The following is a 72,089-nucleotide window of genomic DNA, read 5'->3' on the forward strand; positions in this document are numbered from 1 at the left end:
CACGGTCGATCTTCGGAGTCTTCACCCCCACTTTCTACATCATAGCTGTCACTGTCACCAGTGTCTTCAGATAAACCCTCCAAAATCTCCCTAGTGATCTTCTCTGTATTGGTCTTTGATATTGATTGAAGAAACCCGATATGCATCTCCTCAGAAAGGCTCAGCTTCGATTCAGCAACAGCTTTCTTATCTTCAGACATCTTCGCAAACGCTGAGAAAGTGCTCTCAAATCCGAAGCTTAAAAATTTAAAAAGCCAAGCAAGTGTTGTTGCGCACAGGCTAAAAGTCGAGTGAGCAAGAGCAGATGGCAAGAAAGCGTGCCAAATAAACTCGTGGTAAGCTCTTATTTATACACCTAGTGCGTTGAAAACTGGAGGGTCCCGCTTGTCAATGACTGTTGCTATTCTAGCAAAGGGAAGGTGTTTTTTTGGACCTTCGGCTTAAGGCCTTCGTCCATGTCGCAATATGAATTTATCATTCTAGCAAATTAATATTGTGAGGGGCTACTGTTGGGGGCCTTTAGGCTTCCGAAGGTCCTCAAAAAACATGATTTAACAATGTTTTCCAAGTGAAATATGTGAACAGGTATCTTCAGAATCGGGTTATGAGTATACAAGAGTATGGTCAGGACGAAGCCAGAGCGAGACGGAAAGCGATTATGACGAAGGATAAGATGATCACGAAGCTTTGCGCAGAAAAGCTTCGGCATGATAGCAGAGAAGGGGAACCGACTTAAAGATGAAAAGGCAAATTAGACCTCGAAGAATTACTATAGAGTTATTGATAAATGTAAAGGGCACAAATGTAATTCTACATGGGCTGCGTCCCTTGCCTATAAATAGATGAACAGTACTCCCGTACTGTTCACGCGGACTTGGCATTCGCTTTTCGCATCACGCCTGTACCTTTTACTTTTCGTCATTCCGAAGGTGCATTTATAATTTGTTATTTTGAATATGATAATACAAATAAAAATAAGTTGATAATAATATTTAAATTATTCTTCGTATTTCGTATATGAATTCTTCTTCATTATCTATCGAGCTTATGGAGGTTTTTTCATATATAACCTTCGTCCGGAGCCCATTATATTCGAAGGGATATAAAGTCTTGAAGGACGAAGGACTTTAATATTTAACACTTTTTATGTTGCCTTGTTCTTAACTCTTAGCATTTGAGAACAAGTCCCCAACAGGTATGATAGCTGATAACTGGAGTCTTTGCATCTTTGCGATAAGCAAAATTATAGCATCTGAAGTTCTCGTGCAGCCCATCTTCTCTAGCTTTTGTCTGATAATGAAGCTCATGTGCCCGGCAGAAGCCTTCGGCAAGCGGTTCTGCCCCTTGGCTTCGGAGAGCCCAGATGTAGACGCTAAGTCTAATGATGGCGTTGGGAGTTAGCTGATGAAGATAAATCCCAAACTTCACCAAAACATCTGCAATCATCTCATTCAAAGGAAATCTTAATCCTGCTTTAAAGAAGCTTTTAAAAACTACCACATCATCCTTTTCTGTCTTCGGAGTAATTTCCTCTCCGCCAAACCGAATTAGTCCCTTTTTGGCCTCACTAAAATATCCTAACTTCATCAACTTAGGCATATCATTTTCGGTAACAGTGGACCTCCCAAACTCCAGGTGGCTGGGTTTAGATGGCACGACACTATAATCATCTTCAGATTCACCTTCCTCAGCACCAACCCACTTAGCTTCAGCGGCAGGTGCACCTTCGTCAGAAACATCCTCCGGCGCTACCAGCCCCGACCGTTTCATCACTTCGGAAATCGGAGCAGTTTCAGCAGCTTCGGCTTCTTCTCCGTCACGTGTAACCCTAGCAGTGGAACGTACCCTTGCCATTTGATGATGAATTTCTCACAGTTTTTGATGAAGTTGTTGACTTTGTTAATTTTTTAATTTTCCTGAAGCTCTTCCACTTGTGACGAAGCAAAACCGACATCGGTGCTTCGGTTGAGTGCGATGAACAAGCTTCGGCTATGGTCAAATTTTTGGCAGCAAAACAGTGCAATAGCAATGAATGTTGTGGTAACTTCACACCTACCCGTCTGTTTATATAGCGCCGTAGGTGGGAAGGTGAATCGTCAAGTCTTCCGCACCGGACGAACAGTCGCCCGCACTCACTGAATGGTGGGCCACAGAACCCGAGAAGATGAATTGCCAGGACGCGTGTACCCGCCTCATAGTGGGGCCACCTCGCACTAAAAATATTTTAATCGTTTCTCGGCAATGAGCTCAGGGAAGGTGTTTTTCGGACCTTCGGTATTCCGAAGCATAGCAGACTTTTTCACGGATCAAGCTCGTTACGAAAAACGATCTAGCACCGCGAAGGGGCTACTGTTGGGGGTATGCTTCGTCGCCGAAGATCCTGTAAGAAGAAACACCTTCGGAGGATCCTCTCAAAAGCAGTACCAAAGCTATCATCCATAAAGCTTCGACATAGTGGCATGTCTCAAGATGAAAGACTGCACCAACTTAAAGATGAAATAATCGATTGACCCATGAGAGTCTGTGTCATGATTGTAAGCATTTATAATGGGCATGAATGTAATTTCTCACAGGCTGCGTCATGTGCCTATAAATAGATGAACAGTACCCCTGTACTGTTCACGCTGACTTGCATTTACTCGCACGTCACACTCGAATTCTCACCTTCTGTCAAGCCGAAGGTATAAATGTAATTCAATATTATCCATGTTTATTCATGATTATATAATAAAAATGTCTGAATGATATCATATGATTATTCATGTTTTTTATGTGTCATATGATCCTGCTTTCTATTGTTTATTGAGATGATGAAGGTATGTCCTTCATGACCTTCGTCTAAAGATCATTATATCCTAAGGGAAATAATGCTTCGAAGGACAAAGGTCTTTAACCATTAACTTTTGTGTTGCCTTGTTCTTAATTCATAGCATTTCAGAATAAGTCCCCAACAATTCCCTAGTTTCGCAGTAGTCTAGCTTGAGATTCGTAGATGACTTGAACTCCACATCTGTGTCTTTGTAATCTTCACTTCATTATTCAAAGGAAGGGTGGCTAGATCCATCCATAGGGTTTGTTGAATCGAGTGCTTAGTTTTGTCTTTGCTGCAGTTTTGACTCAGTTTTGTTCTTGCTCTATTCCCCTTCCTTTTCTCTTTGGATTATGGAAGAGCCATCGAGTTCTTGAGTTGTGGTTACTATTGGATTGTTGAGGGGTGAGATATGCTCTTTGGATCACTGCATACACCTAGTTTAAGTAGTTTGTGGTCATGATCAGAGTTGATCTCGTTTTGAGTTTGTTTGAGAAAACCCTAATAAACCCCATCCATCTCGAGATTTTTGATATATGCATGGAGTTTTGATTTTGTGATACCCAATTTTCAAAAAAAGAAGAGAAATTGAAGATTATTCTTTTTTTCTTTGTGTTCTCTTCCGGGACCTGTGCTACAGGGATTTGGAATTTGTGGAAAACATTCACCAGTAGGACAGTAGAATTGCTTTGGTTAGACGCTTGCGACGGGGTCAGGAGCTGTCGCGTGGGCGAGTTGGGCCATGAATCTCGATCCGGCCCATTAGCCTCCCCTTAACCCTAGCCACCCTTCCCCTAATCCCCTCCCCTTGTGAAGCTACCCCCCCCCCATGTCCCCTAGCCCTTGGCCGCCGCCCCTGCCTCCCATCTCCTCCTCCCTCAAACTCTTGCAGCCACACCACCTAACCCTAGCCCCCCCATCTCCTCCCCAAGGTGCCATTCCTTGCCGCTTATATCTACGTCGCGTGGTGCAAGTCTCCAATTGGTTTTGGTGGAGGGAAGAAGGGAGGAAGAAAAGGGGGAGAATCCAAGGTGATTTTTGTGTTTATCTCTTGTTTATTTGTGCTGCAATTCAATTGAATAGATGTTGCGTATGCGAATTGGTAGAGGTGCTGTCCAGAAATTTAGTGGGTGGGCGAACAGCAGTAGTTCTAGCAGTTTCTGGGATTTTTTTCGTGGGTAATTAGTGATAAACAGTATGAGAATCATGTAGAGCTTTGTCATTCCTTTCCAACGAGTACTTATGCACTCAATTCGGAGTTATAAATTAGGAGATATCGCCGTTTGAACCCGGGTATGTGGCTGTCCAAAGAAACAGATTTCTGCAGGTGGGCGTACATTAGTAGTATTAGCAGTTTCTGGGGATTTTTCGTGGTTAATTAGTGATAAAAAGTATGAGAATTATGTAAAGATTTGTCATACCTTTCCAACGAGTACTTATGCGCTCAATTCGGAGTTATAAATTAGGAGATATCGCCGTTTGAACCCGGGTATGTGGCTGTCCAAAGAAACAGATTTCTGCAGGTGGGCGTACAGCAGTAGTATTAGCTGTTTCTTGGGATTTTTTGTGGGTAATTAGTGATGAAAAGTATGAGAATTATGTAGAGCTTTGTCATACCTTTTAAACAAGTACTTATGCACTCAATTCTGAATTATAAATTAGGAGATATTGCTGTTTGAATCCGGGTAGGTTGCTGTCCAAAAAAACAGATTGCAGGGTTTATCATGTGGACTGTTTTGGGCTAATTAGATGTTGGAATTTAATTATAAATTGTATACAAAACTTGTGGGGAATTTTATGTAGATGCCTCTGGAGTTTTTGTTTGTTACCACTGTTGTCATAATTTTAAAGTTATAAAATTATTAAGCAGCGCTGCTGCAGTTTGATGAGTGTGGGGAGAGTTGTTACCCGCGGCGGGGTTTGAGATTGTGCGTAGGTGCGGCGTCGTTTATGAGCGTTATTATGTGAAATTGGTGCACTAAGTTGTGTGTCAAAAACAGGTGGTGGGCTTCCGGATCGTACTTAGGGATTTGCCCAAACTTCAGGTGAAGGCAAGTAAATACAGTGGTGGTTGCTACCGTTTGGTTTGCATCCTATGCCTTGTCATTGAGTATGCATAAGTATTAAATGTGTTAATCATTGAATTCTATGATGAAGTTTATTTGTTCGAAATTATTAATTCTCAATTGTCTAATATTGTGGATGATCATGATTTGGGAATGATATATGTGGTTGATTCTCATCTTGGATGAAGTTGAAGTATCTTTTTGAATCACGTTATATGAAGTGTTGTCGGCATGTCATGCACATCGCATCATCCATCTTGCATTTTGAAGTTATTTCGTGATCTTATGGTCCGACCGTACCGATACACTTTTAGCATCGTATGTTGCCCGAGGAGGGGTACGATGCGGCTTCATATCCTTAGAGGTATGAAGGCAGAAGTCATCCTTGCATTTGCAGACATTTGCACTCATGAGGTATATATGAAGTGTGACATTACTATGTTACTATAGTGGTTTCTACCTGCGATGTGTGGTAACTAGGGGTGTTGTACGTTGTATTCGAGCTGCACCTTCGTAATAAGAAGGTTGTGAAATCAAGTGGTGGGAAAATAATGTTCTTATGTGGTTAAATAGTTTGTTATTATTTTACTTGCTGAGATGTGTCATCTCAATCTTGCATTACTCAATGCAGGTACTTGATACATGTTGGGAATGAGGGAAGTAGCAGCACGTCCACTTTTACTCTCATAATAACGCTGCCCAGGCGCAACCATGATTTAATTAGAAACTTGTTGTCAAAGGATGTTTGTTTTTTAACTAGTCATGTGCACTGGTTAATTCAGTTCATGTTGTATGTTTAACTTCCCTTTGCTAGCTGGTTAATAATACTTATCATGTTTTTTGTCATGATATATGTTTATACACTGTTGCCCCACCCCCATTTATGCAATTTTGCAAAGGAGATGCTGCCAAAATTTTATATACGGATGTCAGAAGTGTAGTTCAGTAGCATTCCGGGGTGTTTGTGGATCCCGGGGTGTTACAGTTGGTATCAGAGGATATGCTTTAGATTCTACGCAATTTGATGATAAATTTGACACACTTGCACATATAGGAAAGGTATGGGTTCGTATATCTTTCATATTAGTATTTTATTGTATAGATGACTAGAATTCCCTTACTCCAAATCCCTTTATGGTTTGGTGGGATATGTCGTTAACGACTTAATGCTTGATATGATATGTTACTTCTATTTAATATGGGTTTCTTGATGTGGTTGTGTCGGCGTTTCGACCCCAGGGGTCCCTGGACCGACGAGTAAATTGTCGCTGCGTGTCCCAGCCCAGATGGGTCGGCGCGAGATGGAACACAAGGGGAAAAGGGAACCTCGGCTCGTGTTATCCTGCGCCCATGGCGGATGCGCTTGCAGTAGGGGGTTACAAGCGTTCGCGAGAGAGGGGGAGAGCCTGCTCGTCAGCCTGTCCTCCCGCGTGGCCACCTTCTCGCACGAGGGCCCTAGACCTTCCTTTTATAGATGTAAGGAGAGGGTCCAGGTGTACAATGGGGGTGTAGCAACGTGCTAACGTGTCCGGCAGAGGGGAGCCAGAGCCCTATGTACATGCCGACGTGGCTGTCGGAGAGGTGTTAGTGCCCTGTTCATGTGATGTCGTGGCCGTCGGAGGAGCGCTTGAGCCCTGTAGAAGCACAGCTGTCGGGGCTGTCGGGTCCTTGCTGACGTCTCCTTGCTTCCGTAGGGGGCTGAGAACCGCTGTCGTCATGGGAGCACGCGGGATGCCATCATTACTTATTTATCGGGGCGAGCTAGATGGGACACCGGTCTTGTTCCCCATAGCCTAAGCTAGCTAGGGGTAGGGTAATGATGTACCCCCTGTAACATGGTCAGTCCGAGCCCAAGGTTGGGCGGGGCGGTGACTCCTCCGAGGTCGAGGCTGAGTCCGAGCCCTGGGGTCGGGCGATGCGGAGACCGTCTTCTGAGGTCGAGGCTGAGTCCGCGCCCTGGGGTCGGGCGAGGCGGAGACCGTCTTCCGAGGTCGAGGTTGAGTCCGAGCCCCGGGGTAGGGCGAGGCGGAGACTGTCTTCCGAGGTCGAGGTTGAGTCCGAGCCCTGGGGTCGGGCGAGGCAGAGACCGTCTTCCGAGGTCGAGGCGGGGTCCGAGCCCTGGGGTTAGAGGTGGTAATGGATCATGGCCCTAATACTTGCTTCACAAATCAACAAAGCCCTTAATTTTGTTAGTTCAAAATTGTATTGTTTTATGATCCGGCCCTAACTTGACTCGATCCTTAATTTTGCTAGGCTAAATTAAATGGCCCGTTACCACCCCTACCTGGGGTCGGGTGAGGCGGAGCTTCCTATGGCGCCTGAGGCTGGACTCTGCTGCTGTCAGCCTCACCCTAGCGGGTGGCACAGCAGTCGGAGCAGGGCAGGCGGCGCTGTTTTCCTGTCAGGTCAGTCAGTGGAGGGGCGAAGTGACTGCGGTCACTTCGGCCCTGTCGACTGAGGAACGCGCGTCAGGATAAGGTGTCAGGCGATCCTTGCATTGAATGCTCTTGCGATACGGTCGGTTGGCGAGGCGATCTGGCCAAGGTTGCTTCACTGCGAAGCCTGCCCGAGCTGGGCCTCGGGCGAGTCGAAGGTGCGCCCGTTGCTTGAGGAGGCCCTCGGGCGAGGCGTGAATCCGCCTGGGTCTACTGTTCCTGCCCGAGGCTGGGCTCGGGCGAGGCGAGATCGTGTCCCTTGAGTGGACGGAGCTTTGACCTGTATTGCGCCCATCAGGCCTTTGCAGCTTGTGCTGATGGTGGTTACCAGCCGAGTTTAGGAGTCTTGGGGTACCCCTAATTATGATCCCCGACAGTAGCCCCCGAGCCTCAAAGGGAGTGTTGGTCCTCGCTTGGAGGCTTTGTCGCACTTTTTTGCAAGGGGACCGGCCTTTCTCGGTTACATTTTATTCCGGTGGGTGCGCGCGAGCGCACCCGCCGGGTGTAGCCCTCGAGGCCTCGGAGGAGTGGTTTGACTCCTCCGAGGTCTTAGTGCCTTTCGTGATGCCTCGGCCGGTCTGGTTGTTCCCTCATGCAATCTGATCGTAGCCCGGGTGCATGGTCAGGTTCCGAGTTCTCGGGCTGGTATGTTTATGCTGTCAACGGTTTGGCTGGAGCCGGGTTTGCGAGAGCAGCCCCCGAGCCTCTGCACAGAGCGAGAGGACGGTAAAGGACTAACTCGGCTTTTATCATACACCCCTTCGTCGCCTTTCCGCAAGGAGGAGGGGGGGAAGTGCCATTGTTGGGGACTTGTTCTCAAATGCTATGAATTAAGAACAAGGCAACATAAAATGTTAAATGTTAATGCCCTTCGTCCGCTGAAGCATTATTTCCTTAAGGATTTAATGAACTTCGGACGAAGGTTAAAAAACGGTACAATTACGAATGTTGAATCTTCGTAATTGAACTCTCAGAAATTATATAAAATAATGCGAGATATGAAGCATTAAAGACAAGTAAATCATAAATGAACAACATCATTTTCATATTATATAAACTTGATGTATTCAAATATTAGATACATTTATACCTCTGCCTTGGCAAAGAATAATTTCCGAGTGATGCGATTGCAATTACAGGAATGCGTGAACAGTAAAGGAATATTGTTCACTATTTATAGGCACAGGACACAGCCTGTGAGGAATTACAATCATGCCCCTCATAAAAGTTTACAACATTGACTCAGACCTTTATGGACTAAAAGGTCATTCTATCTTTAAGTCGATTCGACCCTTCATCTTTGGATACGTTGCAATTCCGAATCTTTATGAACGGTACCCTTCGGCATCACGTACAGACAGCTTCAGCCGAAGCTGTTTCTTCCTGCAGGACCTTCGGCGACGAAGCATGGTCCCAACAGTAGCCCCTTCGCGGTGCTAGATCGTTTTTCGTAACGAGCTTGATCCGTGAAAAAAGTCTCTTAGGCTTCAGGAAGTCGAAGGTCCGAAAAACACCTTCCCTGAGCTCGTTGTCGAGAAACGATACAGTTTCCGAGCGCGTAGCGGTCCCACCCTGCAGGGTAACTATTTGGTCTCTGCGGTCCACCGCGCAGCGGGTGTGAGCAGCTGTTTGCCTGGTGTAAAAATCCTGACGATTCACCTTCTTACCTGCAGTACTATATAAACAGACGGGTAGGTGCGAAGTTACCACAGCATTCATTGCTATTGCACTGTTTTGCTACCAAAATTTTTAACCATAGCCGAAGCTTGACTCTCGCAATCATACGAAGCTCCAGTTTAAAGCCTACTTCGTCAGAAGAAAAAACTTCGGGAGAGGAAGTTTTTTAGTTCCCAAGAAATTCAGAATTAAATGGCCAGAGTGCGCTCTACCGCTAGAGTTGAGCGTGAGGGAGGCAAAGCCGAAGGAGCGGAGACTATTCCTATCTCCGAAGCAATGCGACGATCCGGATTGGTGACCTCGGAAGGAATCCCCACCGCCGAAACAGAACAGACTGTTGCCAATACAGAACAAGTTGCTGCCGAAGCGGAGGAAGGAGATATTGAGGAAGCTGCTTCCGATGATGATTACCATATCGCCGTACCGAGCAAGCCCAGCCATTTGGACTTCGGAAAGTCGACTGTCTCCAAGGCTGATTTCTCCAAAATGGTGAAGTCGGGCTATTTCAGTGAAAATGAGAAGAAGCTGCTTCGCTTCAGGGGGGAGGAAACTACCCCGAAGCCAGAAAAGGATGAAATAGTTATTTTCAAGAGTTTTCTGAAAGCTGGGTTGAGGTTTCCTTTGAATAGAATGATTTCTGATGTGCTGCAAAGGTTTGGGATCTATTTTCATCAGCTGACACCTAACGCCATTGTCAGGCTTAGTGTTTATATCTAGGCTCTCCGAAGCCAGGCGGTGGAGCCGTTTGCCGACAGCTTCTGTCGAGTTCATGAGCTGCATTACCAAACTAAGGCCAGAAAAGATGGATTGCATGAAAATTTTGGTTGCTATAATTTTGCTTATCGGAAAACCACGAAGTTTCCTGTGATCAGCTACCGAAGCAAATGGCCGGCAGGCTGGAAATCAGAATGGTTTTATGTCAAAGTTGATGAAGACAAAGAGAAGCTGGTACAGAGCCCTCTTGAACTAATCTTCGGAGAAACAAGACCCCGATGCAAAATGGCAGTAGAAGGTCCAACTTGGGCTGCACTGGCTGAATTCAAAATTATTGCAGAACATATTGGCACTAGAGATTTAGTGCAGGAATTCCTGGCCTTCAGGGTTTTTCCAACTATGAAAGAGTGGACCATGCCGAAGCTTAAAGGGGAAAAGAAAGAGGGGGAACTTGTCAGACTGCCTTATTATTATAAGTTTAAAAAATATTTTAAAGCACCCTGCCAAGAATGGCTCGATACAATTGAAACAATGAGTAATGAAATTCTTGGAAATTACTCCAAAAAAGTGGACCAGCTGATAAAAAGAGCACGAAGGTGCATTAGAAAAGAAGGATTTTGTTATTCAGACCATGGAGGGTTCTTTGGCTGAAGTCCAAACTGAGAATGACAAATTAAAGAATGAATTGCTCCGACAATCAGAAAAATTCGAGCAAGAAAAGAAATATCTTGAAGCAAGCCTGAAAACTAAAGTGGATAAATACTCAAATTTGCAGAAATCCTTTAAAGAACTTCAGGAGAAATGCTTACGCTTCGGCAGCCGATGCGTGCAGTGGCTGAAGGATGTGTTTCACTCTGTCGGAGCTAGCTCTTCGAAATTTACACCTTCAGCTGAAAATCTGTCGAGAACATTAGAATATATTGAAGGCGAAGTTGATGCCCTTGACGAAGTTATTGGTGGGCACGCCGACTTTGTGCCCTGGTAGCTTCTCGGGGCACAGCTACTGCTTTTTTGAAGGCTGGCTGCACGCATGGAAACATTGTGAACAGACCAAACTTCAGCTTGTCAGCTTCAGATTTGATAGATATCCCAAGCTTAGCCAGAAGCATCGGAAATAGATTCATGACCCAGATCTGGGTAAGTGGCGGGCGAAAAATGGCAGGCGACGAAGCTCGAAGCCATCTTAAGCCGGTAAGAAACTTATGTTTGTTACTTTTACCTTCTCCTTTGAAATTTGCACCTTTCTTACTCTGTTGTTTGGTATGCACAGGATGACGAAGCTGAAGAATGACAACGCTGAAGTTTAACGAAGCTGAAGACGAAGCCTTAGCTGAAGCTTAAAGTTGTTTACAATATGCTTTCCTGCAAAAATTCTGGAGAAACTCTTGTAATATAGCTATGAAACAACTTATGTAAATTTGTACATACCTTGTAATATATTCTGTCTCCCTTATCCGCATACAGTCTGCTTTGCTGTGGATGAAACTTCTCTTTTGAGCCGAAGGCGAAAAACACCTTCCCTTCTTTTCGTACACAACGAAGCATAAAAATTTTTCCTTCGAATCTTTTCCTCATTTCTGAAGCACCTTTCTTTTTTGTGTAGTATGATGAAGATTATATATATGTCTAAATGAATGTTTATGAATGCAAATGACATGATGAAATGCACTGGGCAAATGAATATTGGGACACATATTCAAAAACCATAAGCACAACCCTTCATCTCCTCAAGAATGATACAAATCTTTTTGCCATTTACTTTTTGGCTTCACCGTTTACTTTTCGGTGTATCAGCGTTGACTTTTCGCTGTAAGCCTCCCTTGGGAGCTTCTTCGCCTTTTACTTTCAGCGGAATCAGAGTTTATTTTTCGCTGTAAGCCTCCCTTAGGAGCTTCTTCGCCTTTTACTTTCAGCGGAATCAGCGTTTATTTTTCGCTGTAGGCTCTGCATTCCCTTAGGAACGACTTTTGAGCTTCTCCCTGTTTCCTTTTCTTTTTACCTTTGCGTTTACATTTACATTTTTGGGGGATGTCATTCTCATAGAATTGAAATAAGGAAAATTACATATTGTGGCCCCATTAAAAACCTTTCTCCCCCTTTGGAAAGGAAAAGGGTGCCACAAAAAAGAATATAAAAAATTACATCAAACTAAACATAATATCGCCGAAGCTCATCCACATTCCACGATCTAGGAATGTCGTTGCCGTCCATATCCTTCAATCTGTAGGAACCGGGTCTTGACGAAGATACTACTAAAAAGGGGCCTTCCCACTTCAGCTGTAGTTTACCTACTGTCTCAGGATTGGCTATTTTTCGAAGTACCAAGTGTCCTGGTTCAATGTTCTTCAACTTGACCTTTCTGTCACGCCATTTTACTGTTTCAGCTTGATATTTATTGATGTTTTCCACAGCTTGAAGTCTGATCCCTTCAATAGCATCTTTTTCTACAGAACAATCAGCTTCGTTTTCGCCCTTCGCCGAAGCTACTGTCCTTATTGATCCTGTTTTGACCTCTTCTGGGGTTATTGCTTCGTCACCAAACAATAGTTTAAAGGGTGTAAAGCCTGTTGATCTTGACATGGTTGTGTTATGACTCCACACCACTTTGATTAACTCGTCTGGCCACTTTCCCCTGGGCTGATTAAAGATTGACTTCATTATTCCTGTCATTATGATCCCATTGGCTCTTTCGACAAGTCCATTTGACTCTGGGTGTCGGACTGATGCAAAATGGATCTTCGTGCCGATTTGATCACAAAATTCTCTGAAGGCTTCAGAATCAAACTGTGTCCCATTATCCACAGTGATAGCCTTCGGCACTCCGAAGCGACAAACAATGTTTTGCCAGAAAAACTTTTGAATAGTAAATGAAGTTATTGTGGCTAAGGGCTTCGCCTCAATCCATTTGGAAAAATATTCCACTGCCACCACCACATATCTTAAGTTCCCCTGTGCTGGTGGTAATGGACCTAGCAAATCCAGACCCCACCTTTGCAACGACCAAGTGGGTTGTATTAATTGAGTTAAAGACGAAGGTTGTTTTTGATCTCTTGCACATTTCTGACAACCTTCGCACTTTTGAACTAAATCCGCTGCATCCGAAGCTGCCTTTGGCCAATAAAATCCTTGGCAAAAAACTTTCCCAAGCAAGGGCCTAGATCCAATGTGAGATCCACACAGACCTGCATGTATGTCCTTCATTAATTCTATACCTTCGGATCTGGATAAGCACTTGAGCAATGGGGAACAGACCCCACGCTTGTATAGCTCCCCTTCTATTATGACATATGGTCGAGCTCTTGCTTCTATTCTCCTGTTATAAGCTTCGTCGTTTGAAAGAAAATTACCCTGGAGGAAAGAGATAATCTCAGTTCTCCAATCTTCACTATAAACAGGGGATATATTAAGGATTGCTCTTTCAAGAAGCTCGACCGAAGGTGCTTTTATTGTTTCAAAAAATACTTTCGAAGGTATAGGCAGCCCCTGGGCTGCTGACTTAGCCAATAGATCAGCGTATTCATTTTCTCCACGAGGAATATTTTTGACAGAGAAACCTTCGAAGGAAGCCTCAATCCTTCGGACTGTATCTAGATACTTTTCAAGCTTTGGGTCTCTTGCTTTGTAGCTCTTGTCAATATGACCAGAGATAACTTGAGAATCAGTTTTAAGAATGGCCCTTCTGATTCCCATTGCCTTTAATTTCCGAAGACCCAAGAGCAGAGCTTCATACTCAGCGATGTTATTTGTGCAACTAAAATCAAGTCTTGCCGCATAACAAGTTTTAACTTTGGAAGGTGAAACCAACACAGCAGCCGCTCCTGCTCCGAAGGTTCCCTAAGACCCATCGCAAAACACTGTCCATGCTTCGGCATCTTTATTTGTTTCTTCCTCCTGAGCCCCTAGCGTCTAGTCAGCAATAAAGTCTGCTAATGCCTGGGACTGAATCGAAGATCTATGAACATAATCAATACAAAATTCATTGAGCTCTGCAGCCCATTTTCCAATCCTTCCAGTAGCTTCTCGGTTTCTCATAATATCCTTCAGAGGTTGTGAAGAAGGAACAATTATGTTGTAAGCTTGAAAATAGTGCCGAAGCTTCCTAGAGGCCATTAAAACAGCATACAGTACCTTCTCCAATTCTGTATAATTTTTCTTTGATAAACTAAGAACCTCGGATACGAAATATATTGGGGCCTGCCTCCTAACTTGACCTTCAAGCTTCTCCTGGACAAGTGCTGCACTTACCGCTGAGTGCGAAGCTGCCACATATAATAACAAAGGAGCCCCTAGCGTAGGTGGAGTTAATGTTGTTAGATCTATCAAATACTGCTTCAGCTCTTCAAAGGCCTTCTGCTGGATTGGTCCCCATTGAAAGACTTCGGCTGACTTCAGCACTTCGAAGAATGGTAAGTTTCTCTCTGCTAATCTGGATATGAATCTATTGAGAGATGCTAGCCTTCCTGTTAATCTTTGAGCCCCCTTTTTTGTACTTGGTGGCTCCATTCGAAGTATAGCTTCGATTTTACTTGGGTTGGCCTCAATTCCCTTTGTTGAAACTAGGCAACCCAGAAATTTCCCCTTCTTTACTCCGAAGACACATTTTTCTGGATTCAGCTTTAGACCAGCCTGTCTAAAATTAGCGAAGGTCTCCTGTAAATCAGCAATGTGGTTATCCTGCTTCGTGCTTTTTACAATGATATCATCAACATAAGTTAGTACATTCATGCCTATCTGAGAGTGGAGAACCTTTGCTGTCATTCTGCTGAAGCTTCCTCCAGCATTCTTAAGCCCCTCAGGCATCCGAAGGTAACAATATGTCCCACTAGGGGTTATGAAGCTGGTTTTCGGTTCATCCTCCTTCTTCATCCAGATTTGATGATAGCCTGAATAGCAATCCAGCAAACTCAAAAGTTCTGATGAAGCTGCTGCATCGACTAAAGAATCTATCCTTGGCAATGGAAACTCGTCCTTCGGACAGGCCTTATTGAGGTCAGTAAAATCGATACACATTCTCCATTTACCATTGGCCTTTTTCGCCATAACAGTGTTAGCCAACCATTCTGGGTATTTTACCTCTCTAATAACTCCGGCACTGAGGAGTCTTTTCACTTCATTCCGAGCACCTTCGGCCTTGTTATCAGACATCTTCCGAAGCCTCTGCTTCCTGGGTCTGAAGGATGGATCAACATTGAGCGAGTGCTCAATAACATCCCTGTTAACTCCGCAAAGATCATTAGCTGACCAAGCAAAAACATCTTTATTGTTGAACAAAAACCTTATCAAGGTTTTCTCCTGCTCTTCGGACAACTGAGATCCCAATAGCACCTTCTGCTCTGCTATATCCTCACATAAGAGCATGGGTTTCGGCTGGTCAGCTGAAGCAGCTTTTTCCCTTCTGAACTTGTATTGCTCACAAGCTTCAGTTCCATCTATATTATGGATTGCTTTTGAGTCTGTCCAATTTCCTTCGGCCCTTCTGGCAGCTTCTTGACTTCCATGAATAGCAATGGGTCCTTGGTCCGAAGGTATCTTCATGCAAAGATAAGCTGGATGCAGAATTGCTTCGAAGGCATTAAGAGTACCACGACCAATGATTGCATTGTAAGGGTATTCCATGTCAACAATATCAAACATGACTTGTTCAGTCCTTGTGTTGTTGATAAATCTGAAGGCTACTGACATTGAGATTTTGCCGAGTGCTACAATCTGCCTTCCTCCAAAGCTGCAAAGGGGATGTGTGGCATCAAGAATTTTATCTTCGGTCTCTTGCATCTGTTTGAAGGCTTTAGCAAATATGATATCAGCTGCACTGCCTATATCAACCAAAACATTGTGGACCAGAAATCCTTTGATAACACAAGAGATAACCATAGCATCGTTGTGTGGGTAATCCTTGAGTTGAAGGTCCTCTTGGGAGAAGGTAATAGGAATGTGAGACCATCTTGACTTGATGAAGGGTCCTTGCACCCCGACATGTTGTACCCTTCTCTGTGCCTCCTTCTTCTGCTTCTTGTTGGCTGGCTCTGAACATGAACCACCTGTTATCGGGAGTACCAGCTTCGAAGCCGAAGCAGCTCCAGCTTGATTGTTGAACGAAGCCATCAGCTCAAAAACGTGGAAGTGAGTTCACCGGAGGTGGGCGCCAATGTTGGGGACTTGTTCTCAAATGCTATGAATTAAGAACAAGGCAACATAAAATATTAAATGTTAATGCCCTTCGTCCGCTGAAGCATTATTTCCTTAAGGATTTAATGAACTTCGGACGAAGGTTAAAAAACGGTACAATTACGAATGTTGAATCTTCGTAATTGAACTCTCAGAAATTATATAAAATAATGCGAGATATGAAGCATTAAAGACAAGTAAATCATAAATGAACAACATCATTTTCATATTATATAAACTTGATGTATTCAAATATTAGATACATTTATACCTCTGCCTTGGCAAAGAATAATTTCCGAGTGATGCGATTGCAATTACAGGAATGTGTGAACAATAAAGGAATATTGTTCACTATTTATAGGCACAGGACACAACCTGTGAGGAATTACAATCATGTCCCTCATAAAAGTTTACAACATTGACTCAGACCTTTATGGACTAAAAGGTCATTCTATCTTTAAGTCGGTTCGACCCTTCATCTTCGGATACGTTGCAATTCCGAAGCTTTATGAACGGTACCCTTCGACATCACGTACAGACAGCTTCAGCCGAAGCTGTTTCTTCCTGCAGGACCTTCGGTGACGAAGCATGGTCCCAACAGCCATGTTGCCCTCGGAGGGCGCCGAACATGGTGTCTCCAGTGAGTTGCTAATGGGTGATCCGAGTGGACGCACGTGCCCCGTTCGATAAGGGTCGGCTGGTGGCCCAGAGGCGCGCTCCAAAAGTACCACCTGCAAGTGATTTGCCGGACCTGGTCCCGTTTGATAGGGTCCGAGGGCTCGATGCCTCCCTCTGATGGGATTCCATTACAGAATCGCTCTTGCTGGTCTCAGAAATGTCCTGGGGTACCTCGAGAGTGTAGCCTGAGCCTCGGCCATGTATCGGACGTTAGAGGTATGAAGGCAGAAGTCATCCTTGCATTTGCAGACATTTGCACTCATGAGGTATATATGAAGTGTGACATTACTATGTTACTATTGTGGTTTCTACCTGCGAGGTGTGGTAACTAGGGGTGTTGTATGTTGTATTCGTGCCGCACCTTCATAATAAGAAGGTTGTGAAATCAAGTGGTGGGAAAACAATGTTCTTATGTGGTTAAACAGTTTGTTATTATTTTACTTGCTGAGATGTGTCATCTCAATCTTGCATTACTCAATGCAGGTACTTGATACATGTTGGGAATGAGGGAAGTAGCAGCATGTCCACTTTCACTCTCATAATAACGCTGCCCAGGCACAGCCATGATTTAATTAGAAACTTGTTGTCAAAGGATGTTTGTTTTTTAACTAGTCGTGTGCACTGGTTAATTCAGTTCATGTCGTATGTTTAACTTCCCTTTGCTAGCCGGTTAATAATACTTAGCATGTTTTTTGTCATGATATATGTTTATACACTGTTACCCCCCCTCATTTATGCAATTTTGCAAAGGAGATGCTGCCGAAATTTTATATACGGATGTCAGAAGTGTAGTTCAGTAGCATTCCGGGGTGTTTGTGGATCCCGGGGTGTTACAGATTTGTTCACATTCATACTTCATAGAACATCTCCTTTTCATTTGTGCTTGCTTGCTATGAAGTTTGAGAAATTTCTGTGTAGGTTTTGTGGCACGGCATTGTCGCCCACCTGCGTGGCACTGCTGCGACCCGGCACTACCGGCCCTCTGATTGTCACTGTCGATTGCCTGTTTATGTGTTTCTGCTTCTAATTTTCTACTGATAGTTGAGCAGTTCCTTCTCTAGCAATTTGGTCAGTACATTGACACTAGATTGATCTGCAAAGTGCTTCACTACTTTTGGTGTCTTGTGGGGTTTGCGTTGAAGATAGGGATCAAGTCATGGTGCTCACAAGTTGAGGAATTTTTAGTGGCTCCCATTCATCCCCTCTGGTCACCTCACCAGTCCTTCAACTTCTTATTACATATTATCTATTTGAGTTCGTGAAGTTTAGGTACTTAGTGGACAAGTACATTATTTCGCTGCAACCGATCAAGTCAAGTAAGTTGAGTTCATTTGGGTTGAAAAGTTTTAATGGCCTATACACCCCCTCTAGGCAACATCAAGGTCCTTAAGTACCCCAAGGTACTTTCAAGTACAATGAAGCTTAAGTGCAGACTTTTGACCCTAACAAGATTGACAAGTGTCTAGTGATAATGATGGACCAAGAGTATCAAGTTGATGTCATATAGCAGACATATGAGCAAATAACACATCACCAGTAGAATCTCTCTATCGTAACCACTAGGCTCATAATGCTCTTGAATAAAATCCCACATCTGATGTATGAACTCAAACTCCACAATATCAGTAGATAGACGATCTTCCATACTAGAAGCAAAAATAGCACCAGCACGAGCATCCTCATCCAATAAATTCTTGTAAACATGAAAACCTGGCTCATGGGGAGACATTTGACCATCATAATCTGCAAGTAATTTCTTCATGTCCTCACCAATAGCCTTCTCGAGAATCATGGGTTCTTTAGAAGCAGTAGGACAAATTGGACATGATAGATCACCAATGAGGAACTTCTAAAGTTGCAAACCATGCAGGTATAGACACATACGTGAAAACGAGTCATGATAGTTGGTACCATTAAAATGCACTGGACATCGTAGGATAGGAACACCATGGGACAAAGAAGTTGAAGATGAGGCCATAAAGGCAGACTACTGTTTTTTACCTAAGGAGATTATAACGAGGAAGAAATGCTTCGATCAAGCACCTGAGGCAATGTTTTAAATGATGGGTTAATGTCCTTAGCAAAAAGGTTTTGAATCAGCTATAAAGGCCATAGCCGGCTATAGCTGCTAGCTAAGCCATTTAGCAGTTTTAGGAAAAAACATGACATATCATCATAGATATAGCATAAACTCACAAACTAATAGTTCAAATGTTCAATATCTTAATCTAATAGTTCAAACTGGTAGTTCAAATGTTCAATAACAAATCAACATGCATGCAAATTCAATAGCACTTGTATAAGGCATTGAACCATTGTTTAACAAACTCACAAACATTAAGTTTGAAAATAAAATTGATAAACCATGGAGAATAAATTGATCTACTCATCTCCTAAATCATCTAAATCTGAAGCTTCATGCATTGAAATAATATCACCATCCCCATTATCTTCATATTTTAAAGACAAGACAACAGATGCATGCTCTAAACCACCATGCATCAGGGAATGCAGACTCCTGCTTTGCTTCTTCCTAGGGTGTACAAGCCTCTTCCTTTTGGGTTGTGGCTGCGACATTGGTGGTCCATGTGTTATTGCTTCATCTTGTGCATCCTCATGCTCTTCATCTTGATCTGAATTAGCATTTGGTACAAGCCCAGTAATAAACACATTGGCGCCGTCCTCAAGAACATCATCCATTTCCCTCTACATTGGATCTTTACTCTCGTTCTCTCTTTTTTTCCTTAGTCTTGAATTAAATTCAACAAAAACAAGATCTCTCATTATGTCATGTAGTAATTTGTTTCTCTTCTTTGTGTGAGCCTATGTGTATGTGATAAATATTAAACAATAATCACAAAGAAAAGAATGAATAGTTAGAACAAATAACAACATTTTTGTTACCTGCTCAAATCCAACCAATTCCGCTCACAAGATAAGGAGTTGCTTGTTATATTTAGGATTCTTATTGCTAATAACCTCAAATTTGGTGTGGTAGTGCCATGGTTCAGCCACCACTTTGTTGCATGAAAAAACAATCATATAAAGAGTTAAGCAACATTATAAAATAACATTTCTTGTTGTTGATTACTACAATTTATTCACCTAGATTGAAGTTCATATTTATTCTCTGCCTTACTGCAATGTCATGTCCAAATGTCCCTTGCTATTCTTGCTATACATTTAGCTCTTCAATTATATTATCCTGAGTTTCGTCTTCTTCTTCAACCATCTTTGTAATGCAATCAATTACATCAGCTCTAAATGAACCATCAACCTAAATTTTGGACTTGTTTGGGTAATAAAAATAGGGGTTCAAATAGTACCTCGCTAAATGTCATGTAGTTTTTAACTTGCTATCCCACCTTTTGTCAATTATATCCTAAGAAAATTTGAAGCTATTTTCATTATCATAAAACCTCATAGCAATTTCTATCTTTGCCTCAAGCATACATCCATGTAAGAACCCCATAGCAGCAACATCACTATCCATTCTCTTTAGTACATTAGCCAATGGCTCAAAGAAATTGACATACATGTCAACATTTTTCCAAAAGCCTTATGATCTCACCATTTTGTTGGCTTTCTTGCCCTTTGCCTTTTTCAAGTAACCCAAGTCATTGAGTTCATCTGATCTAAAGAGCCTCAAGATATCCTTCTTATTATCTTGTAATTTTTTTTAAATTAAAATAAGTAGTGGCAAAACGAGTCACTCTAGAACGAGCCAAGTGTTTCCCTAGAAATTTCCTCGTCAAATCCAAGACTCTTGTATGAGCATATAAAAAGGCAGTCACATGCCTTGCACTAGCAACTGTTTCCTCAACAGTTCCAATCTTTGCAAGGCCCTCGAGCATGAGATCAAGGAAATGAGCAACACATTCATTCCAAAAAATAGGGGGCATCTCTTTGCTGCTAATAGACTTATTGTTGCGGTATTGACACTAGCATTATCTTTGACCACTTAGACAACATGTTCCTCTCCTATCTCCTTGATGCATCTATCCACAAGATCAAAAATATATTTCCCTTGCTACGTGGTGACCGAATGTAGGGTGGCGTGCAACACAATCGTACAAGCAAGGAGCCGACTGGTGGTAACGTCGGTGGCATGTGCAACTATGAGTCAAACGAAGAGTCTCGAGGAGCTTGGCGGCATGTGCTGGTATTGGTCATGTAAGGCTATGGCTAGCAGGTTGTTCATATGTCTGTGTAAAACACTATTTTACACTTTAGGCTGCAATATTTACAAAGTGGAGATTGAAATGAGAGATGAGGATGACTAAGCTGATGGAGATAGCCTTAAGGCTAGGGTATTGGTCAAGCCTGGAGTGAGCATGTGAGCGTGCCGACAGTTTGTTTTGAGCCTCAAGGAACTTGGCAGCATGTGCTGGTATTATTAATGTAAGGCTATGGCTAGCAGATCGTGCATATAGTCATGTAAACACTATTTTACACTTTAGGGTTCAATAATTATAAAGTGGAGTTTGAAATGAGAGATGAGGATAACTAAGTTGATGGAGATAGCCATAAGGCTAGGGTATTGGTCAAGCCTAGAGTGAGCATGTGAGTGTGCTGACAGATTGTTTTGAGCCTCAACATTTTAAGGATTCAACCCAATAAAAGGCTAGCAGGTTTAGGCGTTTACCAGCGCTAACATTGTGTTTTTAGAAGGCTAAATAAGGCTAGTAGTGGCTAATTTAAATAGTGTATCTCATAGCTCTAGACCTCCCAAACACTATAGTCGGCTAAATAGCCGCTATTCACTGGCTATTTGAAACATTGGCCTAAAGCCCCGCCCATAGGAAACTCTCGTGCCGCTTGGATCAGAGAGTAGCTCACGCCTTGCCCACAGGCAACTCTGGTGCTACTCGGATCAGGGAGGATTTCGCCCTGTGTCCGCAGGTGAGCGCTGCTTAGAGTGGATGAAGCTCGTGCAACCAAGCAACTTAAGCCCCGCCTGGTGTCATAGATCAGGGAGGATGAAGTCGGTGCCCATAGGAGAGCACCACTTAGGGCTCCTTTGGATAATGAATACCCGCAGGGATCCCAGCCCAATCCGCGGGGGAATGAGGCTCGTGTGCTTTTCTTCCCTGGTTATCCCGGACTGCCATTTGCATGCTACACAGGCCAAAATTGCCACGGGCCTTTTTCACCTCATCCCTGTTAATCCACGGGGAAACAAAAAACTGCTCTGGCCTCGTGTTTACCGTTCCCGTCTCTCTGCTAGTTTGTCTCTGTCGCAGCAGCCATGGCGGCTAGGGTTTACGCCGTCGGCTTCCATCCGTAGGAAAAACCTCCTCATCCAGTCGTTGCCCTCCATCCCCACATGCCCACGCTGCTCGTCGCCCCTCTCCACCACCAGGAATCATTCAGTTCACCCAATCCAGCGCATCGCATCTGCAACCGTGCGTCCAGTTCCTGCTTTGCTCAGCTGACGCGGTCTCTGCAGTAGATCAGGCCTGAGGTGAGCTATGCTTGTCGCATCCTTGACTGGGCTCACACGCAAACACTACAGTTAGTACACTAGTATAACCAAGATGTCCATTGATGTGATAGAATTTGTGGTGCCGTCTCAAGCAGCTGCATGATTTATGTGATTTTTGGTTCTGTCTCAAGCATCTGTCTGATTTTTTTGATGATTGGTGACATCTCAAGCAGAAGCAGTTGCCTGATTTTTGGTGCCGTCTCAAGCAGCTGCCTGATTTTTGCATGTTTAAATAAAGGGAAATAGTGTCTCACGATGTAGATTACATGTTTGCTATTAATCATTTCTGATTCGTTTACCTGTTATATATATAGTTTCATTATTTATTTTACTTTTTGGTGAAGCTAGATATAGAAACTACTGAATTGACATCAGTTTATCTGTTTTTTGTTCTTATATCAGTTTACCTGTTTGCTGTGCTGTTACATGTTTTTTTAGAACATGCATTATATTTCCATGTTTGTCCAAACAGATCTGATATTAGTAGCTCAATAATATTTATCTTACTATTTTTTAAGACTATAACAAAGTTATGTATTATTTGCAACTCTTAGATAATGGGCCCTAGTGACAAGATTATGGAATATCGAAAGGAAAAAATTAGGAAATTCATGCAATTACAACAAAAAGAAGACGATGAATTATTTTTTGTAATAGTTCATGCCATACTTCAGTGCCTTAATGATGAGAAAAGACTAGTTCATACTTCTGAATATACTGGTGCTAAAAAGATGAAGGAAATTCTAGAGGGGCATGAGAGTTGGTGTAAGTCAGAGTTTCGTATGGAGCCAGAGATTTTTAAGGCAACGTGCAACTATCTTAGGCGGGAGGGGTTGTTGCGTGACACGCGGAGAGTTACCATTGAGGAGCAGCTAGGAATGTTTCTATTCATGATTTCACACAATGCTAGCAATGAAAGGCTAAAGAAAACATTTCAACATAGTGGGGAAACAGTCCATAGGCACATAAAGGCGGTTTTCAATATAATTCCAACTCTCACCCACAAATTTTTGAAGCTTCCTAGTTCCAACCAAACTCACCACAAGATTGCAACAGATCCTCGATTCTGGCCTTTTTTTAAGGTGAGACATAGACACTTGACTCAATGGTTTCCTAACCTTTGTTGCATCTTAAATCTGACTTGTTCATCTATAGAACTGTATTGGTGCCATTGATGGTACACATGTCCCCATCACAATTTCAGAAGAGAAAGCCCCTCCATATAGAAATAGAAAAGGCACACTGTCTCAGAATGTGATGGTAGCATGTGACTTTAATCTGAACTTCACATTTATATCCTGTGGATGGGAAGGGTCTGCTTCAGACGCTGGAGTTCTTCGATCAGCTATTAGCAAGGGTTTTCATGTGCCAGAAGGAAAATTCTACCTTGTGGATGGAGGATATGCAAACACACCAGAATTCCTTTCACCATATCGTGGAGTTTGGTACCATTTGAGTGAATTTAGGAGGCGACGCTCATCTCGTGCAAGTGAATATGCTGATCACAAGGAAATATTCAATCATCGTCATGCAATCCTTAGAAACCATATTGAGAGGGCTATTGGGGTTCTAAAGAAGAGATTTCAAATCCTGAAAGTGGGTACACATCATCCCATAGAATCTCAGATAAAAATTCCAGCAGCTACAGCTGTCTTTCATAACATAATTAGAGGCTTAAATGGAGATGAGGGGTGGCTAGATGAGCAACCTACTTATATCCAACCAAGTGATCATATCGACCTACCTGAAGGAGATGGGAACTATCAAAATGATGTGGAGTCTCTTAACTTACAAGATCATGCTGGAAGCATACTTCGAGATCAGATTGCCATACAAATGTGGGAACGCTACAATCAAAACCAATCTTAAGAAATGTATTAAGCTAACGTATAACTATTGCTGCTATATTAAGTTATGTATAATTGTTGCTGCTATATTAAGATAATGTATGTGCAAATGTTGCTGCTGTATTGAACTTCTTGAAACTTAATAAATGTATTATTGTTGACGCTATATGTGCTCTAGCTTGTTTGTGAATGAGATGATAAATGTTGCTGCTATATTAATGTATGTGCAAGTATTCTTATTTATCTCCATTGTATAGCTTGTGAGTTGTCCTGTTCATCGGGTGTTTTTTCTTAGTATAGCTATGAGTAAAGAAGAAAACTCTAGGGCTCATTGGAACTTCAATAAATAAAAAGGCCTAGTTGATATATTGAACGAGCACAATCATCAAAGGTTCTGGGGGCAAAATGGATGGGCGGCCGAAGGGTGGAAGAGCATTGTGAAGAGTTTTAATGAAAAGTTTCCATCTGATCGGTTTACAAAGGGCCAAATACAAGAAAAGGAGAAAGAGCTTAAAGCAAACTACAAGGCAATCCGTGATGGCAAAAAGAAAAGTGGTGCAGGATGGAATGAATCTTTGTGCATGATTAATGCTGAGCCAGTAATATGGGAAAAGCTTATCCATGTAAGGTCATAACCGTTTATCCATGAAAAGTTTCATTTTATGCCTTGTTTATATATTAATAAATGTTTTATTTTGTACTCAATAGGATATTCCAAGGCTGAAGAAATTCCAAGCAAAATCATTCCCTTTGTTTTATGAACTGGAAAAGCTGCATGAAGGTATTGTAATATTTGTATCGCATACCTTTCAGTTAATTAAGTTAGATAAAACTAGGCTAACTCATTGATTTCCTAAAGACCAATCCGTTAGTGGAGGGCAACTAGCTTGCTTTGTTTAAGAATACAGTAGTAAAGCAAAATCTTTTTTTGTCTCTCTTTTAGAGTCATTTTTGTTCTTTCTTTGTCTATATCAGAAGTGCCTCTCTTAATCTGCTATTTAAATATACACTGCTATGTGAATCACATGGAATTGAATCTATTTGCTATGTGAATCAGGAAGCATTGCTACAGGTGATTTAAACTTCACATCAACTGAACCAGCACCCCAACCAACTGAACATGTTAGCACTATTGATATTGATGCTCATGATTCTCACCTTAACCCTTTCCTTGCAAATGTGGATGGTCACATGCCATCTAGTGGACCCATAGACATAGATGAGATAGAAACACCATCTTCATCTTGCTCTAAAAATCTTGAAAGTGGGACTGGGAAGAAAAGAAAGCTCAGTATTGTTGGAGTTTTACAAAACTATGTGGACATTAGGGCAAATGAACCAAAAATATTTATGCATGAACTCAATGAGACAACTAAGGAAGCAGGTGACTATTCTATCAAGCGGTGTCTGGATATTCTAGAATCAATTGAAGAACTTTCAGATGAGGAAAAGGCGCAAGCAACAAATGTGCTGAAGTGTGAGGTCAACAGAGAAATTTTCATGAACTTCAAGATTCCAAAGGTTCATTTGTTATGGGTCAAAGGCCAAATTGCTCCCAAGGTAACTTACTTTCATATGTTTGTACTTCTAGTCAATTAACTTAATATTTTGCACATGTTCCTAGCCTATCTCCTCACTCTGGACTTAATCATAAAGTTGGATACCAAAATGATTGCATCTAACTATTTCACTTTTATGTAACTGTAGGTCTAATCTACATTGTATCGTGGTTGCTGGTGGTGTTTACAAGCTGATGGCTGCAGATGGTCCTTACATTTTTGGCTTCTTTGTATCTGGTTTTGAGACATTGTAGTGAAGGTTGACATGAGAAACTCTTGTATGAACTTTGGAATGGTTATCTTTGGAGTGCCTTGTGACAATTTACCTTTTTATGTACTTCGTATCTGTATGGAATATTTTTCTTTGATGCATGTACTTCAGATTTGTATGAATATTTTTATCCTTGCTAATAATTTTGCATGTTGCAGCAACAATTTACATTTCTATATTTTTCAGATTTTTCTAATTTTTTATTGGTCGGGATTTTAATCCCTTTCTCTCCCAAATAGATATCGGGTAAAATCACCTCTAGAGGATTCTAATCACCTAGTGGGGCAGGGATGTTTGATGTAGGGTGGAAATTCCCTTCGGGGTGTAAATTCATGTGTATTTTATTTCCAAGCATCCAAAGGAGACCTTAGAGTAGATGAAACCCCATGCGACCGAGCACCTGAAACCCCGCCTTGTGCAACTTGGATCCACTAGTACACACAGCCTCTATAGTGGCGGTTCTAGAGACGTTTTCACTGGCGCTTTTCAGTGCCGCCAGTGCTAGGGGCCAGTGGAAATCGCCATTTCCACTAACGGTTATTCAAGAACCGCCAGTGGAAATAGCATTTCCACTGGCGGTTTTCTTAAGCAACCGCCAGTGAAAATGCTATTTCCACTGGCAGTTTTATTAAGAAAACCGCCAGTGGAAATGCTATTTCCACTGGCGGTTTATTTTATTTAGCCGCCAGTGGAAAGGTTTCTCGCCTTTTTTTAAATTTTCGTACTGAAATTTATATATTTACACACACAAACATATATATATATATATATTGATATTGATAAACATGTAGTATTGATATTAAAAGCAACATGGAATTAAATTCTATCATACATTTATATACATCAAAGTCTTGTTTACAACCATGTATGCATCACACATTATATACATCAAAGTTTTCACTTAAGCTCTAATAACTATCTCGGCTAAGAGATAGTCTACTAATTTCTGTTAGTATTCTAAACTCTGGCAAAGCTAATGTTCCGGAAGCATCGTGATATTTCCCTTCTGCGGGAATGACCTCTTTCAATATGAATGTACACAGGTCCTCAACTATGCCATACAATGCACCTTCAGTCAAGTTCTCCGGGCTTCCTTTTTGAAATTGTTGTAAAGGAAGTTTATAAACATCATCTATTTATACTCAATAATAACACATTTGCATCTTTAATGACATAAATACATACGTGACTATTACTAATAATACCTTGCCAGGGTTCGTGATGTATCGTCCGTTCATTCTCATGAACTCGCACACGTAGAACCCACATAGGACCGATCCGGGTGGTTGCTTGTGGCACTACATAACGGGAGATTGGTTATTTAGTTGCAACATTGTCCTATGTACGTACATGTATGATATGTATTCATAAATTCACATACTTACCAGCCAGTTATAATGGATGTCTAGTGGCACGCCTTTTTTGGTCGTGTCGTACTTTCCACCATGTAGCTTATAAAACCTAAATGCCCTGTGATCTCAAATAGAATCACCATGTTATTCTACAATTCTCATCGATATAAGTATGCATGCATAGAAAAGGCTTACAGCTCTAAGATGCTGAGGAATTTTGAATAGGCCGAAGGCTCGGTGTGCAAGGAGTCGAGCACCAGCACCTTTCCAACCTTAGGATAAATGAAGAAGCATATCCAGTGGTCCATGTACGAATCAAACTTGTGATACATGTGTATTGAAATTATTAATTTTATTTATGCAAAATCACACTTACTTAAAGTTGTACGGGGCCACTATGGATTCCCTGTCTTGAAATTGAAGCATTGTGTGTCCTATGTAGGTGGCGTATCTTGCTTCAAAATCCTTCTTCAGATCCTGGATACGCACCTCAATTTCTTCGTCTGTTAGCCCCTGTAATGCTTCGTTGCCTTTTCCGATTCTAAAAGTGTGGTTATCCTCGCATATCTTTATTGGGTTGAGATACCCAACCCTTTTACTGGCACTAGCATTGGGATTGGTACCATAAAGGATCTCCTGCTGATCATGTTGCATTCTACAACGCACACGTGCATGTCAGATATTGAAAATTTATACAACTCACTAATAATAACACATATATGTGGAGTATGCGTGACACTTACAATGCAAATATGGATACAAGTTGCACGTCGAGTCTCTGAAGGTTCATCATTAACCACATGTCCTCGAATGTAACAACGGCCTTTTTATTTGAACCAATAAAAGCATGGGCTGGTATATTAACACTGATGGTGTCGATGCCAACTGAAGATGCCCGCATGTACCAATCATGCAACCTTTTAATATTAGCCAGGACCTTCCTTAGTTTCTCAAAAGTGAGTAGTGGTCTGCCCGGCACATATTTTTTAGGCACGTTTTTATAATCTGCCTTAGTTGGCTTCTTTATCTTTGCGACCATTGCCTCAGCCTTTTTTGCGGACTCCTCGAGATCGGCCAAATCAATAGTGTCTGACGTGAGGCTCCGTCCAATCCCTTTCAAAAAACGAACAGTGCTAGCAGTGGATTTACTCTTCTTTTTCTTATCAAACGGGGACACTACTTTTGGTATAGAAACTTTAGATTTCTTTGATGGTCGTGGAGATGGCTGTGGAGAAGGTGGATCCCTGAAGGGCGATGTATGTGGCGGAGACGGTGGGCCACCATGAGGATGAGGAGAAGGAGGGTCAGAAAGAGGATGAGGAGCAGCATGTGAAGTTTGAGGAGGTGATGATGGATGTACAATAGGAACAACAATTTGAGAAGGTGGAGACGGTTGGGCCTGCGACGAATTCGACCAATCAACCAATTCGACATCCCTTCGAGGCCAAAGGATAAAATTCTTGATAGCTTGTCCAAGTGTCTCGATACCTTCGGGGCCAGGGATGTCTAGCATGTCGTCCTCGTATCCTTGGACGACTGTCGTCACTTCTACCCTGCAATATTCTTCTGGAATGTCATTTCCATGGAACTTGCGTCCTGGGATCGCAAGGCATGTGGCTACTTTCTTTGTACGCTGATTGTTAATACCATATCTTATAACTAGTGTGCATGCCACAGGCCTTGTAATGTCATCAACTGGATAGCAGACCTTATTTCCCGTTGACGCGACAGAGCTTGGGATGGTCATACCCTCGGTGGCAGCCGGCATTTGAGCTGCTGGAATTATTTGCATCTGTGGAGTGGTCATCTGTTGAATAGACATCGCACTCGCCATCGCCAATTGCTGCTTCAATTCTGGAGGAGGATTCGATAGCATTTCAGACATCAGGCCTTTGAACTCTTTCTTGGCCTCCTCCTTAAAATAATTTGCCATCTCTTCCTTGTATCGATCATGTTTCTTGTACAGACCTTCCCATTGTGGTCCGAATCCTTCCTTCCATCCTTCCTTAGATGAGATTCCTCGTACACGAGCAGGATGCTCAGGGTTACCGAGACCAGCCGTTAGAATGCCTTTCTCCCTTAGCGGCTTAAATGTTCCTTCGCTCTGCTTAGCTGCAATTGCATATATGTTTTTTGCCACTTCTTCGACAGTGGGATCATCAAAAGATACACCAGACTCAGTTTCCCTTGGTTTTCTAGCACGGATCCAATTAGCTGTCCTTTAACCAAGTTGCTCGGACAGCGTCGGCAACCCTGCAGCCTTCTTCTCGGTGTCTTCTTGTCTCCATTTAGGAACCTGACGCTTGTAACCACATGTGCCAAGGTGGTGGCGGTATTTGTTCTTCTTAGACAGTTCTGAATTTGCCTCACTTAGCGATATGAAATCAGTGCTGCTCCTCTGCTCTAGAAATACTGCCCACTGACCTGCTGAGATTTTATATTTTTTTGTCGGGTCTAGGCCTTTCTTTGCAAACTTTGTATTCATCTCAGACCTCCAGTTTCGGAAATTGATTGCAAACTGCTTCATCGTGTATTTTTTCACGAGTTCTTCTGAACCCCCAGGCAAAACAAACCTCGTTACTAGCTTATTCCACATTTGATTCTTGACATCATCTGATACATCTCTCCACTGTCGGATTGTGATGTCAAGATTATCTCTAACTAAAAACCCAAGTGCATTCCAGAACTTAGGCAGTGCCTCTTCTGGAGCTAGGGGCTGACCATTCGGGCTCACGTCTGTGATTTTATATGTCTTGTCAGGAAACTTGTTTAGCCCCCTGTCACCTCTGTTCCGATCGGTCTGCTTCCTTTTCCTTGACCTCTTGGTGGTTGTCTCGGTCGATTCCGGTGCGCCTTGGGTCGGTTCCGGTGCGCCTTGGATCGGTTTCGGTGCGTCTTGGGTCGGTTTCGGTGCGTCTTGGTATCGTGCCGCAGCTTTTTCGAGCATCGCACGAAATTGAGACAAGACCTCCTATTCATGTAATAAAATGCACAAGAAATCATGCATGTGTAATAGACATTGTGAAATCAGCTAATTAATTAGGTACACACACGAAATTAAGGATGTGTAATTTACCTCATGTTCCCTAGTGGTAGGAAAAGGGTCGCTAGGCGTTTCATATCCTTCACTGCTGGATTCTTCTTGAGCAACACTCTTGTCCATGTGGTCGGGCCCTAATCCTTGGTCCTTGGTTGGAGAACTCATTGAGCTACATATTAACATAAGCAATAATTAAATTCATATTAACAAATACCCTAACCCTTAACCACTAACACTAACCCTTAGCCCTAACCCTAAACCCTAATATTGTGATACGAATATTATCGAGTTACGTATAGAGAGGGAGAGTCGTATAGGACGTAGAGAGAGATGGAGAGTCGTATAGAACGTATAGAGAGAGAGGGAGAGAGGAGGAGTCGTATAGGACGTATAGAGAGGGAGAGAGGGAGAGAGGGAGATGGAGAGTCGTATAGAACGTATAGAGAGAGAGAGGGAGAGAGGAGGAGTCGTATAGGACGTATAGAGACGGAGATGGAGAGTCGTATAGAACGTATAGAGAGAGAGGGAGAGAGGAGGAGTCGTATAGGACGTATAGAGAGGGAGAGAGGGAGATGGAGAGTCGTATAGAACGTATAGAGAGAGAGAGGGAGAGAGGAGGAGTCGTATAGGACGTATAGAGAGGGAGAGAGGTGATGAGAACTCGCTCTGGTCAAGTGGGGTTCTGATGAGTTGCTCTTAATCGAAGCAACGCAAGTGTGTCGTACGTCGTCTTCTAATTTCACTAGCTAATAGTACTACAATGGAATACGTTGTTTACTAGAGAGTGGAAGCCAAAAAAACATTTTATACTAGTGAATCTAGTCTACATTTTACAATGGAATACGTTGTTTACAATGGAATACAATGGAATATGTTGTTTACAATAGAATACAATAGAATACGTTGTTTACAATGGAATACGATGGAAAAAAACATGCTTTCTGTTGCTCTCTCCTCTCTCTCTCTCTCTCTCCATCTCCCTCCCTTTCCTCTCTCTTCCCTCCCTCCCTCTCCCTCTCTTTCCTCTCTCTTCCCTTTCCCCCTCTCTCCTCTCTCTCTCCCTCCACTCTCTTTCCTATATATACACTCCCTCTCCCTCCTCTCTCTTCTCTCTCTCCCTCCCTCCACTCTCTTTCCTCTCTCTTCCCTTTCCCTCTCTCTCCTCTCTCTCTCCCTCCACTCTCTTTCCTATATATACACTCCCTCTCCCTCCTCTCTCTCTCCCTCCCTCCACTCTCTTTCCTCTCTCTTCCCTTTCCCTCTCTCTCCTCTCTCTCTCTCCCTCCACTCTCTTTCCTATATATACACTCCCTCTCCCTCCTCTCTCTTCTCTCTCTCTCCCTCCCTCCACTCTCTTTCCTCTCTCTCTTCCCTTTCCCTCTCTCTCCTCTCCTCTCTCTTCCCTCTCCCTCCTCTATCTTCTCTCCCTCTCTCTCACTCTCTGCAGAGACGTGCGCAGGGGTCTCCCTCTCTTCCCTCTTCCTCCTCTCTGTTCCCTCTCACTCTCTCACTCTTCCTAGGCTTAGGGTTTAGCCGCGCGGCGGCGGCGGCGCGCATGCCCGAGCCCGAGCGATCATAGTCGAAGAAAGGGAGAGAGAGAGAGAACTTACCTACAGCGCGGGGACGACGGCGTGAACGACGGTGGCGCACGGCGGAGAAAATCACCGGGCGAAATTTTGGCAGCCTGACGGCGGGAAGTGTGAAAGACAGGGCGCCAGAGACTTAGCGAAATTTTCGCCCCCGCGCGCGCTCCTTTATATAGGAGATATTTCTACTGGCGGTTGACAATGACAACCGCCAGTAGAAATGCCATCCACATACTGTGGAGGCCATTTCTACTGGCGGTTTTCATCGACAACCGCCAGTAGAAATCATTTATACTGGCGGTTTTCGTTGTGAACCGCCAGTAGTAATGTTTTTAGTATATTATTTTTTATTGTATATTCATACATTAAGTATATAAATTTTTATACATATTAAATATATAAATATATATATTCAGTATACATAATATATATATTTATATATTACTTCTCTCTCTCCCTCCTCTCTCTCTCTCCCCTCTCTCTCTCCTCTCTCTCCTCTCTCTCTCTCCCCTCTCCCTCCTCTCTCTTCGCTCTCTCTCCCTCCTCTATCTCTCCCTCTCTCTCCTCTCTCTCTCCTCTCTCTCTCCTCTCTCTCCTCTCCCTAGCTCCTCTCTCTCCCCTCTCCCTCTCTCTCTATCCTCTCTCTCTCCTCTCTCTCTCCTCTATCTCTCTCTCTCCTCTCTCTCTCTCCTCTCTCCCTCCTCTCTCCCTCCTCTGTCACTAGAATGCCCGTTCTTGCAGTGTTTAAATACTACGTCGTCTCCTGGCTTCGCGTCTCTCATCACCATTGGTGTGAAGTTCTTTCACAAGTATCAGATCTGGTAAACATCTTTCCAAGTTCTTTCACAACATGTTCTTTGAAGATGCTTGTTTCTTACTGCCTGATATGTATATATTAGTCGAATAGTCCTCCCTGCTTTTATTTTACCTCGCGTTCTAGGTGATAAACCATGACCGGGAAAAAGACCACGGCTTCCTCTGACGGCGGCACTCCAAAGAAAGCCAAGGTGGTGGTGGAGGATGAGGAAGAGGCGACTGTGACACTATCTATGGAGAAGGACGCGCTGGAGTGCGACATCTGCTGCCTACCCTTCCAGTCCGAAGTTTTCATGGCAAGTCAGATTACCATGCATGTATATATATATAGTACATATTGATCGGTAGGCTCCAGCATGATGCTCTGCTCTGTGTAAAATCAGTGCAAGAACGGGCATTCTGGATGTGCAAAGTGCTGCATCCGCACGGACGGTAAGTGCTGGACCTGCTCCGAGCGCATTGGCAACAATAGCTCTCTCTCCCTCTCCCTCTCCTCTCTAGAAAGTCACTAGAAAGTCGTGTAAAATTACATGCTTCGGTTTGTCGCTAACAATAATCAATTACATGACATGTCCTAACAATAATCAATTACATGACAACTATATAATCTAGGGAGCTATTGTTCTGCCTTGTCCATCGTGGTGTACCGAGGGCATCGAATTGCGTGGGATGCTTCGCTCAACGTTCCTTATCTTGGTTGGATGGTCTATGAAAAGAGACATGTCGTTGAACTGGTTAAAATCCTCTAAATCAGATACACCATCAACTCCTATAGCTTGTTGTTTTCCAGGAAAAACTACATGCTTCGGTTTGTCGGTGCTTTTCTTCTCATTGTTAGAAATGATCTGTTCAGCATAGAAGACCTGTGCAGCACGATTAGCAAGGATCCATGGGTCATCTTTGTAACCTACCTTACTTAGATCAAGAACTCTAACCCCATAGTTGTCTACCATGACATGTTTGTCTTCAACCCATTGACATCGAAAAACCGAGATCTGTAATGTACCATAGTCTAGTTCCCATATGTCCTCAATAAAGCCAAAATATGTAATGATCTCACCAGTTTCATCATCTATGGCCTCGCATCGAACACCACTGTTTTGTGACATGCTCTTTTTGTCCTTGGACTTTGTACAAAATGTGAATCCACTAATGTCATAGGTTTGCCATGTTGTGACCTGGCGTGATGGTCCAGATGCCAACCCCTTGATGGTTTTTTCTTCTATTGTTTCTCCACGTGGAATGTCCTTCACCATTAGCCATGTGTTGAACCACTGCTTATGTTGCTTCATTACCCAATCAGCCGTATGCCCAGGATTTTGCTCGTGAAGCTCATTGATGTGTTGTTGGATAAATGGCTCTATTATCGCTAGCTGATGTAGGATGCTGTGATGTGCCTCAAGTACTGTATTGTAATCTGGTGGAATGAAAGATTTCCGTCCCATCCTCCCGCTTCCATACAATCTACCCTCGTGTCGTGATGGAGGCAGACCTATTGCAACCTGATCTTTTAGGATATTATTGCAGAATGGACCTCTGGACTCAATGGCCTCTTCGGTACAGTACCCCTCTATCATGGATGCCTCGGGACGAGCACGAGTTGATACATAGCCATTCAGTATTGACATGAAACGCTCGTATGTCCACATTTCATGCAAGTACATAGGACCCAATGCCTCTATTTGTGGCACCAAGTGCACCACAAGGTGCACCATAATATCAAAGAACGATGGAGGGAAACACATCTCAAACTGTGCTATTGTCTCCACTGTGAATTCCTGAAGAGATGCCAGCTCATCACGGTCAATTACCTTTTGTGAAATTCTGTTGAAAAAGTAGCACAACCGTGTGATTGCCATCTTTAAAAACAAAGGATTAATAGCCCTGATGGCAATAGGTAGGAATGTAGTCAGCATGACATGACAATCATGTGAGTTGTAGTTGGTGACTATCAGGTCTTTCATTGACACAATACTTCATATGCTAGAGCAGAATCCGGATGGAACTTTCAAATTCTTAAGCCAAACACACATCGCATGTTTCTCATCTACATTGAGATTGTAGCTTGCTGCTGGGAGATGATACTTCCCATTTTCTTGAAGAACAGGATGTAGTTCCCTTTTTATGCCTAAATTTACCAAGTCCATGCGTGAATTGAGCCCTTCTTTTGTTTTGCCCTTTATGTCTAGCAAGGTGCCAATTATGCTTTCAAACACATTCTTCTGAACGTGCATACCATCGATCGCATGCCGCACATCTAACTCTTTCCAGTAAGGCAAGTACTCGAAGAAAATAGACTTTTTCTTGAATATAGCCCCCGGAGCTGGTTTGACATCCTTCCTTGTTTTTTCGTCTTTTGTCTTCTTCCCGAAAACAAACTTGATATTCCTGACTATTTCAAAAACTCTATGACCTTTATTGTTACCCGATGGAGCAGTAGAATGTAGTTCACCATTATTGTCAAAGTACTTATCCATCTTTCGCATGCGGTACCTGTGTCCTTCCAATAAAAAGCGTCTGTGCCTCATGTACACTATCTTCTTAGATGCAGTAAGGGACACGTAAGCAGTTTCATCAATGCATACTGTGCAGCCAACCTTTCCCTTAAACTAGCCTGATAATGTGAAGAGTGCAAGGTAATCGTTGATCGTAACCAAAATAATTGCTCTCAGCGTGAATGAATCTTTACGATACTCATCCAACATTTGAACACCCGTTACCCACAATATTTTCATATCCTCCATTAAGGGCTCTAAAAATACATCCATATCAACTCCAGGTTGTGTAGGTCTAGAAATAAGCATGGTTAGCAAAATGTACTTCCGTTTCTGCATCAACCATGAAGGAAGGTTGTATATGGTGAGGATCACTGGCCATGTGCTATGCTTGTTGCTCCTTTCAGCAAATGGATTCATTCTATCAGTACTAAGTGCGAACCTAACATTTCTTGGTTCATCGGCAAAGTCTCGGTGGTTCTCATTGAAATCTTGCCACTGCTTCCCATCGGCTGGATGTCGAAGCTTCCCATCGTTTTTGTGCTCATCAGAAGCATGCCAGCTCATAAGTTTGACATCCTCAGGGTTAGCGAACAAACACCTCAATCGATCGACGACGGGGAGGTACCACATCACCAAAGCAGGAATCTTTTTGAGCGCATAATAGTCTACTTCTTCTTTTTCTTTGCTCATGGATTTTGAAGTCTTCTTTTTGGCTTTCTTTCGCTTCTTACCTTTAGACACAGATGCAACACACTCTTCCTCTCGATAGTCTTTATTCGTCTTGTACCTACTTGCACCACACTTTGGGCAGCTCTCCAAGTCTTTATAATCATCACCTCGATAAAGGATACAGTGATTTCTACACGCGTGGATCTTCTCCACGCCCATAGTGAGTGGACTGATTAGTTTCTTTGCATAGTACGTGTTAGCAGGCACTTTGTTCTCCTTTGGAAGCATGTCTGCGACAATACTCAAGAACGCATCGAAGCCAGCATCAGACAGACCATATCTAGCTTTTAACATCAACAACTTTAACACAGACCGGAGCGTCGTGAACTCTTTGGTACAACCCTTAGACTCGTCGTACAAAGGCTCTTCTGCTGCCTTCTTCAGGGACTCCATACCTTTCATGAAGAACATCGATGGATCTGTATGACGACGCAACATTGCCTCTAACAACTCTGCATCTTCCTCGTCCATAACATTTGGCAGAACATGGGTTCTTTCACGTTCATTTCCTCCGGCGTAACCATGATCAGTAACATTTGGCACTACATGTTCGCTCTGTGGAAGAGGTTGTTGTGTCTCGTGAACGAACTGAAAGCTGTCGTCTATGTTCGCAGGGTTTCCAGTTGTATAAGGCGAAGAGCTACCCTCTCCATGCTTTGTCCAAATTATGTAATCCTTCACAAATCCTCGGCATACCAGATGAGATATGATTTGTTCTGTGTCATCAAATACAACAGCATTTTTGCAGTCCATGCATGGACAATATATGTGCTTTGTCTTTGTTCTCCAAGCATGGTTCTTAGCGACAACAATAAACTTATGGACCTCAGATATGTATAATGGATCTAGCCTTGATAAGTTATACATCCAGGATATCCTCTCCATCATCACCTGTAAAAAAAAGTAACATAAAACACACAAGGCACACAAATTGGCAAGAGAAACATATACCAATATTTCGTAACAACTAAATATATCATGGATAAAGAAAATTGGCAAAAGAAACATGAACAACCTTTCTTAGCGACCTTCATCCAAAAATGTAGTTAGACTACTTTATCTCTAACAATAAAATGTGGCTAAAATGTGAAACCCTATATCCAAAAATGTAGTTAGACTACTTTATCTCTTCCAATAAAAGTAGTTAGACTACTTTATCTCTAACACATGGTGAAACCCTATATCCAAAATGTGGCTAAAATGGAGGAAAAATGAACAAAATTTGGCAAAAGAAACATAAGCCAAATTTTCCTAGCAACTAATAAACAAAAAATTTTAATACCCAAACCTATCTCTAACACATGGTGAAAGCCTAGTTTCAAAATGTAGTTAAAATTGAGCAAAAATAAACAATAACTGACAATTGAAACATAATTAAACCAACCTTCCATACAACACATTCACCATTCATTAAGCAACTAAATATGTGTTATGGATAAACTTATTTGAGAACTAAACATGAAAAAGAAGAGCGAATAGACAAAAACTAACCATCTTAAACAACCTCATTTGAGGAAATAGAGAAAATAACCTAGCTATACTCTTCTCTCTCACATGTAAAACCCTAGATCCAAAATGTGGCTAAAATTGAGCAAGAATGAACAAAAATTGACAAAGAAACATAAACCAACCTTTCTTATCCACCTTCTTCCAATAAATGAAGACCAAAACCTCCCCCTTATATTTTTGTGAAATCTGGACCTCCAAAATCGCCTCCAATGGAAGTTGGCTGCGAGCATACAGTTCACTGTCGGGGGGAAGAAAAGGGGTATTTATAACAGACAGTTCACTGGCGGTTGGCTTGAAAAACCGCCAGTGAAAACCTATTTCCACTGGCGGTTATCTTAACACAACCGCCAGTGGAAATAGGGTATTTCCACTGGCGGTTGTGTTACACCAACCGCCAGTGGAAATAGGTTTCCGCTGGCGGTTCTGTTACACCATTTCCACTGGCGGTTCCCAAGCCGGGCTCACCTCGTTTTTTTTACTGGCGCGCGATAACTGAAACCGCCAGTGATAATTTATGGGTGCCGCAGGCTATGAGCTCTTTTCTACTAGTGATCATCTAGTAGAATGAAGCCCGGACACCACAGGTGAACACCGCCTGGAGTGGATGAAGCCCGCGACTGTGAGTGCCTGAAGCATCATCACCCGGTGACGCTCAGATCAGGGAGGATGAAGCCCGTGCCCACATGTGAGCACCACCTTGGGTGGATGAATCCGACATCGCGCCCGAGCTCTGCACCTCCCGGAGTGGTATCCATAGAGAATGAATAATCACCGGCGCGCGCAGCAGGAACAAAACTAGTGCACGAATTGGTCAAAGGAAAAATGGGTCGGGTCTAGATCAGGCCGTAGACTGCCGAAGCTGCTCGATGAGACCAACGCGCAAGTGGTGGCTGCTCGCTGAAGTCAGCAAAGGAAAGCCAAAACTAACCCTATAACCTAGCTTTGGTACCGTACGTGTTATTAATAAGACTTGTATTATTATAAGCAGCTATCCTATCTCGCTCATTCACTATTTCAAACTTTACTATGTAAAGAATATAATCTAAATTACAAATTCTCTATTTTACGTGATCCGGTGCGAACAGCCTAACAACAATATACATATACAGATACAAGCAAGTAAATATGCAATACAAGTTTCATAACAGAAAATCATCATCCGTTTGATTATGTTAAGGAGCTAGTCCTAGCTAGTGCACTGAGTCGAATGCAGGGACGGATTTAGGGGGTTTATTATTGGAGTCAGCCAACCCTGATAAAATTTTTAGATCCTTTAACAAAACACTGTTAAAGTTCATAAAAATTTATATCATATAGGGAAGCTGATCTTGATCAACCCGACAATATTTTGAATGTCTTCGAAAATTGGCAGCTTGAAAAGCAGGGTCACAGCATTGCTTCAGTGTTAAGGGGCGCTCGTCCACTCCCCGCAAACAACTGCAATACCAATTCACTGCGAAGGCGCTTGGCTGCTGCATGTGAGAGGGCCTGCCGGGTTTTAATTCCGCGTCTGCATAGATATGGTATCTTGTCGAGAATTCATGAGACCAGAATGCAGTGTACGTCGCCCCCCACCCCCGCCCGGGCTGAAGCAAGCGCGCATTCCTGCAGGGGTCCAGAGACGCCCGGCGTACATACGTTAATAATAATGCCATGTCGCCTTGTGCCTGGCCGGTCAGCCCTGAGCCTAGCTGCTGGTACTTACTGTACCTATACACTTTTTTGGTTTCTGCATGCTGCCACTGCATATATATATATGGTGCTTCGCACTGCAATAATATGCATGGTAGGTCAAATGATTTATTAGGTCTCCTCAACCAATATAATTAAGTGCATATATATGGTGCCTAATAGCAATTCATGTGATTGTTTTTACGACTATATATGCTTCACTTTCCCACTTTATGACTCACTACTAGCTAGCTCTTCATATGTACGGTACATCTCACAAGTTTAATTTTAACTGTTTACTCACAGTACATATATATAAAGCAGTTTTTGTGGTATCAATTCTTCCACCCGGTCGATGATGTATCAATCAATCTACACATCTATCTGCTACCATCAGTAGAAACCCTGGATCTTTTTAGCAGCAGTCGGTGCTGCTGCGACTGCGACGACAGACGCCGCCGCCTCATGATCCACGAGCTTCTTCTTGCCCTCTCGCCCGGAGTCGTCTAAACCGAAATGGATGTTTGGATAATGTGCCCACTGCATGCAACAACGGTCGTACGTAGTGTATATATATGTAAAACAACCAATTCAGGCGCCCACGACGACAAGTACGTACTATAGCAATTAGCCAGCTAGCTAGAAAAAGGCTTTACTTACATTCTTGGCTGCCGTGCTGAAGGCTTCCCTGTGGTTAATGTCGGGGTTGTTCGCTTTGATCCTGCGTATCTCTTCCCTGTCGATCGATTGCATCCATGAGCATGGACATATATACATACTATATATACGTAGTAGTAAGGAAATCAAGGGGCGGTGAAACAGAAACACTCACTTGATGAATCTGTTATACGCCGACGGAACCCGCTGCCTCTTCTCTGGAGCTGCGCGCGGCGCATTTAGTTCGAAGCAAGGTCGACCGACGTAGTACAGTTAATTATCATTATTTGGCGTATGATTGCATGCATGTGGATATGCTAATTAAGCTAAAAAAAGAAGATTATGCAAATTGAGGCATGCATATGCATGGTCGTCGGCGTGTACGTGGAAGGGAGCCTTACGACGAGCATTGTTGTTAAGTGTTTGCTCCTGCAGCAGGTGCTGCTCGTTCTGTGGCGAACACATCACTGGAAGCCGCCGGAACCTTGACGACGAAGAAGAACCGAGCTGATCCAAATGGCCGCAGTACTGATGATCATCGTGCAAAGTGCCGTTGATGCCATGGACCTTGATGTTCTCCTGCTAGTAGCAAACCGATCGAAAAACTAACTGATCACACAAAGGATTATCTAGTAGTACGTACTTAACTATTGGTGCACAAAAGATTATCATCATACTTGCATTGGTGCAGTAAGTATCGAAATCCGGTTATTTATCAAGTGCTTTTTGTCGGACACTCGGCAAACAAATCTTTACCGAGCACCGCACGTGGCAAAGTTCTACTCACAGTAATGACCACGTTTATCTAGAGTAGGACACTCGGCATAGACAGACACTCATCAAATACCTCTTTTGCCGAGTGTCAAACCTCGGCTAACGGCGACGCTCGACAAAAGGACCGTCTCTATAGCTGACAGTCGTTATCTTTGTCGAGCGCCCGGGTGTTATCACTCGGTAAAGAAATTGTTTCTGGTAGTGAGTATGTAGTTAGCTAAAATAACGTCAGTAATTAAAACTCCAAACGATGACGATGCTGTAAACTCGTCTTCTTCACACACAGAACGCACTTACGAAACGTATAGCAAGCAAATGCTCGTACGTACGGCCTGATTATTTTTCTACGTCGTCCTAGATAGCAGTACGTGTTGCAAACGCGGACATGGAAGTGACTCGTGCATGCGTCGTCGTTTCGATCTGCTAACCACTGTTTATGATCCATGTTGTCGTCACTAGGGCAGACCACAACATGGATCAATCGTCGATCAGGGAATTAAGCCGGTCAACGCACGCATATATAGGACCCCCTGCCCTCTTTATCAGACTGGTCTTTAATTTTTGAGACAGTACAGAGACATTGCAATCTACTCCGCGTACCTAACACGAGCCAGCATGAATGAATGAATGGTTTTAAGCAACGACTAACACGGCCTGTGAAGTACTAGATTTCATTTGTGCAGTAGTGATGTTTTCAGTATAAGTTTTTTTTGTGTGTATTAATTAATATAATTGTTACCTGGAGCTGATGATCTTGTTCTGGGAGTGAGTGCATCAGTGCTCTCAGGTTCACTGACAGTAGATTTGCGCAGTGTCCACACCGAACTGTCACGATGTTGAGCATGCTATTCCCCGGGACACTCACCTGGCGATCACGGTATACGATTAGCCATAAACAGAATACCAAAAAAAATTTAAAGATCACGGTAGATCGGAAGGTTGTGATGAACACAAACCAAAAAAAAAAGAAGAGAGAGAGAGAAATAAACGAAATCAAAGATCACGGTAGATCGGAAAGGACTAGAGAGAGATTTCACACCAGGTAGTAGCTTTTCTAGCCCTACTTTTGTTGTTGTCAGTTTGTCACTACTTTAAGCAGCTAGCTGCATCAACAAGCTGCTGCTGCTGCTGGTCCAGTGTATGACTTTTATCAGACGCTCGTTGCTGTTGCTGCCTGCTGATGGTTTCTCACTTTCCTAACACCCTGCATGCCGATCACTTTTTGTGCTCCTGTTTCCCATGCCTTTTCTCTCTTTGGGAGTATAGGTACACACACAATCATATCTGATAGTGCAGGCTAAAATCATGGCTCAGTCTGATATTATCTGCTCACCATCTATCTTTCTCGGCACCCACTCCCAAAAACAATGAATAAACAAAGTCCATGGATGACCCCTAGCTAACAACAATGATTGCGTATATGCATGTGTGTTTATTAGCCCATGCAGACGTACACACACAAAAGGCCAAGAGGTGGATAGATTGCTAGCTGCCATGCTGTGTGTGTGCATATGCATGATAAGAGAGAGAGAGAGAGAGAGAGAGAGAGAGAGAGAGAGAGAGAGAGAGAGAGAGAGAGAGAGAGAGAGAGAGAGAGAGAGAGAGAGAGAGAGAGAGAGAGAGAGAGAGAGAGTGAGTGTGTGAATGAGTGAGAGGGTGATATGATGTACTAGATACTGGCAGATCGAAATGAATAATTCGTAGATGAAGCATGTTCATTGGCCACAGAAATGATAAAATAGTGAAGGCGGTAGAGGAAAGAAGCAAAGATAGTGACACTTCATGCTGCAGAGAGATGCTGCTAGGCTGCTAGCTGGTACGGCAGCTACAGTGTCCAGGCGCTACTGCTTGATCTGGTTTATAATTTTCTCACCTTTTGTTGTTAACAGGAAGTCGTCCAATGAGCCTATAACTCCAGCAGTAAGCTAACCGTGCAATACTTCATTGCTGAGGAATATTTAGCTTCCTTATTAATAGATAATTAATTTGGTACGGCAATCTTTGCAGAATTTTCTGTCGTTGAGGCATTCAACAAGCCCCCTAACACTTAGCATTAGTTGATTTAGACCATGCATGCATTAGGTTTAGTTGAGTTCAAGTCAAGATTAGTATTTCGAACCCTATTAGCTAGCTAGCTAGACACATTAGCTAGCATCGTCCTCAAGAGATTAAACTTAGGAAGATCACCTGCCCAATTGCACAAATGCTCCAGAGAGATTTGCCGAAACTGGCCGCGCCGGACCCTGGAGCACTTCACATATGCGCGCGTGCGCATCACTAATTATGAAGTTAATGAAGCACGTAAAGGATGGTTTCTTTCTTCTGATAGCTTTCTATTACCTCATGTACGAACTGATGATCATTTAGCTTACCAACGTGGACATATATGTACGTACTAGCTAGCTAAGCTGATTGATATATATATAGTCTGCTCTGATTGTTCAAGGAATCACACTACACATACCACCGAAGTGTTTCAGCCAGCAACTTTCAGTCTTCATGCCTATTGAGCTTTAAAATCAATGGAATCAATGACAAGTATTTAAAATTGTGATGCATTATTAGCAACCAAGCAAGAATACAAGTTGCCATATTGATCCACACATATGAGTACAATCACATATAGTCAAGCTGATATATGTACATACATGGAAATAAAGCATGTGTGTGATAAAAAAACAAGATCCCCATCTCTCTATTACTCTATTAATTTGGGTTCCATTGTCGGTTGTACTTGTACACGCAAGTACTGTATGCACAATTATAAATGGATTAACAGAATACTGCCTACAAGAATTCATCACTTATTGAATATCTCAACATTATACATCTATAAAGAAATATACTGTCATAATGTGGTATAAACTTGGGTAGCTGATTGAGAATTGGCAGCTAGCTAGGTTAATTAGAACCAATTGATTTTCCCTTGTTAAGGTAATAAGTTCTTTTTGGAGGTGCATGCACAAGGGTTTTATGCAATAAGATAAAGCAAAGCAGCAGGAGCTGCAGGGATATGCTCTTAACTAATAACTTCAAAAGAGGTTCCATAACACACACAAATGATTATTATCATTCCATGTTGATAATTATGGGAAATTAAAATTGTATACTCGTAAACATATATGAATTTTCATGAAAAACTTGAAGACCTCTCGGTAAACTCAAATTGAGAACTGGACCTAAACGAAACTAAATGTTTTTTTAAACCTCTTGGTATATGCAGGTGCCTGCAATTATCCCCAACAAGTAGCAGAGGATAAAACTCCTTTAGGGCTAATTTGGGAGGAAGAGAATTGAAGGGGATTGAGGAGGCTAAAATCCCCCTTCATTCCTATTTAATTTTGAATTGGGAGGAGATTTTAGTACACTTAAGGCTACTTTGGGAACCTCAAACCTCCTTTGGGATCGGAGGGGATTCAGGTGGAAATAAACTAATTTCCTCTCCAATCCCTTTCTATCCCAAAGGGGATTTGAGTTTCCAAACTATCTCTTAAAGTTAATTTGGTAACAAGGAGATCACGAAGGATTGGAGGTAAAAATGAACTAATTTCCCTGTCAATCCGCACTAATCTCCCGTGATCCTTGGCACCAAATCAACCCTTAATCACTTCCAATTCCCTTGCCACCAAACTGGCCCTTGGCTAGTTTTCTCCCTCAATCCTCTTCGATCAATATTGGCGGGAATTTGAGAGTCTAAACTAGCCCTTACGGATGATAGGGCACAGTCAAGTAAAATTCAGGCACATGCGTACTGTTTCCCACCAGTTTGAGGTTATTAAAAACAAGGGATTCGATCAAGTGGGTGCAACACACGAGGACAATGCAGGAATTTTGTCGTATCCGCCCCAAAAAATATCATATACAGAAGTACAGTACAGAGAGCAACCAATAAACAAATCTTGAGAACTTTCAGAAGTACATATTCAAATCGAACGACATCCAGCAAATTGACCGATCGATCGATGCACCTGGCCTCAAACGATAGAAAACTTTCTTTCTGAAGGAACAAAGAAATCGAAGAACAGATAAAGTGGGAGATCCAAATAGAAAAACATGAACTAAATTTGAAGAAACTGAAGGAGCAGATGTAAGAGGGAAAATCGTGAAGAAAGCCAATTGGCTGCTCTTTTTGGTATAATTCGGAGAAATAAAGGTCGACGACTCTCAAGCCTCAACAAGAGCAGCTAGCAAGAAAAGCAATTGGAAGAGTGTAGCAAGTAGATCATGAAGGTGGAACATGCCAATTGTGTGGTGATGAACTGATGATGAGCTAGGGTGGTTCTCACGCAGGCAATCACTGATCATCAGATACAGAGGGAGAGAGAGAGAGAAAGTGGTACAGAGAGAGATCATCGATCCGCAGCAGGCAACATAGAGATACATACAGATAGATCAGCTTACATACCGCGAGAACTGTGTTGCAGAAGCTGCAGTGCACATAGCACACATGATCTGCCGGCGCGATTTGGGCCGAAGACATTCCTTCTGACCGGTCTCCGCCGCCGCCTCGCCGTGCGAACAACAGCAGTACTTTCGATCCCAGCTCCCGGCAACCAGCGAGAACCAAGAAGAGCGAGGAGGAAGACCAACAGGTACAGCTCAATTTAATTTGCAGCTACAAAGGCAGCAGGCTAGGTTTGCACATCCATCCTCTCCTACTGATATATATGTGTATCTCGAGTTTATGTGTGCTGAGGGAGGGAGGGAGGGAGGGAGGGAGAGAGAACCTACGGGAGAGGAATGACGAAGGAAGAAGAGATTGAGCTATCCCACTTTCCTCTTTTCTTTTCGGTTTGAGAGAGAGAGAGGAGAGAGAGGGCGTGTGGGGGCAAGCAAGGCAAAGCAAAGCAATACTGGCAAGCAGCAGTGCTTTTATTTGTTGTGGTGGCCTTGTGTGTGTGTGTGGGAGCAGCAATATGCTGGGTAGAGAGAGAGAGAGGGGAAATGCCATGATTGCTACAATGAGTGGGTGGAAGATACACTCCTACCTTGCATATATCTGTCTATCTTGCAAACATGTACTCTCTAACTACCAAAATAAATGCATATCTTCGAGGTCAAAACGCTAAACTTATAAAAAATACTATTATTTATGATACATAACAAATATTATTAGATTGATTATACAATATACTTCTATAATAAATTTATTTGAAGATATAAATATTCAATATTATTTTCGAGACGTGTGCTTACTTATTTTGAGTTTAAATGATCCGTACTCTGCTCTCCTCTCATAAATTGTCCACCTGCAAAAAGATCTGCATACGCATTCAGTCTCTGAATTGTTTATACACAGTCACTAAATTTCCACTGCTACAGTCTGCTGGAGGCCAGCATACCGGTTTCTTGATTCTTGACGGTTGCGTTGACAGCAAAGTTTCGTAAAAAGAGAGGTCTTTCCACTTTACAGTAAATAAATCATGACAAGTCAATTGAACATGACCTCCAGTCAAATCTCGGCACTCTCTTGGAGCTGTTCTTTTAATCATGATTGGTTCCTTTTGGTTATGTAGTAAAGTTGAGGGGCAATTTTCTAGACTGAAATTTTGTTCAGTGCCTTATTTGCCATCACAAATATCTTAAATAATTATTTTAAGACATTTGTGATAATAAATAAGGTATTGAACAAAATTACAATGTCATATAAAGATTTTTTTTAAATTAACATACTTATATCCCTATGAAGCATCAGTTTTTTTGTTTCCACCGCCATGTCATTTGCAAAAAAGTACTTCTACTCATTTTTATCTAACCCACAATCTACCGTCGACGTGTGTCGTTATGTGTAGTTATATGGGGGTTTCTTTATGTGTCATTTTCCACCAAACACGCGCTTGTTCGCTTCCCGCCTACGAAAAACAATCTCCCCGCACGCACCCGTGAAAAATCCAAAAAATTATGTGCTCGCTAGGGTTTGAACCTAGGTCACAAGGAACAAACTACCACCTCTTATAACAAACCACCTTCTCCTAGGTATTATAAATGTATATACTAATAATTTTAAAATTAAATAAATCGTGACAGACTGAGTTGACACTGCGGGCTGAGAGAAGACGGTCCAGGCATGGCACAAGCCACTTTAAATCATATCGGGCCAGGTCGTGGCACTATTAAATGGATCGTACCTTAGGCCAGCCCGTTAGACATAACTTATTTAGCTATTTATAGTCCATTACCTCCTCCCTCACCGTCCCTGATCTCGCGAACGTGAGAAAAAGTGAGAGAAAAAACTTTATTTTATCTGGCCCCCACAACATATACCTCTCCATTAACGCTCACCTAATATATGAGTTTAGATCGTATTTGAATAACTATCTTATTTAAGCAATGTCTACTTATATGATATATAAAAATTATAGTGATGCACGTGCGACTAATTAACTAGTGTGTAATTAAAGTTAGTGTTTGTATTAGTAGGAGAGAGAGGACTATAATAATCGTGTATATATATATATATATTGTAATATATAAATACAGTATACGACGTCACTAAAATGCACCTGGGTGCATTCTCTATATTGAATGCACCCAGGGTGCAATAACACTTCGAGCACGCCCTCGGCCCTCCTGTACGCGCGCCTCCCTGCCTCCCGCCGCGAGTATCCTCTAATTGCAAACTTGAGTCTCTGTTTTTACTCCTTGATTACCATTGCATGTTGTGTTGTTACTCTAGTTGCAACGGTTGTTGCTTGTTGATTGCAAACTCATGATTGCGTGTTGTTCTGCAGGATGCAAACATACTTGATGTGTTTGTCCCCAGGGTGCGGCAAACATTTGATACAAGGGAAGAAGCCTACCTCTTTTACCTTGACTATGCAAAGTTGGTTGGTTTTAGTGTCAGGACAAAGAGGTGTAATTGCAACTGCTGGTGTGGTGTGATTGCAACCCCGCATTAGGTGTGATTGCAACTGCTGTATAATTCTACCCAAATATCTGTTAAAAATGTAAACAAAATGATTGCAACTGCTGGTGTATTGTAATTACAACTACTGGTGTGGTGTGGATGCAACTGCTGAGTTGCTCTGATGTGATTGCAAGTACTGAATAACTCTGGGAAATTTTGTTAAAAAATATAATTGCAACTGCTGGTCTGGTGTGAATGATTGCAACTTTTATATAACTAGATGCAACTGCTGGTCTGGTTCGAAAATTGTAGCATTCTGTCGGGAGCATGCGGGAGGGACGAAGACGAAGCGTCGGTTCGGTCTAGGTGGGGCGCGGTTGGCTCGGACCAGGTGCTCCTGGCGCGTAGGTTCGGCCTGGATGCATTCTCTATATTGAATGCACCCAGGTGTAATATATAAATATAGTGTATATATATATATATATATATATATATATTCTAGTAGCTTATTGCTTTTGCCCACCTCTTACAATATATATGTTGCCAACCGCTAGCTTTTCAAGATATATAGTCATTTATAAAAGTAATACACAAAAAATGAGGGTTAATGGTATATTGTGCTTGCTGCAGGATAACTGAAGGGTTGGATACGCAGATGCGAAATCAAATAACTAAAGGAAAGACAGAGACAAGACCACATTTAGGGTAAAAAAGGAGGACACCCACCTAATGTAATGTGACATTAGCTTGTTTGCCTATATAACTAACTACTGCTGGTTTTAAAATAATTGTGACATAAATAAAGCAAACAACATTGTACACCACTTTCGGTGGCAATCATTATTTTCGGCTGCCAGGGCTCGGCCACAGAAAATAAGTATTAATTTTCGGCGGCGCGTTGTGGCCACCGAAAATAGCCTTATTTTCGAGCTATTTTCGGTGGCCTTTGACACGGCCGCCGAAAATATGGCCTTATTTTCGGTGGCATAGCCCTGACCAACAAAAATTAGGCTTTTTAAACCGTCGTCTGCCTCATTTCTTCTTCTCTCTTCTCTCACATCTCACGCGCCGCGGTGCCTCGGCCCTGCCGCCATCCCGTTGTCGAGGCTTGCTCTGTCCCCTGCTTCGTCACGACGCACCGCACTCGTCCAGCTTCGTCCCGCTGCCGAGGCCAAAAAGAATCAAATATTTTTTAATCGTCTTCAGTCAATTGCTTGTCTAATTAAATATACATGACATTTGCTAGCTAGCTAGCTAGCACATTATCTTTGTTTTTTTTAAATAGTATGTGATAAAAACATTGTGTTAGTTGACATTGGAACATTGTGAGAAGTTGTTATCATCACAATGAATTACACATGTGTATTAACATACTTTTTGGTATTTTTAGATTATGGAACCAAATATCTAGCATCACGACATTATGAGGATAGGGCCAACTTATTATAGGACCAGCAGCTCATCCGTCTGCGCCAGAGGAAGAGAGACAAACATCCAAACTAAATCAACTAGAAAAACATCATCCATGATGAGCAAAAATCTCCATTGCCACTGTCTCTAACTGTTGGCAAGCAGTCTTTATTTGGTCACCTTCCTCTTCACTTTTCTGAAGCTTGGCTCATAACCTGAGCCAATAGTTCTCCTGAGGAGCACCTGTAAACAAGTTAGCATTTGGGCTTTGTCAAAAACTAAATTATTCTTATTTATCCAGATAATAGAACACAAAACTGAAACACCTATAATAATCAGTTGTTAAGTTTTTGGGTCCACACCCAATAACCATTTCCCCAATACATGATGAAATGAACGTGGAGGTCTCAAACCAAAACAGGTGAGCCGCCAGAGATGATTAGCAAAATGGCAGCAGAAAAATAAATGTTGTATCATTTCATCTCTTTCACAAAACACACATCTTTTATTATCCTACCAATTACATATTGCTAAGTTATCATTGGTGAGTATAACTCGTTTCAGTAAGTACCACATGAAAATATTTATCTTCAGAGATAATTTAAGTTTCCGAAGAACCTTGTGATGACAAACATAACCATTGTTAATCAGAGTCCTATACACTGATTGAATAGTAAACTGACTAGATGAAGTTAGATTCCATTTAAAATAATCCTTTTTAATACTTAATCGAACATACACAAGACATTGAACAAGGTTATACCATAAAATCAAGTTTTGGCACACTAAAGCCCTATAGAAAGACACGTTTAGTGAAACAGATATGAAAATAGTGGCTACCGTGGAACTTTTTTGTCGAACACTCTGGTATAAAGATGGTTACTGACACATAAGAGATTGGTTGCCTACCCATATGTTTTCCCAAAACCTTATTTGTTCACCATTCTTAAGGGTAAAGTATCAAATCTTAAGAAGAGATCCTTAACTTTTATGAGCCCCGGCCAAAAGTGTGAGTACCCTGGCTTATAAGATACTTCTGTTAAAGAATATTTGTTTAGGTATTTTTTACGTAATTTTTTTTGCCACATGCCATCCTCATTAATCAACTTGAATAGTCACTTGCTTAGCAACCACTTATTTTGCACGTCAATATTCAGAATTCCTAACCCCCTTGTTCCCTAGGTTGGCATAGAATGTCCCATTTAGCAAGCATATATTTCTTCTTATGATCATCTCCTTGCCAAAAGAATCTAGATCGAAAGTAATCTATCCTTTCGAGAACTCTCCTGGGGACCACAAAAAAGGACATTATAAACATAACTAAGCTCTTAATGACAGAGTTGATTAACACCAGACGACCACCCATTGACATAAGTTTTCCTTTCCAATTACTAAGCTTCTTCTCAAACTTATCTTCAATGATTTTCCAATCGTTATTATTGAGCTTCCTAAAGTGCATAGGGTACCCCAAATATTTGAAAGGGTAGTCTCCTCTTTTACACCCAAACAAAAAAAATATATTGAGACTCTTCATCTACCTCGCCTTTGTGGTAGTTAACCTTAAGGCTTGAGACTTGCTCAAAAGCAATTAAGAGAAGTTTTATGTTTTCTTCCGTATCTGAATCATGATCTAAAAAATCAAAGTGTCATTTGCATATTGTAAAATAGATAGGATGCCATCAACTAGATGGGGGATAAGGCCATCAATTTGGCCATCATCTTCTGCCCGATTAATTATTATGGCAAGCATATCCACTACAATATTAAAAAGAATTAGAGACATGGATCACATTGTTGTAAACCTTTTTTTTGAAAACTTCCCCCACCTGATTGTTAACTTTTATACCCACATGACCTCTAATCATGACTGAATTTATCCATGAGCACCACTTACTAGAAAATCCCTTCATTCGTAAGGATGCTGCACAAAAGGTCATTTCACTTTGTCATGGGCCTTTCCAAAATCTATCTTGAGGATGACACCACTATGTTTTTTTCTATATAACTCATGGATTGTTTCATGTAACACTGCTACCCCTTCTAGAATATTCTGTCTTGGAATGAAAGCATATAAAACTGAGCTAGTGGTACTTTTCACCATGCTCGAAATTCTATTTGTAAGAACTTTATTATAGATATTAAAACTTTCATTAGACATTTAGGTAGAAAGTGTTTAATCATCTCTGTATCCTTTGATTTTGGCAACAAAAATAATTATGCCAAAATTAAACTATAAAGAGAGTGGTTTTGATATTTATGTAACACACTTGGTGGAGTGGTGTTGTGTGGATTAACCTTGAGTCAAGTCGTGGACTTATGCTCGTAGATGGTTGCGTGTGTTGTTGATATACAGGTATTGATCGAGGTGAAACATGGTCGGCAACAGCGACGGAACTATTTTTCGATACAAAGTTTAGGGAGGAATTGAGGTACGAAACTAGGTTTTGAGAATAAGTTTAGCGAGGAACTGAGGTCCTTAGTCAAGGATATTGTGCGGGATGTTTTGGTCGAGCGTCGTTGCACATCACGATTGCATGCGTTTGAGTAGGCTCGACCCATGCAGTAGCTAGCCTGGTCGGTATAGTGACACGGGAGGCCAAGAGGGGTGTAGGCCCAGCACGAAGGGGGAAGCAGGCTAGCCGTGACCCATGCTACAGTTGAAGAGTCCAGTCAGGCTGGAATACAACTTTGAGAGTCCAGTCGGGTTGGAATAGAACTCCAATGTGTTTATAAATAGGCTAGCGAAAGAGTCCAGATTAAATAATGGTTGGAGTAGTCCAAGAAGGATTTGCCTTGGGGCCAGATTAGGGCTGCTAGTCCTTATAAATAGAGAGCGGATTTGTTCCTTTTTAGAATAGGGATTAGAAAGAGATAGTCATTAAATTGGATCAATTAGAGATTAATTTATGGTTTTTTGGAGATCTCGTGAGTGAGATAGCTTTCTGGTGCTTTGGAAAGCACTTTTTGTACACAAGTCTTGAAGATTAAAGAGTTAATTATGCAACATTAGTGTGTTAACATTATTCCCCTCTCTTTGTACATTAATTGTTTATCTAGTTTTGATTCTAGAATCTTTGTTTTCAATTATTACTGATGTTTTGATTCATCTAGATCATTACAAAGGCATATATTTACTGATCTATAAAGTTTGGAATATTAATCTTTTCTTATTATTGATTAATTCCAAAATTAGATTGTGATTAATTTTCAATACTCTGTAGAACAACGATATTGTTTCATTAATAACTTTAGATCCAGAAGTCCGGTTGATATGATTCTAGTGGGGTTAGATTTATAATATTATCTAGTTTAATCTGTTAAATTTTGAGATCGACTGGATTTATGGATTTTAGTCAGCAACGTGATCGACTGGGTTTGAGTCATGTCCACTGTTAATATTTTAGTCATATTCAATAAGGCTTCAATAAGGCTCAATGGACAGGGGTTTGAGTCATATTCTAGCTAGGACTACGGTTTCAGAAGGCTTCAATAAGCCTGTGATGGAGGTAGCGGTGGAGTGGAAGTCATGTCCATTGAGCCTTATTGAATCCTTCTGAAATTTAAAACGTACAAGTATAATATAGAAGGACTTATATACTGTAGTGGTTTAATTCAGCTCATCCTAATTTTTTTTGCTTCTACCTTGCTCTATGCTAAATCTACACGGAGAGATTGAGCGGACAAAAATAACAAATGCTTCAACGTGGTACAAAGTTCGAGAGCGCTTGCGTTTATGGACATGTTTATTTCAGCTTTTTCTAGCTTCTGTCTGCCATAATACTAGTAGAAAAAAGCTCTATGTCTATAGTAGGGTATAATTTTTATAAGCAGTTTTGGTTATCGAACGTCAATAAAATAAAATGGCCCGTCCGACTCAAGAAACAACCAGTGGAAACATGTTTTTATTGGCGGTCTTCTTTACAAAACTGCTAGTAGAAATCATATTTTCACTGACGGTTTCTTAAGAAAATCGCCAATAAAAATACATGATTTCTATTGACGGTTTTGCAATGAAACCGTAGTGAAGATCGATTTCTACTCGCAGTTTTCTTAAGAAACCGCTAGTAGAAATAATTTGAAATAAAATTTTCGAGTTTTTCAAATGACATAGTATTAAAAACAATTAAAATAAAAGTTATAGACCTCTAAAATTTATGAAACTTTGTAGTTGACAACCTTTTTATTTGAAAACATTTGGACTCCCAAAATTGCATTTGAATTTGTCGAATTTAAAATGTAAATTTTTGCAAACGGCCACTGATAGAAAAAGTACCAAAATAAAAGTTGTAGAAATTAAAAAGTTATTCAACTTTGTTGCTGACAACTTTTTCGTTTGAATTCGTTTAATTTGCAGCCTCAAACAATCAATTTATATTATGTTTGTTCTAATATGTGGGCAACAAAACCCAAAATCCAAATACAAGTCAATTTATATTCCGTTTGTTCTAATATGTGGGCTACAAAACCTCAATCCAATCCAAACGTATGTCAACCGCCGGTGGAAATCAATTTTCACTAGTGATTCTCATTTAACCGTATGTGCATTGTTGCCATTAATTTCTACATTCTCCTAGCACTGGAGGTTCTAAAAATGCATGTAAAAAGTTGTTTTGAACAGCCTATAATGTTCTTTGTACTAGTGGAAGCTGCTGTGGACTGTCAAACAACTAGCTTTCAGCCCAATTCTATAAGAATCGCTTTGGTAAAAACCATCCAAAATCAACGTGAACATAGAATCGGCCGAGTCATCGCGATAGTAGAAACTCATCTCTTTCTAGATCCTAAACGCTATGGACTCCTTCATCTTCCCAACACATAATCGTCACAATACTTAGATTCTTCCCACAGTTTGATTTTTTTTTAAAAAAAACTCTATCAGAAAAAAGCTGAATCAAATAGACAGTATGTATTGTTCCTGTCAAGATGAGTCTTGTGTGGTTGCGGTTTAATCACGATGTGGTGGATGACAATGCTGATCAAATCTCCTTTGAGAGTTACAACAGATGCAATGTAACACGTTCATAGAATTGACTTCTTGTCCTAGCTTGGAGCCGGAATTGGAAAGGTTGTTGGCGGGAAGGAACACCCATGGCAGACTTTGACGCGTCCCGTCCCCGCATACGGCAACTGATCTTCACAAGACTATCGTGCAACAACCCTATCTAGCTAGCTCGATCCTCTTGTCATGTGCGACCGATGGACCACGGCCTGATCTTGTCCAGTCCAGTCCAGTCCAGCTCTTGGATTTGACGAAACGGCATTACGATAGATTCCTAGCTGGCCTATCCGGATCCTACAGCTGCCATTCTTCATGACATTTTCTTCTACAATCATGTGCCCATCATGTACTTGTGGACGATGTGCTGGTGTATTCATTTCACATGCATCTGTTCTGCTCTAGGACGGCATCTATATTCACCGTGGAGTAGCTATCCGACTATACCGACAATTGCGTGAGATGGTAACCTTTTTGTTGTAACATGTTTGTCATGTGCACTTGCGTGTTACCATGCGTCTGTTCTTTGCTAGTTAGTTAGAATATTAGATATAAATGTGAAGTAGAGCCTAACCGGTGAGGCGATCAGAGAGGGTTAAATGAGAGCTAATCAAATTTTGCTGCTAAAAACTGAAATTGAGCACTTCACTTTAATTGAGATCAAAAAAGCGTTCAAACTAAAATCATATCATCAAATTAGCGATCTCATGATTTCAAAAAGTTCATAATACTCACACGAAACTAGCAAAATGAACGGATCACAAATCGAACACAAAAAAAAAAATCTAAATCAGTCTAAAACCGTGTAGCGAACAAGTACTGATTTCAGCAACACTAAATTCTATTCTCGGATGCGAAATTGAACCAAAAGAACTCTGATTTAAATAAAATTTTACACACACCTAGCCAAATATGTTTCTAAGATCTCCACGAATTTTGAGCTAAATCGGACTTTTGAATCAACCGCATATCTAAAAATACGAATAAAATTTGGAATTTCTTGTAGTTTTCTAGAACGAATTCAAAACAAGAGCAGCTAAAATCACAGCCACAAGCTGCACCAACAGGACGTAAGTAGTGATCCTAGGAGTATATATTACCCACCAACAAATCCCAACAACACCCAGAGCACAAGAACTCGATGGTTCTTCTCAAATCAACAAGAGGAGAGAAATGAAGAACTCAAGAACAAAAGACTCCAAAAATTCAGCAAGGGCACAAACTGATATTGAAGCCAACTGAAAGTTGTGGGCTGGTCTGACGACCCTTACTCAGATGAATCAATACAACTTACAGGCACAGTCAACAAAGCAAAATCGCTGCGGATCTCCTCGCACAAGTGGTGACTACCTAGAAAGGACAACTAGGAGTTTTAAAATGAGAAGTTCAAACTAATTGAGGGCACTTGTCCTACGAGTCCTTGATTGCATCGGCAACACGACCCGCTCCGTCATGTCCTCGCGCGAGTGCGTCTCAGGTGTCAGCCACCACAGCTAGTCACCCCGGTAACTCCGGTCCCTCGATCAAGACCCAGCGCTCGCCTTTCACCGCTCTCGGTCCATCGGCACGAACCCACGTGACCTTCACCTTCGCCATCGACCATCATACCTGTGCTCCACAGCTGCACACCACAAACAGATCGACATGGTTGCACATACATAATCTCACACTCTGGTCAGTCCACTGACTGCCTTAGAGTGCTACCCGTTGGCAATCACTTATCATCAACACGAATCACAAGGGACAAGTCAACCTTGTGCTCGCAATCTCCCCCTTGATGAGTGCATTGTCAACAACATCATGTGAGCATAAAAACATAAATAAGGAAGAAGAAGATAAATTCACTCAAATGAGCAAAAGCCAGTTAAAAAAGTCATTTTGAGTAAGCAAAGCTTGGTCCCAAAAGAAATGGACAATGACTCAATTGGACCAAGCAAGAAAAGGCTAGCCCTCAAGAAGAGGCAAACACAGGGCTCAACACCACTAGCCAGCAGCCAAAAACTCATCGGAGGACAAAAACCAAAACAGAGCACACAATCAGCACAATAGCTAAAATCAAAGGTAGTCCCTCTAGAGTCAAGCGGCACAACACAACTAGCAAAAGCTCCAAGAGGCTCAAATCTCCCCCTATCAAAACACTCCCCAAGTAGCTCCAATTAACCGGAATCCTCAATAATTCAGAAATTTCTCCCCCTTGAAAGAAGTCCGAAGAAAACTCAAAATTTTCCCCTTTGTTGACAATTGGACTCATCAAGCACAAAAACAAGGGTAGAAACAGAAACTCCCCTCGATAAAAGAACTCTCCCTGAGAAAATGCAGAAATGCAAAAAAGGATGAAAATGGAGAAAATGCAGGAGCTTCAGGAGTATACCAGTCAGAGTGTAAAAATGGTCTAAGTGGAGATGTGCTATGTGAGCAGCAATAAATGCACGTGCTAGCAGACGCTCAAACTGATCATATGCACACGATATGTGAAGTGTAAGCATTTTGATTTAGTTGTAAGAAGTTCAAAAGAGAAGCTCACCACTAAAACAACACTAAACACATAGTAAGCAGGAAATCAACTTAGTGCCAGTCAAAGGTAAACCAGGTGAACTACCCCAAACTACGGTCACTCATCATGCTAGAAACATATCTGAGAATGATACCAATTGAATTTTTCATCTATAATCGGATTTGGCAGCGGAAAGCAAATTTCATTAAAAAGGCATGTGAGTGTGAGAGGTTTTAAGCATTGTCTTTGTCTAACTTTTCAACCGGGTGTAGTCTATGCAGAAAGCAATCAGAAGTTAAAGACACTGGTTTCGATCTTCCACTATATTGCTCAAGTTCATCGAAAAGTGCAAATGGAAGCAGTATTGATACAGTGATGTGGTGACAAATGCAAACCTATCTCGATCTTTCTATTTTTCACTTATTTTAATTTTGAATTTTATCACAGAATGAATGAATCAAGACAAGTGAATGACTTAAAGCATGAGACAGATCCAGCTAGCATACTAGTGATAGAACAAAGGATTTCGACACAAACTACACATGCTAAGTTTTGGTTTGAGCAAGTAATATTCAAGTACACAATTATGAAAACAAGCTTAGCTCAACAATATTGTATCAATATGAGCAAAAAGAGTCTAAGCATGTCGTAGCATCATCATGTACACAAAGAACATAGTACTAGGAGAATAGTCACATTTTAGCATTTATACAAGTGAAGCTCAAAATGCAACATGAGACAACACAAAGGATTTCAACACATACTACACATGCAAGGTGTCAATCTCAATGGTGAACAAGTTTTGGATTGAGCAAGTAATAGTCAAGTACACAATTATGAAAACAAGCTTAGCTCAACAAAATTGTATCAATATGAGCAAAAAGAGTCCAAGCATGTCGTAGCATCATCATGTTGTCACACCCGGTTTTGGGGGCAAAACCGAATGCAAAGCATGTGTGCCAGGATCCATTTTCCACACATATGTTGACGTCCCAAGTGTAATATATCAAAGGACAATGCAATAAAGGTGTAAAAGAGAGTATAATAACTTTATTACATCATCCAAACTTAAGAGTCTTAAATAGTATCATAATCAAAGTACAACAGAAATAACATGGGCAATCTCCCATAGGAAGATGACCGGAGCATCGCTAGACTTAGTACTCATCAACATCATCGACAAAGTCTTCCTCATCACCTTCTGATCAAAATATTATCAAGGAGTGAGCTCATTTATGGGGGGCTTAGCAAGTGGGAGGAGTTATGCAAGGTTAACAAGGTAGGCTATGGTTAAGTGGTAAGCATTTTAGTTGGTCAATATTTTATTAACAACGCCTAACTTACTAATTGTAAGTGTATCGCAAATTTCCCAATTAATCATAAGCATATGTGTTGGGGATTTGTTCTCAAATACTATGAATTAAGAACAAGGCAACACAAGATATTAAATGTTAATGCCCTTCGTCCTTCGAGACATTATTCCCCTTAGGATATAATGATCTTCAGACGAAGGTCGTGAAGGACACACCTTCATCATTGCAACATATATTAATAAAAGAAGAAGCATATGAAATATAAGAAATGACATAAACAATCATATAACGTTGTTAATTTATTCTTATTATATTTCCATGAAAAGGTAGAAACAATGTTGAATTACAAAAATACCTTCGGCTTGACAGAAGACAAAAAGTACAATTGTGACGCAAAAGCAGGTACCGGTCAGCGTGAACAGTACGTGTGTACTGTTCACCTATTTATAGGCACAAGATATAGCCCGTGTAAAATTACATCTAGGCCCTTTACATTTGCTAATAACTTTAAGGTAATCCACCGAGGTCTAAATAGCCTTTTCCCTTTTAAGTCGGTTCCCTTTTTCTGCCGTTATGCCGAAGCTCCCTTGCGTGTAGCTTCGGCGCTGCGTCAACCTTCGTATTGTTCATGCTTTCCACACCGTGTGATTCTGATCCGAGACAGAAGGCGCATGTTCACATATTACACTTGGAAAACATTGTTAAATTATGTTTTTGAGGACCTTCGGAAGACGAAGGCCCCCAACAGTAGCCCCTCGCAATATTAATTTATTAGAATAACGAATTCAGATTGCGACATGGAGGAAGGCCCTAAGCCGAAGGTACGAAAAAACACCTTCCCTTTGCTAGAATAGCAACAGCCAATGACAGACGGGGCCCTCCAACTTGGAGTGTGCTGGGCGTATAAATAGGATCTCACACCGCTTGCATTTGATACACTGCTTGTGCCATTTGCCTTATTTTCTCAATTTGTTAACTTGTGCTTACTAGCGCTTGATAGCTCTCAAGCATTTTAGCTTCGGTTTGAAGGACACATTTTCGTCATTTCCGAAGAGAAGATGTCTCAAGACAAGAAGACAATTGCTGAGACGAAGCTAACCGAAGAGGAGAAGCTCCTTGAGGAGAAGACTGCTGGATTTGTTGAGTCAATAGCAAAAACGAATACAGAGAAGATTACTAAAGAAATTCTAGAAGGCTTGTCTGAAGATACTGATGATAGTGACAGCTATGATGTGGAGAGTGGAGGCGAAGACTCTGAAGATCGGCCCTGGCGACCAAGTCATGCAGTCTTCGGGAAATCAACTATCAAACAGAGTCATCTTGACAATATGAGAGGAAGGTATTTTCGAGATATGTCTATTGTGGGGGCTGACGTAGACAGGGTCGTTCCTGCTCCTGAAGAAAATGAAGTTGTGATCTTCCGAAGCTTCTTCAAAGCTGGGCTTCGGTTCCCGTTGAGCAGATTTGTGGTTGAAGTTTTGAAGACATACCAGATTTTCCTTCACCAAATCACTCCTGAAGCAGTTATTAGAATGGGGATCTTTGTCTGGGCTGTGAAAAGTCAAGGTCTAGAGCCAAGTGCAATATGCTTTTGCAATATGCATGAACTTTCGTATGAGACGAAGCCCTGGGGTAAAGAACAATATCATAACAATTTTGGTTGCTACAGCTTCGTTGCTCGCTCTGGTGCAAGCTACCCAGTGCCGACGTTTCGGGAGAGATGGCCCGGGGCCTAGATGGAAGAGTGGTTTTACGTGAAAAATGATTTGAAGGCGAGAGAAGACATTAAAGAAATCACCATGCGCCCCATCTGGTCCCACTTCAGCCTCCGAAAGCCGAAGGTAGAAATTGATGAGGCAGCCGAAGCATGCCGGAGTGCCTTCAGCACAGTTTGCTCCTTTATTGGGACAAGAGACTTAGTTCAAGAACATGTAGCCTACAGAATATGGCCACTGATAGACAGTTGGGAAATACCGAAAGAAACCATCACTAACCCTAGCGAAGGTGGCCTGGTTCGATTAAAATATACCTTCAGGTTTGGAGACCAGTTTGTCGAACTAGATGATGACTGGCTGAAGTGTGTTGAAAATACTAGCGATGAGTTACTTGGAGCATATTCCAAGTCCGAAGATAATGCACTATCTGCGGCCTTCGAGAGCCGAAAAAAGAAAAGATTAAATAGAGTTTTTGATGCTATTGGATTTGTGTACCCTGACTATCGCTACCCGTCACGGGGGCAGAAAAGAAAGGTTGTAACCTCTATAAAGGTTGCTGCTCCGGCTGCTCCAAGCGAGCCTGCGCCGAAGAGTAAAAAGTTAAAAGTCCTCACCCACCGGCCCCGTTACATTGAGTCGGCCGTGGTGCCCGAGTTTGGAGGGAAACTTCTTCAGCTGCCGCTCCAAAGGAGCCAATTTCTTCCACGCAGAAAGCTGAAGAGCTGGCCACCTTGCCGAAGGCACCCTCAGCCAAGTTAGCTGAGCCGAAGACTGATAAAGCTGAGGAGCCAAGAGTCGAAGGGGAGCCAAGAATCGAAGGAACAAAAACATTAGAAGTTTTAAGCCCTTCGGCAGAAGTGACAATGCCGAAGGCACAAAAAGGTCTTGCAGCGACCGCCAAAAGAAAAAGGATGGCAAGTGTGCTAGATATGCTGGAGACGGTAAAGGCTTCAAGCTCTACTCCAGGGAAGATTGCCAAGGCTTCGAAAGTGCAAATTGAAGCCAAAACAAAACTGACCGAAGCCGAAGCTGCAATGAACCAGACCAACGCCGAAGTTGGGCCTTCAGAGCCTGCTGATAAACAACCTTCGGGATTTGAAGAGAAATCAGCAGAGGAAGAGGCTATAGAATAGAGTTAGCCTGAGAAATCTCCCGCGCCTGCTCCCGAAGAAAATATTGAATATATCATCCATCATGCTTCGAGAAAGAGACTCTCTAAAGAAGAAGAACGAGAAGCTCAACACTATGCCCAGAAGCTGAAATATCCAAAGGGGGCATTAGTGTTCAACGGCAGCGGAGAAGAAGATTTCTTGTACTGTCTCCCAGACAGCAAGGAGATATCTGTCTGCCGGGAGATGAGCAGAAGCTTCGGATTCCCAACATTAGAAGATGGGCTTTCAGTACTGTCAAAGGATGAATTGGCCGACAGTTTAGCATATAATAGTATAAAGGTGTGAAAATCAATTTTTGTACTTAAAAACGAATTTTTTCATTTGTTTATGCTTAATAGTATGCTCCTTTTGCAGGGCTTGATCCTTAGCAATGCCCTCAGGGCACAGAAAAATATCGAAGACAAAGGATGCACTATAGCCCTGAACAACCTTCGTTCGAAAGTAATTGAACTAAGGAACAAAGGTCTTGAAAAAGATAAAATATTCATTTCATTGGTGAGCAAAATAAAAGAAGATGAGGCTAGTTCCAAAGCACAAGCTGTGTGACGGAACCTCCCAAGTAATTAGGCCCACCTACAATTGTCCTTGTCCAACGGACCTCAGACAACCCTGTAGGTGCCCCTGAATCACTTGACAAGTTCGGTATCTGCTTTTCTCACCTTTCCCAAGAGCGTTTCACCCATCACACAGACATTACAAGCATCGGAGTTACGAGAATGCGGAAGCAATTACATAAACTTACCTTTATTTTAAAGTAAGATAAAGTTGAATATGTACAGACCAGATTATATTCTAGGAGTGCAGAGTAATATTATTACACATACAAAGGGAGGCAAAAACTCCTCCCGATAAGTTCTTACATAAAAGTTCTAAATGGAGGATCCTTTCCTCCCGCACTTCATTCCTTGCGTTCTTCCTTTGGTACCACCTTAGAACAGAAGCAACAAAAGTTTGTCGCTTCCTCACCTAAAAACAATGGGGAATAAAACCCTGAGTATGGAATTACTCAGCAAGTCTTACTCGACTAAAGAAAAGACTCTCAAGGGTATGCTGGTTAAGGGAGTCAAGGTAAGGCTTCTCAATAATCAAAGACTCTGTTTTGCAGAAATGCTTACTAAAGTGGATCCTTAAAAATCCAGTTTTATTTGTCAAGTTAAGTAAAATTACCTGCAACTAGAGTTCTTTCTACCCTAGTTCAATCACTTGACCTGCACTAGCCAATTTCTTAACAAACCTTTCATCTTTACTGGAGTTCTACGTATAGGGCAGTGACCAAGTCTTCATGACCGCGAAGGTACGGCGATCTGAATCGATTATACTCAGCTGAGGATCTCCAATCACACGACATATGTAGCACTTAACCCTTGCATATGTCAACCTGCCACCGGGGTTCTTAAGATCAGATCAGGTTCACGCGAACCGAGAGCACAGATACACCACCGTCCAGCCTCTTGCCACGGAGGGTACACGCTACTCTCGCCACCGCTCCACGCCCATTCCGTGTTATCTTATTCTGGCTTTAGTCTGCCTGAGGCAAAGCTTACCCATGACGAGGCATGTGACCAGTTAAAGGGTCCTCGGTCAGCAAGCCTACATCTAGACGATCCTTAATCGACTTAGACGGAGACACTACACCGAGACTCCTTTCTCGTGCAAGTCACATGCCCGGTCTCAACTTAATCATTTCAAACCCAAAGTTTGGTACCTGGCAGAGGTACATCTTTTCTGATGTTGAACCCATCACGGCCGTGATGGATCCACCATCAAGTTTTATTTTCGAAAACATCCCACCCACTTTTTGCCACATCATCCTTTGTAAAAACAAAACATTTTGTTTTTCTAAAGCAAAGCTTTTGTAAAACGGGTGATCAAGGAAGGTAATCAAGTTCAAGGAAGGTAATGCAGGAAGTGTCTAATCAATCAACTCCTATCACCTAATGCATCAAGCAATTGAGAAAGATTTTAAAACATCAAGGAAGGTGGCAAATGCACCAGGGCTTGCCTCGTTGATAGGTGAGTCAGGCTCGGATCCGCAGATATCAAAGTAGAAACAATTTCCTGCCTGAGATTCCGAAGGTGGTGGTGTCTTCTCTTCGGCCACTTTGACTTCTTCTTCGTTTTCTAAATATAACCATATAGGTATATATAAGAATGAATACCATGTAATGCTCATGAGAGTGCAAAGATAATAAGGATTTATTATCTAAAGTCTTGAATACAACTTTCCTTCATGGAACTCCGAGAACTTAGGGTTTCCGGAGTCAGTAAAGGAGTTCAAAGGGCAGGGGGTGGGGGTTTTGGGTTCTAAGTATCAAACAACGTCCAAATCAAACCAAACCCTACCCAAGACTTCTAAATAATGTGAAGAGATCATAGAAAAAGTTTGGGCATTTTTGGACTTATTATCTATTTTCTAAAAATCCAGAACTAATGCTTTAGGCTATTTTAAATAACCCAAAATTCCCTATTTAATCTAAAAATCAAGAAATTATTTTTATTAAATACTATGAAAAAAAGGAATCTAGGAAAATTAGTTTGACATTTTTAGGATTTTTCTACCATTTTATAAAATTGTTGGAGTTCTGCTTAAAAAAGAAAAGAGAAAAGAATGAATAGTCCTAGGCTGATTTCAGCCCAGGCGGCCCAACTAACACAGGAAAGCGCGTCCGCGCGCGCCCGCACTGGCTGTTTTGCAAAAAGGGCCTCGGTGTTTTGGCTAACTCAAGGTGGGTTTGGTTACTGTTTTCTTGAGTCACTGACGATTTGCAGAAACGCCCCCGAACTTCTATTTCTTCGTAGAATGAGGTCCCCGACGACGGCGAACGTGGCCGAGCTCCGGCGAGCACCTAGACCTGCCAGAGGAGGCCAAGACTGGTGCTCAGCTTCAGCCTAAACCAAATTCATGACCTAGAGAACGTTTCCCCTAAGTTAATTCGAAGAATGGTACCCTACTTTGCCCTGGCCACGGCGACCGAGAACCATGCGGACATATGAGTGCGTTCCCGGTGATCTAAGGCTACCCTGTGCAATTGAGTGGGTCGATGGGCATCACGGCTACATGAGAGCACTCAAACGAGGGAGCAGTCGGTATGAACTGACCTGGTTCACGCTGGCCGTGGCGAGCTCGGTTCTACGGTGGCGGAAACTTGATTTGGGGGAAACAAGAAATTCAAGCTCTCTGATGAACGATTGCTAGCGATTTTTGGTGGCTGGGTGGGTGATGACCTTGTGGGGCTAGCGGGGGGCTCAATTTATAGGGAGCAAGAGCGGCGGCCGGGAATTTTAATGGTGATGCGCGGCAGTCGGAGGAGGAAAAGGTTACTGGCGTAGTGGCTAGGTGGCTAGCGCCGTGGCAATTGCTCCAGCGATCAACGGGGAGCCGCTAAGGCTTACGACGATGCGGTGGAAAGTTAGAGCCACGCGGCGGACAACGGCGACAGCTTAACGGCGGTGAGAATCCTTATCCGAGGGCGGTGAGTAAAGGGGAGAGGTACCGCGGCTAGCCGGAATGGCGTCCAGCTCACCGGCGGCGAAGATTCACTTGCCCCGCGATGTTATCCATCTGCCACGAGCGCGAATCCTAACGCTGGTGACACGAATCACGGCGGAGGAGCGATCGTCGGCGGTGAAGTTTACTGCGCTGGCAGTCTGATCCGTTTGGGACACTGTACCATCGCGAGCTCCGATCAGAGCACCTGACAGCCAATCTTTGGGCTGGTTTTTCTCTCCAATCTTCATGGCAACTCATACCAAGTTCTGCAGCAAAGTTGTTCCTGTATAGTAGCTCTACAACTTTGTTATAGCAACCCTAGGTAAATTCTGACTGGATCTTAGTCGAAATGGCTCTCAAACTTGGATCAAAGTCACTGTTAATCTGAAGTTCAGACTGTATCAGCCTGACAGTCCAACTTTGGACATAATTATCTTCAATTTATTCTCAACAACTATGCTTACACCCTTAAGCAAAGTTGTTCTCCTTTGATAGGTCTATAACTTTGATGTGGTGACCTAGGGCAAAAACCCTAGAATTTGAAAGATACAAAGCTCCAAAGTTGAGCCCTCAACACTGAATTTCAGACTTAGTATAGAACTCAATTGAGGTCCATTTTGCAATTAAGTCCAAAACCCAATATTTGGCTTACAAGTCCACACATTTGTGAACCAAATGACTTTATATGCTTTAACATAGTAATTTTCACACTTTAATCCAAATGTGCACTGTTTTTGCACATAGGCCCCTAGGGTTTGGATTTAGGGTTTTCTAGGTTTCAATTAGGGTTTTTGGTATCTCAGGGGTATGAATGTAATGTAGATCCATCTTTGGTAACATTCTATGATTGTTTACTTAAACCTTAGGGTTTTCTCAATTTGGGTCATGTTTTCCCCTTTTGGTCCCTATTTAGGGTTAAGTCCCCTATTCTAGGGTTCTATTTGCAAAACACCCAAAACAATACAACGTGCTTGAAATTTTTGCCTAGTGAATGCACTCTAAGTGTGTCAAACATATGCAATGCCAATGCTTATGATGTTATGCTCAAGTTTTAGTAGTAGTAACACCAGGGGTGTTACAAGATGAGGCCCAGAAAAGTGAATTTGAAGATCTTCGGAAACAGTTAGCCGAGGCCAAATTAAAATGCGTTGTTGCCGAAGCTGATCGAGATGCCAGTGAGTACTGGAAAAATTATTTTGAAAAAACAGTTGCAGAACTTCGCGCATCAAAAGAAAGATGTTTTGAAAAATCTGTGGAATGCGTAAAAAAGATAAAAACTAGCTTCGCCAACGTGGGCGCGTACTCATGCGAAGATAACTTCATACGGGGTGACCCTGAAGGCGTAATCGAGTGGATCAGCAGTGAGGCCGAAGCCTTTGAAGAGATTTCGAGTGACAGCGGGGACGTCAGTGCCTTCTCTGGTGCGAGGGGAGTTCCAGCTATTTTGGAGAAGGCAGGGTGCGAACATGTTAAAGCTTTGGCCCAGGCCGAAGCTGCCTTCTCTATCGACGATACGAAGGACCCCTCGGCCGAAGCAAGCTCAATAGGCGGAAATTTTTTCACTGATATCTGGGAAAATGGTGGCCGAGGGATGGGCCATGAAATAATGAAGAAAAGCGAAAAAGATATTCATGACACTTGAGAAGCAACAAAAGAAGCTGAAAGAGCTGCGGAACTCGAAAGACGAATAGGTATCACTTAATGGCTTTTAGCTTTGTTGTTTATTTTTGTGACTTCGAACAAATTTATGTCTTCTACCGCAGCTGAACTATCTCCTCCCCCAGAGCCATTCGACACACTGGCTGATCCAGAGACAAAGAAAACAATAGAAATTAATAATATGGCCGAAGCTATTGTAGATGAAGTTGTTACCAAGCTGCTAACCGAAGCTGCAGAAAAAGTTCTGAAGGAAGAGTAGCTATTGTAAAAACATTTTCTAAAATGTTAATGTAACATTTGTTGAACTATATTTGTAATATTCAGTGCTTATGGATTTGAATGTAATATATGAGTGGTTTGTAATTCAGTTCTTTGCGATGCATGAAACTTTTTATACATACCGTTTTTGAGCCTGCGGCGAAAAAACACCTTCCCTTCTTTTCATGCTTTGTAAAGAAGAGCTTTTATGCTTCGTAAAAATCATCCATACTTTGTAAAACCTCAATGCTTTGTAAACAATAAATCCCTTTTTCCACATCAGAACTGATGAAGCTGTGATTCTCAGCTTACTTTGTGCCTTGGCATCTTTTCATTTTTTGTAAAGCATTGCCCGAAAATCGGCCTCGTTTTCAATTGATGTCATTGATGTGACATGATGTATGATGTGATGCTATGCGATATGATGCGATGATATGAAGCAAAGAATGATGCTAATGTATCGTGCCAATAAATGCCCAAACACACATATCCAAAGCTTCATCCACAACCTTCATTCCCTAAGGAATGATTGAAATCTCTTTGCCGTTTATTTTTCGGCTGCACCGTTTATTTTTCGGTGTAAGTTCTGCATTCCCTAAGGAACGTCTTTTGAACTTCTTCGCCTTCTATTTCGGTGGTATTCGCGTTGACTTTCCGCACTTCGCCTTATATTTCGGCGGTATTTGGCTCTGCATTCTCTAAGGAATGACTTTTTGAGCAGAAAACTTACACTGCCCTCCCTTGGGAACGGCTTTTTGAAGCTTCGGCAAACTTACAATGCGCTCTTTAATAATGACTTTTTGTGGCTTTGGTGAAAGTTTCACTTCGATTTCTAGCTCTGCATTCCCGAAGGAATATTTCTTTGTAGCTTCAGCATTCTCATAAGTCTGTGACGAAGGTATATTCCATTTTGACATGAACGAAGCTTAGTACAGGAAATTAAAAATGACAAGAAAACTAGTTTTACATTGATAGTTCCTTATTTAAAAAGAAAATGACAGTGAATATAAAACTGTGCCAGAGGTAGGATATCTCTCAATATATGTGTTTTGATTCTGGCACAGTGCTATTAACTGTGCGAGCTTCGGACCCTTCCCTGAAATCTCGCTGCTGATGGGTCTGTTGGCTCCCTTCTGGCTGCTGACCTCGTGAGTAGGCAGGTTGTAGTGGCGGTGGAGGTGGAAGTTGTGGCCAAGAAACTTGCGGCTGACTAGCCGAAGCAACAGAAGCTGCGAGATGATTACCCACATATTCTGGTATGTAGGTGAATGACACGAAGCAGTGTGCAGGACCTGCTTCGGTTGACTTTGCCGGGCTTCGGCTTCTGCAATCTCCTTTTGCTTTTGGATGGTGATTTGACACGTTCTTGTATTGTGGCCCTTGTCTTCACCACAAAATAAGCAGTAGATCTTCCTGGGCTGGTCCCCATATCTTCCTCCGAAGCCCCTAGCGCCTCTGCCTCTTGGAGCTGGCGGCCAGAAAGAGCTTTGTTGCTGCCCCGAAGCTTGCGAAGAATATTGCGGCCTCTGCTGTTGACTTTCTCTGTCATCACTCTGGGTGGAGTTGTGAATTGACCTAACGTGCCTCGGGTGGATTCTTCCTCCGAAGCCCCTGGTCATTTCAGAGAACCTGTATGCTTCCTCCCTTCTTTGGCAGAAGTCATTGTCGGCCCGGATATACTCATCCATCTTCTGAAGCAGCTTCTCTAGAGTCTGTGGGGGCTTTCTAGCGAAATACTGAGCAGTAAGTCATGGACGAAGCCCCATAATCATGGCTTCAACGACAATTTCATTGGGCACTGTAGGCGCTTGTGCTCTGAGACGCAACAACCTTCGAACATATGCCTAGAGATATTCCTCATGATCTTGCGTGCACTGAAACAAGGCCTGAGCTATGACTGGCTTCGTCTAGAAGCCTTGAAAACTTGTCACCAGCATATCCTTGAGCTTCTGCCACGAAGTAATGGTTCCTGGCTGAAGAGAAGAATACCATGTTTGGGCCACATTCCGAACTGCCATGACGAAGGACTTGGCCATGACAGCTGCATTGCCTCCATATGAAGATATAGTTGCTTCATAACTCATCAAAAACTGCTTTGGGTCTGAATTCCCATCATACATGGGAAGCTGAGGTGGCTTGTATGACGGGGGCCATGGGATAGCCTGCAGTTCTGCTGCCAAGGGAGAAGCATCATCAAAAGTAAAAGTATCATGATTAAAATCATCATACCATCCATCGTTGTTGAACAAGCCTTCTTGATGAAGCTCCCTGTGTTGGGGCCTTCGATCTTGTTCGTCTTGAACAAGATGGCGTACTTCTTCAGTGGCTTCGTCAATCTGCCTTTGAAGATCAGCTAGTCGAGCCATCTTCTCCTTCTTCCTTTGCACTTGCTGATGGATTATCTCCATGTTTCTGATTTCTTGGTCCAACTCCTCCTCCTGGAGTGTTGGACTAGTGGCCTTCCTCTTCTGGCTTCAGGCCTCTCGAAGAGAAAGGGTCTCCTGGTTCAGATCCAGTGGCTGCAGCGCGGCAGCCCCTGATGCCGAAGCTTTCTTCGGTGGCATGACGAAGGTCAGTGCTTGACGAAGGTGGTCGAAAAGGGTTCACCGGAGGTGGGCGCCAATGTTGGGGACTTGTTCTCAAATACTATGAATTAAGAACAAGGCAACACAAGATATTAAATGTTAATGCCCTTCGTCCTTCGAGACATTATTCCCCTTAGGATATAATGATCTTCAGACGAAGGTCGTGAAGGACATACCTTCATCATTGTAACGTATATTAATAAAAGAAGAAGCATATGAAATATAAGAAACGACATAAACAATCATATAACGTTGTTAATTTATTCTTATTATATTTCCATGAAAAGGTAGAAACAATGTTGAATTACAAAAATACCTTCGGCTTGACAGAAGGCAAAAAGTACAATTGTGATGCAAAAGTAGGTACCGGTCAGCGTGAACAGTACGGGGGTACTGTTCACCTATTTATAGGCACGAGACACAGCCCGTGTAAAATTACATCCAGGCCCTTTACATTTGCTAATAACTTTAAGGTAATCCACCGAGGTCTAAATAGCCTTTTCCCTTTTAAGTCGGTTCCCCTTTTCTGCCGTTATGCCGAAGCTCCCTTGCATGTAGCTTCGGCGCTGCGTCAACATTCGTATTGTTCAAGCTTTTCACACCGTGTGATTCTGATCCGAGACAGAAGGCCCCTGTTCACATATTACACTCGGAAAACATTGTTAAATTATGTTTTTGAGGACCTTCAGAAGATGAAGGCCCCTAATAATATGATTATATCAAAATCACTTAAGTGAAACCACTTAAGCAATTCACTTATAAATCATCGGATCACGATTTATTCTCCATCTTTGAGTGTAATTATCATGTGAGGGTCCAGGTTGCTCTTAACCGTGAGCATGACTGACATATCAGTTTTACACTCTGCAGAGGTGGTACAACTTTATCCACAAGCCATGTATCCCATCTAGCCTGAGATGTACGGACCCATAAACACTGCCGAGGTGAATGGCTAGGGATCTACTATGAGGCTTTCACAAAACACACTTAATACAAAACAACCTGCTAAGGTTTCTAGGTCATTGTGGAGACCTTTGGGCAAGGTAGCTTAGCCAAGTCTACGTCCCCATGTTAACGTGAGCTGCCACCATTGCCGACCCCCCTCTTGCCCATATTTCAGGAAAGGTTTCTAAGTACTAAGCGCATTAAGATAATTACCAAAGCCAGAGCCATGATAGCACTCGTGGTTGTACTATTATCCTAGGTGGTCACTCATGTTCCATTTAATACAAAATGATATTGTTTAACCATTGGGTTAACATCATAATACAAATTTCATTTCTGGAACAAGAGTATCATCAAAGAGTGACATCATAATTATCAAGTTGAGCAGTAGCACAAATTGCTAAGCGCAGTGTTTATCCCAGGGTAATCAAGGAATCAGGTTGGTATTTCTAGGAAATCTTATTTAGGCAAATCCCACCAAATTATGAAAATATGCAAAAGTAAACATTATTATATGTATTATTTGGGTACGAACAGAAAAATAGAGGGAGAATCCACTTGCTTTGCTCAAAAGTGTCATGCGGGTCGTCTTCGAACGTATCCGGTCCTTCTACCACACAATCAGCTTCTATTAGTGTCGCATAACGCACATACAAGAGACAACATTCACCAATAAATAAACATACACCAATACATAGATGAAACATACATCATACAATAAATATACATTTAAACAAATCACATTTATAAAATAAAGAAGATACCAAATCATAAACTTGGTTTGTGATTATAATATAAATTTAACGGTCCTTTTATTATCCATGACATAAAATACTATTTATTTTGCTTCACTGTTTCCCTAGAAAATATTACATGACAAGTTAACTATGGAAATGCATACTATATAAAATGATTTAAAATAACATAGATACAAAACTAACCCAATTTCTAAAGAACTACTTTAATTACTAAATAACTATTTTTACAGCAAAACACGAGTCACTTGTTTTAGTTTTATTCTTTCTTTCTAAAAGAAACTATTATTATAATAATCAGAGGTCAAGTCATTTTAATAATAAATTAAACCACTGATTAAACTACAATATTTGCATTATTATGAATCATGTACCACTTATCACTTCCGTGTTAAGAAAGTTTCTATTATTTTATTTAGTGGGTCTACATGAGCTTACAAATATAAATTTCTAGATTAATTCTAAAATTCACCATAAACAAAGTTAAATGTGCAATTACTTATCTAGTGTTTTTATCACTAACACACGGTCTACCAATTTCTGACATCCTTCCTTCTAATCCTAAATTCTAAAACAATTGGAAACAAATAACATGACTGATGTCAATATACTAACTCATCGCACGGGTTCTAAAAATCAATCGTTCACATACACGTGAATTCCAAATCACAATATTCCCTAATTACAACAAATAATTACAAAAATTCATGAACTAATTCAAAACAAGATTTTGAAGATATTAATAAAATATTCGGGTTGTCTTCAACCTCTAGTTCTCGCGTTCGAGCAGGGAACTGTCGACGGTGGGGCACCACCGCGGACGGGCGGATGGTCCGGCAGGGCTGAGCACGGAGCGGCTGGCGAGGACGCGGCAGGGGAGGGCGTGGACGGTTCGACGGCGTAGGCGGCTCTGGCGAGCATGAGCGATGGAGAGAGAGAAGAGGGCGCGGGTGAGGAAGAAGGCGAGCATAGCAGCAAGGGAGGCCGAATGGAGGGGCCTCGGGGTCGGGTTTTATAGGGAGAGAGAGGAGGGAGGCACCGGGGGAAGAGGGAGAGCCAGCGACCGCCATTAATGGCGCCAGTCGTTTCTTGGAGTGAATGGGGGAGAGAGTGGGGAAGGGGAAGGGAAGGGGCGGACATTTCCGGTCCGGGGAGAGGAAAGGCAAGCGGCCGGTGGTCGAGCCGGGGTGGGGAGGCGAGCGACCGGGCCGAGGCGGCGGCGGCGGTGCTTGGCAGCGTGTGCATGCTCATGCGGTAGAGACGACGGGTTGCCCACGGTGGGGCCCACCCGTCAGTGAAAGGGATGAGTGGCGCGGCGGTTGGGCGGGCGGCTGCCCTAGTGGGCCTCGGCTGGGCCAAATTCGGCCTGGCCGAGCGCTATGGTTGTTTTTAACGATATGAATATATATATATATATATATTCAGAAATTGTAAAAATTCCAGAAATAAATAAACCTTTGAAAGAAATTAACAAACAAAAGCCATGCTTCCAAAAACAAATGCATCAAACAATTGAGTAAAAATTTTGTTTACTCCAAAAGTTAATTAGTTGTTTGTGAACGTTTTCGTAACTCTTGAAGATAATTTACCTTCTCTAATGGAATTATCAAATAAAATCAAATTGTTTTTAATTGATGGATTTAAGGTGTTACAAAATCTACCCCATAAAAATAATCTCGTCCTCGAGATTAAGGAACTTCTGAGAATAGCTGGGGGAATTCTGCTCTGAGTTCATCTTCTCTTTCCCAAGTGGCCTCATCTTCCGAATGATGACTCCAGTGAACTTTGCACATATTGATAACTTTACTCCGAGTAATTCTGTGAGATGTTTTCAAAATTCTGGTGATATACTCAGAATAAGTCAAGTCCTCATTAACATTTAGTTCTTCCATGAGTAACTGTTCTTCCGGTACTCTTAAACACGTTTTAGTTGTGACACGTGGAATACGTCATGCACGTCCGATAAGCTGTTGGGTAGCTCCAACTGATATGCTACTTCTCCTTTTCTTTCCAAAATTTTGAATGGACCAATACAACGGGGATATAATTTACCTTTAACCTTAAATCTTCTCATTCCTCTCATTGGAGAAACTTTAAGATATATGAAGTCTC

The 72,089-nt window shown here is 42.1% G+C and overlaps 2 protein-coding genes across 3 annotated transcripts; one reads left to right on the forward strand and one right to left on the reverse strand.

Annotated features, from left to right (window-relative positions):
• Window positions 1-21,758: 21,758 nt before the first annotated feature.
• On the forward strand, window positions 21,759-25,868 carry LOC109945068 (uncharacterized). The gene is made up of 4 exons (XM_035966262.1): window positions 21,759-24,499; window positions 24,585-24,657; window positions 24,934-25,436; window positions 25,584-25,868. The coding sequence occupies exons 1-4, from the start codon at window positions 24,458-24,460 to the stop codon at window positions 25,587-25,589; spliced, it is 624 nt and encodes a 207-aa protein (XP_035822155.1). The 5' UTR covers window positions 21,759-24,457; the 3' UTR covers window positions 25,590-25,868.
• A 13,148-nt stretch (window positions 25,869-39,016) lies between these two features.
• On the reverse strand, window positions 39,017-45,294 carry LOC100193531 (uncharacterized). Of its 2 annotated transcripts, none has more exons than XM_035965648.1 (6): window positions 44,744-45,294; window positions 41,078-41,203; window positions 39,966-40,146; window positions 39,740-39,788; window positions 39,568-39,643; window positions 39,017-39,447 (listed from the first exon to the last, which is right to left on the reverse strand). In XM_035965648.1, exons 1-6 carry the CDS (start codon window positions 44,816-44,818, stop codon window positions 39,301-39,303), a joined length of 654 nt encoding a protein of 217 aa, XP_035821541.1. In that variant the 5' UTR covers window positions 44,819-45,294; the 3' UTR covers window positions 39,017-39,300. The 2 variants fall into 2 exon arrangements, with proteins under 2 accessions (XP_035821541.1, NP_001353892.1); NM_001366963.1 differs by having other exon boundaries at window positions 39,042-39,447; window positions 39,966-40,143; window positions 44,744-45,211.
• Window positions 45,295-72,089: the final 26,795 nt, after the last annotated feature.

Source organism: Zea mays, chromosome 3 (genome assembly GCF_902167145.1).
Source record: "Zea mays cultivar B73 chromosome 3, Zm-B73-REFERENCE-NAM-5.0, whole genome shotgun sequence".
NCBI lineage: Eukaryota > Viridiplantae > Streptophyta > Magnoliopsida > Poales > Poaceae > Zea > Zea mays.

What these genes read in the sequence shown, in the direction of transcription:
- LOC100193531 (XM_035965648.1), bottom strand. Translation starts at nt 44,818, where the DNA reads ATGTCTTCGGCCCAAATCGCGCCGGCAGATCATGTGTGCTATGTGCAC. An exon ending in AACAAGATCATCAGCTCCAG is followed by an intron (nt 40,147 to 41,077) that starts GTAACAATTATA and finishes GTTTGCTACTAG; the next exon opens with CAGGAGAACATCAAGGTCCA. An exon ending in TCAGCACGGCAGCCAAGAAT is followed by an intron (nt 39,448 to 39,567) that starts GTAAGTAAAGCC and finishes TGTTGCATGCAG; the next exon opens with TGGGCACATTATCCAAACAT.
- LOC109945068 (XM_035966262.1), top strand. Translation starts at nt 24,458, where the DNA reads ATGATTAATGCTGAGCCAGTAATATGGGAAAAGCTTATCCAT. An exon ending in TATGGGAAAAGCTTATCCAT is followed by an intron (nt 24,500 to 24,584) that starts GTAAGGTCATAA and finishes TGTACTCAATAG; the next exon opens with GATATTCCAAGGCTGAAGAA. An exon ending in ACTGGAAAAGCTGCATGAAG is followed by an intron (nt 24,658 to 24,933) that starts GTATTGTAATAT and finishes TATGTGAATCAG; the next exon opens with GAAGCATTGCTACAGGTGAT.